Here is a 70,718-nt window from a genome sequence, read left to right as displayed (position 1 = left end):
TAGTTCTTATTCTTTGCTAAAACAAAAGCTTTTAAGACATTTTTTTCTGATCTGTGGAGCATTTAAAGGGAGTAAAATTAAGTTTTATTTTCCCCATTGAGATTATCTTTTAACTATTTTTTAGTTTAAAAGTCGCCTATGGCTATGGGTCTAAAAGAAACAGTTCCTGGCACTGAGTGGTGAAATATCCCAATAGAAAACCAGGAGCCATTATATTAGGGGTTGAACATGCAGTATTTTAAGTTTCGCCTTAGTTTTAACTTATTTGGCAGTTTTAGAGGAAAGTAAAATTTCTCGCAAACTTTAACCCAAGATAGATTAAAATCGATCATTCACTTCATTTGAATCATTGTCAAATATATTAGCTTCATAACCTCATGCCCGTCAATCCTTTATTTCAGGCAAAGCATCGCGCAGCACTTATTCAAAATTTCATCCTTGTTAAGAAAATAGTCTCAAACCCCATATATTTTGACCTCGAAAAAAGCTAAGACCTGAAAAAAACCTTGATTATTTTTTTCCAAATTTCCAATTTTTTACTTTGTAAGCTATTTTCACCTTCTCGACTCTTTTCCGACCATTTTTCACATTTTAGGACTTTTGGGTCCTTATCTGCTGCCTTCTTAACTTGTTCCTTCTTTGGGACCTTTTTATTTACTTCTGTGCAGCATGAACAGATGAAGTATCAAATCCTCAACCAGCAACTTTTTAGCAATTTTTTGGTTTTGGTTTTCACTTTCTATACTCACCGTTGCAAAGAATGTAATCCCCGGCATAATCAAAATGAAAGATTATGATTTGTCTCGATAATGCCACTTACACTCTGAACAATATTTGGTCTACCAACGAATAGAATATATCAATTTCAACTCCCTTTTTTCGGTTTGGGAAAATCTACAAAAAAGAAAACTTGCAGTCTGCCGTCATGGGTTTGATCCGACCCAAAATTATTTTGTGAGCAAAAGCTCCAGTGGAAACAGTAGGCTCCAGAAGATATTCTATTGTTTACCATGACATCAGTATCAATAGAAAATGTGTCTTAATGTCAAACATAACGAGAAAAAAGATCTGGGAACTTCTCGTGAACTCAATGTGTAGCCCAGTATATTCAGTTGGGTGGATAGATTTTGTAACAGCCAAAAATGGAGCAAAGAGACTAAAAATGACCTTTTCCCTCCTTATAACAATTCTTTTTACATGTGTTCCATTGGTTTTGCACATTCCACATTTTTTTCGCGTTTTCTCAAAGAAATTTCGCATTTTTCTTAACTTCAAAAAATACTTCGCCTATTCATCTTAAAGATAGCTATAACAAAACTAAAAAGACAGTCAATTTAAGATTTAGGATCCAGTCTCTAACTAAATTGAACTGAACGAAGACTTGCAAGGTTGGGCTTATTGTTTTTGACTCAATTATAGCCCTTGATATGAGATAGGCCAGAATTTCATTGAACTAAAGCTGTGTTCAGCTATAAGCCAATAGTAGACGATTCCGACGTTTAGGGTGTAAATGACGCGATGCTTTGCCTGAAATAAAGGATTGACGGACATGAGGTTATGAAGCTAATATATTTGACAATGATTCAAATGAAGTGAATGATCGATTTTACTTTATCTTGGGTTAAAGTTTGCCAGAACTGATCTTTCTTCATCGCACCGTCAACGAAGGGTCAGCTTCACAAAAAGTAGCAATTTTGCGTCAATGACACAGATACCAGGAAACGAACGTACATACATGCCAGAGCTTGTTTGAGCGTCCTCATACCATCTGCTAAAACAAACAAAACAAGGTTACATGTGCGTTTGAAATGCAACACTTATCTAAATGGCCTACAACTTTTCTCGCCGCTCTTTTTAGAAAACAAAACCATTTCAACTTGCAAGAAGAGTGTTTTGAGGTGTTAGAAAATTAGAAAAGTTAGAAAATGGAAATGTTAGAAAATGGAAAGGAGCGGCCACCATGCCAACTCGCAGATCTAGACGGGTTTCGGCTCTGATGTGCAAAAGTGCGACCTCGTGTTCTTGCATGAGGGCAAGAGGCTTAATGCCGACACGTATTGAAAGTTGTTGGCTAAATGTGTATTTCCCTGGGCTCAAACCACCTATGGAGTAGCAAGGTTATGGCAACACCATAGCGCAAGGTGTCGCAATGCAAATAAGATTCGACTTTACAATATTTAGGTGTTTGAATGATAAGTTCTCAGGTGTCCATTGTCAAGCAAAAAGACCACCTCAAGACTAGAGTTGATGATCACTGCTGATGGGACAACATCAAGTAACATGGATTGCTCTAGGTCCCAGAGCACAGTTATTTCTATTGTAATGTTTAATTTACATTAAGCAAGAAAATGGTTTGTTCTAGTTGCTTTTCAATTTTAAGGGAGACTTAGCCAAAACATATATTTTTGGTCCATTTCATTGTATTCCGAAATAAATTTCCCCTCACACATTTGAGGTAAAGCAAGTTCCAAATAAAAAAACAGGCAGAAAAATACCTGGCCAGCCTGTCATCATCAGTCTTAATTTGAACTGAGGGCATGCCTTACCTGTGAACCAAATGGACAAAGAGAATATGGAATATCAAACTCTATTTGGTGTACTAAAATCCGATATATGCGTTTATCATCAAAGCTGCAACATACTTTTTTCAGTATATCTGATTATTTCTACGTATTCATAACTTTTTCTATATTTTCCTTAATTATTTCCCTAATATCAACTTATTTCCCTGACCCTGCATTTTACCATCCTTGCGACTCAGCCATTGTCCTGTGTTTGAGGGCTTTCTTTTCCTTCTGCCTTCAAGCTCAACATGTTCTAGCATCTTGCAATATTTCAAAAATTCTAAGCTGTTGTAACACATGACCAAAACCTTGAGTGTTAATAACCCACATACAAGGTTTCTCTCGAACAATCGTTTGAAATCAGGGTCTCAAAAAATGGTCTGGAGTTCAGATGGACGAGACAAAAGCAGTTGTCTGATCCTTTAAGTTTTCAGACGTATTCTTCAGCTTTTCTCTAAGTGAGGATTAAACATCACATCTTCGCTGCCTTTGGAGTGGGTTATCGGGTGTCAAGAGAACACATTCATCTCTGTCAGAGTAGTCAAGTCTGAAGGTTGGATTTCTCATCTCTTCCTTATCGGATTCTTTCTCTTGTTACTTCATCTGTCACCATCCACTCCAGATTGGGAAAAGAAAGGATCTTATTTTCTCATTTACGCATCATTTGGCACACTTGAAAGAGGTATTTGTTTGATTTCATCGAAAATGAACAAAGTCCTAAAGAGTGGTTGGCTTGAAAAACAAACAAACAAAAACTGGGGTTTAAAGATAACCCTATCCACGAAATTGAACCCCGACAATCTGAATTCTTTTCTCAATTTTAAGGGAAAATGCTGTGACTAATAATGATTCTCTGGAGTGCCCTGCCGTAAAAAAAATCTAGAACGAAAAGAAATAAACGGATAGGATAATCTCAAGCACATATTTTTCAACTTCAATCGATTTTCTTTGAATTGGTCAGGACGCTAAAGCTTTTCTTTATATTAGCAAAAGCGAGACTATTTTTGGTACCTTGGAATCAATTGGAGAACTAAAAAAACTACTGATTGAAATTCAGAGGTGCCTACTTTAAAAACGCACTAAGCAGCTTAAAAAATATATCAGGTATGCAACCCTAGTAGCAGTAATGGTTTTATAATAAAGATAGCAAATATTTTATTGATTTGTCTGTTTTGTTGAAGTGCTTTTCAGTCAGCTTCCCTTTTATCTTGTCTATAAGACTTGATGTACGGTATATTAATTGTTCAGTTGATTTATTTCTTGTTCATAGTTGTCTCATTTGATCCATTTTCGTAGGAAATTAAACATACTTTTCATTACATTATTTGAAAAAGATCGTTGCAGATCCTAATCAATACAATATCCTATAGGAGCTGTTTACTAAAACGTCCAATGGAAATCTTATTTTCTTTGTGCAAGTCTTAGTTCATATCAATGTCATAACTTGGCCAGAGGAGGAAAGTTGAACCTAGACTTTTATTCTTTTTTTCCGAAAAATACAAAACCGAAAAAAACGAAACAAAAAAAGGGTTCTTTTTCTGTTTTTCGAAATATTACCGAAAAATTCATCGAAGTAGAAGTTAGTGTGTTGGGTACTTCACAGTGACCGTAAAGTCCTTGCCGCGTGAAAGAGCGTGTCATTTATTAATTCATATATTATTGCTGGCTTTCAAATGTAAAGTTAAGATTGCTGTCTCCAATAATTTGAGTAATTGAGTCAGCCACAACCACATGTTGGTTTCAGACCGTAACGAAACCTGGTGCCAAAGTTCTGTAGTTCTACCCATTTCTAGTTGACTAAGATATGGAGGAACATTTCATCTTTGTCGAAAGTTGTCTTGTCTACAATTGTGCTACATGCCAAAACCAATAGCAACAGGCAATAAACATAAGGCATTTTTCAACGATATTTGGAATAAGGGCAGATCTGGCACTCCCAAAACCTTAATACCAATAGACTTTTCAAAGGTCATTTGAGGAAATAAAAGCCAGTACAATCAATCGGGGAATCTCTTTCAATTACCGAAATAAAATCATAAAGAAATCATGATTTTTAGCCACCACTATAACTTCCAATTGTCAAAGACTTTAATTTTTCTCTTAATTTTAGCTAAATTATGGAACAGAAGTCTCCATGAGAAAGGTCAGGGAGGAGAATCAAACCCGCGACCTCTCACATGAACGAAAACTTCTCTAATCACTGCACCACATTTCTTCCTTTATAAGGAACTGTGCCGCCTTGGATACATCAGACCACTGAGCCATTATATACCAACAACTCGAAAGCATGTATATATTCTTTCCGAGCATACTAAGCTTGGGCATTGAAATATCCTTTCAGAAAACATAAATTATATTTTACTTGTAAAGGGCTTGTCTTGGATAGCAAAACCGTATGTACATTAATGTTTACATTTCTGTCTTTCTTCGTCTTAATCCTTTTCCTTATGTTAAATCCCAACCTTTAGTGCGACATTTACTCATTATGGACCTTAAGGAGTGTATGAGCCCGTTAAATAGGCTGGAAATAAATCGAATAATTTTTCGGTTTTTCGGTGCTGGCAGATTTTTGAAAAATCGAAAAAATAGTTCTTTCCATTTTAAATCATATCTCTAAATCATACCATTTGCCCGGTAAACCCAATTAAATGAAAAGTTATTAACTTGAACTTTCGACCCTTATGTATATGTGCTTACATTTATACGTCCCTTATCGTTAATGTATAACAATCAGGTTTACTGGGGTACCGTATTGGTAAAGCATCCTCTCTCCAATATGCGAATATTGGTCCGATCTCAGGCTAGCCAAGTCCAAGCTTCTCGGTGGTATTTGATTACAGCATGATTTGTTGCTTTAAGAGCTTAAATGGCCGAACCTGCGGTTATTCCCGAGGGTAAGGTAATAATTAATGTTGGCTGTTACATCGAAGCGGGAATATCCCTCAATTGGGACACCCAAAATCAGATGGCAGGCCGAGCAAGGAAGCTGCCAGCTGACTTTGTAACAAACAAAACAAAACAGACAATGTATACTAATGCAAAAAGATGTATCTTTGTTAAGAAAACGAATACCGAGTGATTGAAAGAAATGTGTGACTGAATGAGTAAAAACATACAAGAAAGTTTTTTATGTATTTTCTTAAATAATGGTTTGTATAAAGTTATTATCTCTTAGCGCAAAATTGCTCCATTTTTACTTTTTGAAGGAACATTTCAATTGCTTTAGCAAAGGTAGTTGATATTGTGTTTCTGCTTATTTTTTCTTTTGCAAAAGTAACCAGAGAAACAAAGAGAGGTGCACAAACTTTTATTTTGTATTCTGCATGAAGGTACAACTGAAATGAATTTACCAAGCAAAATAATGAACAGGCATTCGATGGCCAATACACAATTTAGTTTTGCCTGTCAAGTGAATAAAGCGGCACAAGCGAATCAATACTGAGACCTCTGTGTCTGTGATTGTAATTGCAAATACATTTTCATGTGTTTGGCAAACCTCTAATGCTAAGTTGTAAGATGTTCGGCAAAGCATTTTCTTTGCAAGTTTTCTTTATCTTTTAAGCACTTCATCTTTGTTACAAAAAGACAAAAAGTCTTTTACACCACTTCTGTGTCAAACGTGAGGTGTGAGACAAAGGCATTAGTTGTTCCTCAATAAAAGGAACGGATTACAGTTACAATTACTTTGGTCAAATTAAGTAATTCAGTACATAATTGTTCCTCACCAAAAAAAGTAATGGTGTTACACGTTTCCGGTAGCCCATCACCCCATTGTAGAGTGATATCATTATTGTGTGTTGAGTGACTGTACTGTCGATCGTTCCGTTGCTAAATGTCAAAAGAAGATATATAAGGATCAACATCCATCGTGATCACATTTCCCATCTCTTCTCATTACCATCATCCTCACACCCATCAATACCATATTTTGTTAAAATAATGTTTTGTATCGTTTCAAACAGTCCTAAAATATGAAGTTTTCCTGTCAAAACTTTGCACCAATGAGCTTTGATATATATTTGTACCTTTTGGCCTGATCCTAAGTCTTTGTACAGCTTTGATGTACTTATTCAACCAGCTATGTTTATTAGCTTGGCACTTCATTACTCCTATTCTTTGATATCTTTATTTGGCAAGATGTTTGCCAAGCTGATGAAAATAGATAATTGGAAAACATCTATTTTGAAAGTTTGAATTACTTCATGTCTAAAACAGTAACAACCTTTTGAAGAGAACATGCTTAACATTGAAACTTGGATATTTAAAAAGTCAAAGAAACATATATCCTAAACATTTGTATTTTAGTATCCTTGATACTTAATGCATCAGAAATTATGTTACGTTATAACATCAATCTTGCTCTCTTGAAAAATTACCGTAAGAAAACTCATTTGATTTGTTGACATATGTTTTATTTTTTTTTCGCTGTTATTTGACACTGTCTTTGAAAACGATTCAAAAATCTTCAATTGGGTTTTGAAGCATCTTTCTAATATTTAGCTTTTATCTAAATACTTTTTGAGTGATAGTGTTAGACTTTAGCCTTTTTTTGGAGTAAATCTTATTTAAATTTTCACATTAAAAACTTCCATCGTTGCTTAGTCTCGCGTTATCATTGTTGCAGCAAGGAAACAAAAAGTCATGATGAAAAAACTTGCTCAAGCCAAAGGAATATTTCCTGCCAACAATTGTTTATTGCTTGTTGTTTTGGCCAACTCGCGCACTCTCCAGGGGTCTATAAGTTCATTAGTATAAAATGAAACAAAAAAACAAGGACTATTATACTCGATGAACACAACAAGTGGAGGAATAAAATGTTGAAGGAAAAAGAAATAGGCAGAGGCAGGAGACTTTGCCTGACAAATTTTCTCTGAATCAGGTCTTTTAGTCCAACGAAATTTGATTGAGTAGATTGAAGCAATCAAGAAGTGAAAGCACAGCAAGGTTTGAAGCACAAACAGTAACGAGTAATGTTTGGGATTTGGTGTCGTTACAATTACACCATTTTAAAATGTAATGAGATTGCAGTTCTCTTTTTCTAAAAAGGGAAAGAATTGCTGTAATTTCGTTGCTTGTACTTTCGTTACTAATCCCTTGGTGAGATGGTGCTGCATCCAGCATAAAGCAACAACCATAGTCTGACTGCTGGTCTTTGATCCATGGAAAAACCTTTGTCTCCAAAAGGCAGATATAAACTTTGGTATTGACCTTTACATCTTGAAGAATGACAATCGAGGGTGTATTGAGGCCGTTATCACACACCCCTGTCCAACTTTGACACTTGCGGGATGTTTTCGCCAAAAGATTAACCAATCATTGACAGTAACATATTTTCAGATTTGCTGCATAAAAAAGACGGTCATCTTGACCATGTAAAACTTGTTGAACAGTGATTTTTTTTCGTCTGTCCACATGGTTGCAGGCTGGGGCTGAACCATCAACAGATTCTTGATGTGACGGCCTCTTTGCAGCCTCTAGGCCCCTGCAGTAACTCAACTGACTTGCCTTCATAAAAACTTGGAGCTCTTCTAGATAGTCTAGATCACTAGATAGACTTGATGGCTCGAATATGACACGATGTTCTCTCGGGCCATCTGAGATATATTACTTCCTTAATTTATGGATGAGAACTGGAGCCCACACCCTTCGCTTTTGGTGCTTTATAACCTTTTCATTGACATGACCACTTGTCTTCAATTCGGCAGTTTTGCCACAAATTGAGGATTTAGCCTTTCGACAATTGCGCGTTCGGTGAGTCTTTCCAAGGTGGAGTTTTACAATCTTGCCTGGCACAACCTCATCAAATGAAAAAACAGTAAGATGATTCAGGAGGTCAGGTCGAATTCGAATTCGAATCTAAGAGAAAGATGAAACACCCTATTGGGCCTTTTGAGGTTGATGGGGAAGCCATTAGCAATGTAGAAGCTATGGCTAAGATGCTTGGAGATCAGCTCTCTAGGGTGTTTTTAACCCCCTTGAGTTTAGAAGCAACAGCTCACTGTTCTGATGACGAGTCTATAGAGATTGATGATGTTAATCAAATTGAGCAGCTTGATGATTTCATAGTTACAGATCAAGATAGTTTAGCGGCCATCAGGGACTTGAGACTCAAGTTCTCCTGGTACTGAGGGTGTGACATCTCAGTTTCTGATGGGATGCTCACTGGTTCTTGCTCCTGTTTTCTCGTGTCACATCTTCGATCAAGGCAAGTTTCCTTCTTCTCTAAACTTGGCTCATATTGTCCTAATCTTTAAAAAGGGAGATTAGTCCCTCTCGGCCGATTTCTCTCACTTTGAATATTGCTAAGGTGTTTTAGAAGATCATGAAGTCCAAAACTGTTGAATTTCTTGATATTCATGAAGTCCTTCCTCCAAGCAAGCATGGGTTCCTAGCACATTTTAGCACTGTTACCCAACTGATTGGACATATAGAGCAGGTCATTGAGAGGCTAGAGAGTCATGAGTCGGTTGATGTAGTCTATCTTGGTTTTGCCAAGGCCTTTGACAAGGTAGATCATGGCCTTCTAGTTAACAGGCTTCGTGACATTGGGATCCAAAGCAAGGTTCTCAATTGGATAAGAAGCTTCATTTCTGATAGGAAGCAACTGGTTAAGGTTGAGGGATCCCTTAGTGACTTGCATGATGTCCAATCGGGTGTTCTTCAGGGCTTCATTTTGGTTCATCTCCTTTTCATCATCTTCATTGCTCCTCTTCAAACGCTTAGTAGTAGTATTATCAGTATATCTTCCTTTGCTGAGGGTACAAAATTAGTTTGTGGTAGGAGCGGTCAGAACTCAGGTAGTTTGGTAGAGGTCCTAGATCAAATCTACTCCTGGGTTGCTGCGAGTAAGATGGAACTGAATGGAATGAAATTCCGCTCAATGACCTTTGGGTCGACGCCATTAGACACTCTACTATTACATGATGAAGGTAAGGGCGTTCAGCAGATCTCATCCATGAGGGATTTAGGTGTAATCCTTCAAAATAATGGAAAGTTCGATGAGCATATCCAGTTGAAGGTGGTTAAAGCTTTTCAAATGTTTGGTTGGATATATCGCACGTTTAAGTCCAGAGACAGTATCACATTGCTAGTTCTGTACAAGGCGATTGTTCAGCCTCATCTTGAATATGCTTCACCCATTTGGGCTCTAATCAGTTCAGCAGGTTTGCAAAAGGTCGAACAAGTCCAAAGATGTTTCACTAGGAACATCACAGGCATGGGAGAGCTCTCGTATTGGGAGAGGCTAGAAAGGTTAGGACTGTACAGTGTTCAGAAAAGGTACGAAAGGTATCTGATACTTTACGTCTTCAAAAGTATCCATGAGCTTTGTCCCAACCCAGGATTTAGGGTCAATTCAAGTGACCGTAAAGGCTTAATGTGCGTTTTGAGAGCACCTTCAAGTCCTCGAGAATCTAGTTCGAACAATGAAGTCCACTTCTCTTCTTTCTCAGGCTCCTTCATTGTTCAATTTGCTTCCCTATGTATCCCTAGGAATATGTAGGCCTTGTTGATCCGGCAACATCTTTCAAGTCAGTCTTGAACAAATTTTTAGATAGCATTCCAGATCAACCCTACATTCATGGACTAGCTTGGTCTGCCAACTCAAACTCGTCTCAACTCGTCGTCAAACAGAGTCTCAAATTGCGCAAAAAGTAAACAACTATTTGGCCAATAATTGGATTGGATAGAAACTGGTTTAAAGTATCTCAGATAGAGTTCCTTGATCTCTTGCTTCGAAGTATCTGGACAACCCTGATACAGATCGATGCCAATCAATGGCACACCCTATCGGAATAAGTTGATGTGATGGCCAGCTGCGGTGACTGTGGGAGGCTTATCCCTCCAGCACTAACACCCGCCAATCATGAAAACTAGAGGGCTAGAACCCTAATGACAACATCTTAGCATTCATTGTTGTATATGTATTAATATCAAGTTCGTCACATAATCCAAGGGCACTAAAGCAAGAAAGCGCCACTTTTTGTGATCACCAAACCTTTTCCGCCGAGTTAGGCCTAAATTTTTGATGCAGAAATTTTTGATTGTCAATTATTGGCATAACCATTGAACAAAATATGTGACTAATATCATTTTTGTAACCATTCATGGTATGTGCCTCAAACCAGGCATGTAAATATACTTAAAATGACTTCAAACATCTTGAAGTACATCAACTGAAGAGTGCTAACTAGGTTTTCTTGATAAAGCAAGAATTTGCTCTAAACACAATCAGTCAATATTTTTTGTTAAAAATAATATTTGAAGAAAATTGTTTCAGTAACATCTTGACCAAATTTCAAGCATTTTGATGAACTTGTTATGAAACTATGGTTCTCACTCTAGGGAAAGCCCTCAATCCAAAAGAAGACATCTAGTGTACTGCACTTTGGTATTACACTGTACCCCTTAAATATTGCCTGCCTTTCATGTAAACTTCCAAAAAATGAAATCTAAACTCTACTAAAAAATAGCTCATTCATTTTCCACCAATACCTGATGTTTTTGTCAAATGTGTAGATTAAGACAAAATTATGAATTGTACATCCCAAATATTCTATTATGTTAACATTTATGTACATGTTCCTTTATTGCTTATGCCTTACATTTCTTTTATATTTTGTCAGTATAAGTTCCTCATCAATTCATAAAATGATTCTTGTATATTTTCCATCTATGCATGTTTTTGAGCCAGTTTTGCACAATATTTCGCTGATCTGAAAGACAATTTGATTGCTTTTGATAAATTTGATGTTCATGGGTATTTCATTTAGACTTGTGAGTTTCAAAATTAATTTAGAAATATTTACTATATGAAGGGAGTTGTAGATCAAAGAGATCATTATTTGATTAAAAACACTTCAACGTACTATGTAGTATGGATAATCTTGTTTTATTGATACTAGAATGACTGTCCTGATCGTCCTAATTCAACGCAACGGCCTAATTTGGGGATCAAGGGAAAGCCGTGTCGCTTCCTCTCTTTAGAGTCCCTGCATAGTGCATAATCTCAGTCAGAGGCGGTTTGGACGTGAATGGATTTGACAAAGTCGACACAGGGAAGTCTGCACCGAGAATGACACGCTGGTTTATCATGGAGATCCATGTGATTGAAGTCAAGAGAGCTCCGGTAAATTTAAGTCCGGTACGTACTTGACGGAAGTATGTAAACATCAATTATGTTGAATTGGACGCCATCTAGTTCCCCAAATTCTCCAATCGTTCGCAAAAATTGGGTTTAGTTTTCCACTAAACTGATCTCGATCTCTAGTCTAGGTCACCCTGAAATGAATAAGAACATTGATGACGTCATCGGCATCATCATCAGCAACATAACAACATTTATTTCAAAACATCCCTCCAAATTTTCCTGTCTCCTCTCAGATCAGGTGGTGGCGAACGGGGTGTCAATCATCTCGGCCGTTTGTGCCCGCATCCGTCCGGACATTCCAGTTGATCATGAGTCACATCTCCCAATTCGAAGCCGATCAATTACGGGCTCAACAACGAGGCTGGACGATCGACGATTGGGAGCAGTGTGAGCGGGCGCTGCCCGACTTAAAGGAGCCCACCCCAGGCATAGGCGGGGTGCCCACTCCGGGCACCCGTCGATGGGCTCGAGCCAGCTACCATTTTGAGCTGAAAACCCCGAGTCGACAGGCTCGATTCCGGGGGCGAGCCAAACAGCCCTATTCACGGCGCATCTCATTCCATCCGGATTTGCCCGTGGATCTCGAGGATGAAGCCCATCAGGCCGCGACTCAGCGTAAGTGAAGTGGATGTTAAGGGGTCAATGGGACATGAGGGTGGGAGGGAGGGAGGCAGGCGAAGTGTGCGGGCTTTTAATATCTTTAGCGAGAGACAGCTCATTTACTCGAATAGTAGAATCGTCCTATGGGTGGCCAAATTTTTGAATCATTCTCAAGTTCGGGTTCTCGAGCCGGTCTAGCAGAGTCTTCGACCGATCAAACTCAATAGTCCAGCCAAAATACCTTGAACGCGGTACCAAAGGTTGGACATGGCCGAAACTAAGTTCAATGCATTATTTTGCTCCCGCTTAGATGGCGGTGCGAGTTTTAGCTAGTTTTTAGATAAACATGATTGAAACATAGAGCTTAAGAGATATTGATACTATTTCAGTTTAGATGAGCTTTAATCAGGATAGGTTACGTTGCAAAAAGCAACACCGCCAACTAATTGGTGGAGTATAACGTCTACAGAGGGCAAATCAAAATCCAAAATAATTTGTAACGACAATGGTGCGAAAGTTTGATTAATATGACCCCAAGACTTTTTAAACATAATAATAACATCTTTTCCTGGCCATTTCTAAACGTACATTGTTATTTGAACCTCCAACAAAAGCGAGCGGGCATTGCTAGTCCAAAGTTGCATGCCGTAAACCTCTCTTTACGTGACCCAGGGGGCCTTGTGTTCACTCGTTTGTTAGAGCTGAAGGTCTTGGTGATCAAAAATGACCCAACATGGTCTTGCTAATGGTTGAATAAAAGAGAGGAAATTGAGACAGATCGAGGACAAAGACTAATTCGATTGGTAGAGTCAAGTTCCTCTATTGAAACACTGCTTATCAAGCATAATTTTCGTTTGATCTGAAAAATATATTTTAAGTTCATTGTGGTGTTACTTTTGCAGATGTTTGCCACCGATCCTGGCGAGTCTTTCACGTCAGCCCATTGTTCGACTTCCACTACGACGAAGCTTCTTTAAGTAAATGGACTGTCAGCTTGGAAAAAGACCTTTGGAGTTGCTTCGGTTTAAAAGGTCAAGGGGATTGGAAACGATTGAAGGTTTCGGTGAAAGCCCTGCCTGGGCTTAGGGGCTCCTCTGATGATGATCAAGCTCTGCAGATTAAAGCTCACACACATCGAGGTCAAAAAGAGGCCTTCAAAATCTTTTTGCTCTCAGTGGATCGACAGGAAAAGTTGGAGCTGAATGATAATTCCAAGGCCACAAGGCTTCCGGTTATGCTCACATCAGGCACGGATGAACTGATCCGGATTTTTCGACGAAGCCTTGAGAAACATTACCATTGTGTGACAGGTATAGCGGTATTCACTCAAGCCGAACTCAAATGGATGTCGGCTTTGTGGATTGATTTGAAGCCCGAGGGAGACGAGCTCAAAAAGAGGCCTATGTCACTTCGGAAATCAAGTCGGAATAAACATGGCAAGGATTTCGAACCAAATGATGAAGAGCCAGCCGCTGAAGATGAACGTGAAGAAGAAGAAGAAGAAGAGGAGGAGGAGGAAAATAATCAGGAAAAGGGCAAGATCATAGTGAACCCCAAAGTGAACTTGACCTTTACTTTACACGAGGAATCGAAAAATAGTGGGATAAAGAAATTTGTGTTAAAACTTCAGCAAAGTCATTTAGTGGATCTGTGGCGGAGGTATGTAAACTACATACTACATTTTCCAATTGCAGTTAAAGTTGATGGAAGGCAAAAGAATTCTGAATCTAGAATTAGTTTCACTTACCAACATTAGCTTCCACTGTATGATAGAAAAGTATTAAGCCCATTGAAAAGCACCACAATTCTAAATTCGTCTCAATCTATTTACTTCAATGACCACTGTGCTCCACTCAATTCACAGACTGCGCCGACTTTCTTCGACATATATGATATCTTGGTCATTCTTTTTCTTGGACACGGAAGTCTTTGTTTTATATATCCTGTAAACAGCAGGAACATGATTAGGCCAAAACCTTTCCTGTTACTTGTAGTGAACCGGGTAACTATGTAAGCTCCATATCAAGTAGACTTGATGTTTTCATTTCGTATAGCCATTAGTAAAGCAAGAATTTTCTCTTGTAAAGGTGCCTAAAAGACTCAAGTCGCGATTTATGTGACGTGATCTAGGCAAATTATCAATAAAAACCACACCCTGTTAGGTTTAGAAATCTTGAAATGTGAAGAAGGCATGCTTTCATCAACAAGAAGGAATCAAGAAGTTTTTCCTCAATTTAATTTCAATTTTGTACCTTGCTCCATCCGCTGTTGGTTAATAACTACTTAATAGCCGTCAGATTTTCTTAATTTTCTCTGACCACTCTGCACTTTCTGTGGAAATTATTTGGTGTTCAATGTGCTTATCTCTACACCTGAACACCCAAAAATTATTCAAGTTCAATTATTTCTGCAGGCATTTTATTCTACGTCGTTGCTTTAGGGAAATGTTTCATAGGGTTTCATCGAGGTACTTGTTGATTTGAAGACGCACAAAAAGTGCTCTATTCGAAAATGCCAAATTAAATATCCTTTCAAACTTTAGGCCTCATTTCCCCGGCTTTAGGCGAACTTGAATTTCGTTCAAAATGTTTTTGGAAAGTCTGAAATGGAAATAGATTGAAGGGGAGCCGTCCAAAAAAATCAGGAATTTGAACCATCCCTTCCCCTCTCGCTCGCCAAGAGACCTCTCAGACCTCCCAACGCTCCATAACCTTTCTCCATTCAGGTTTCTAAATTGATAGGATTAAGGTCCTTTCGCTCGACGATTCCAACATGCAACATGGGAAAATATGACCCAAAAAACATCCCTGTTTTCATACTCACAGGTCTTGCAAATTAAATTCATTAAACTATGGCGAGCAAAAACGATCTAAATTAGCAAATCTAAAAAGCAATAACCTCTGGTACAAGTTATATCCTTCTATGCTGATTATGTTCTTTTGATGCTTTACAGTGATATTTTGAGACAAGCTGCCCCCTGTCTCGCCCCAGAATGTACTGAGGTTATCTATAGGCTTTGCTCAGAGTATTGCTGTAAGTTGCATCTCAAACTTTGTTAGGATTGTAAACTAATTGAGAGTGCAAATAGAAATTATTGAGATGACAGCTCTGAAAAGCTAAACAAATGAAGGAAAAAAGCCTTCAAAAATTGAAACTAATTTGTCCCGTTGTAAGGGGAAAAGGACTCTTGCTTGGTCTTTGATCACTTCATTATGGTAAACAAAGTAGTGTAGCACAGTCTGGGACTAGACTACTAATTGGCATGGCAGGAAAGTTCATTAAACTTGAGAAAGACCAATTAGTTTTGAGTTTTGAGTTCGCTCACTTCTCGGTTTCACAGCTTTCTTAGCTCGTATCCAAAGAACGAAAATAAAATGTGAGCTAGAGTACAAGGATTGAATTCGAGGAAAACCATCCTCTCTAATTTTGGTTGATCTAACGGATAAAATGAGTGTTGACTAAAAGGTGTGGGTTGTGGAGATGATATGCAATATCATTTAGGTATACGAAGGTTTAAATATTTTCTCGGGTTTCATGGAGTATGTGTTCTATCTACGCATATTTTTATCGACAAGAAAACGAACTATTGCCAATGAACCTCTCCTTCGTTGGTAAAAAAGTGGTAATACTTGTGGGTTGTGAAGCAGATCAGCGCAATATATGTGATTTATTTTGGAATGACTGGGAAATATTTGCATGGATGAAAAAGCGTGTTTAATAACTTTTAGCAAGGCACACTATTCTGTGAAGGAGTTCTAGCCGGAGCCCTCGTGAATTAATTTTGCTTCTTCCATTTTTTCTAAAATGAAGAGACACAAGCATTGCTTGTGAAGGCTTAACAAAAGATACTTAATCCTCAAGCATAGTGTATTTACTGCACTCAACGATAAATTTATGGTTTTAGCAATCAATATGCTCTAGCAGCTCTGAGTGGTTTCTTCTCCAAGATGGAACATGCTTTTTGGTTAGCGGAGCATTGATTCAATAGCGGTGGGCCTGGTATTTGTTTCTATTCTTGTCTCAGATTTACTTCGCTATGGAGAGTGTCAATAAAAAGCAAGAAGAGCCGTCAAAATTAAAACCTACCCTACATCTACTGAAAGGATTGAACAACTTTTTTTGAATTGCTTTGATATATTTGAGCGCGAGGAAGAATAGTTCAGAAGTTCGTTTTTTTCCCTCCCAGCTTCGGCTAAAGGTGATCGTACTTTTACCAACCGGATGCCTACTTTATACTTACTTCAAAGAACTTAGGCGTGTTGCCTGGGCAGACTGTCGTGACCATGATGCCCTCCCTAATAGCCTCTTTTATCTGAGGTCCTAAAAATATAAAGAAGGTCCCTCAATAAATTTTGAAAGATCTCCACTTCATATGTTCTGACACTGATTAGATTTTAGTGTCGTTACTTCCTTCCACGGATATGTTTGCAAATAGTATGGTTTGAATCTCATTAGTCATCGTTAAACTTGCTTCAAAATTATGCAGTTTAAGCGGATCCAATTTGTGGAATGCCTCAGGGAAGGCGTGGGGACGCCTACAGTGAAGCACGAAAGTTTTGGGCCATGGAAAAAATACCACCCTTCTTACTTCGTCCCAATCTTTTCAATTCAACAACCTGTGTGGCCTCGACTCAAGTCAATGACTTTTCTGAGTCTCTTTGACATCTTTGTTCACTTGTTCATCCGTTCTTGACAGGATGGCCTTTGGTGCTATATGAAAATGCGGGAACATGAATCTACCCAAAACCTTCAAAACCTTCCTGTCACACTGTGCATACGAAAGTACTTTGGCCAACTAAAAGCGCATTCATACCTTGTTCTATTGATTGTTCTGTTTGTGTACTAAGAACTTCGGTTCGGCGTCATATTTTTCCTACTTTGCTAATATATGACTCTTCATTTTTGACATTTTTGAGATTCATTGTGTTCATAATGTCGACTGTATGAATTGCGATGGTGAGCATTATTGTTTCTTTTTTTCAGTATTCATGATGACACCGAATATTTTGCAACCATGATTGAGGTTCAAGTTTTTCATCAAGCCTTGATGGAAAAAATTCAGATCGAACTCGGAGTGGACTTCACAAAGTTGAAATTGTCGAGGATTGAGCTACCGGTTGTCACTGTGGATTCAAATAGCCGCGTAAGTAGTGCATGCTTGAGAATCTTGTCTTGTCAATGAAGGTCATGACAGGGAGTAAACAAACATTCTTTATATTGTTTCTTGTTCTCCTCTTAATGGTTTCTGTCCGATACCTATGCTCAAATATGTACATTGACTTTGCCGACTTTGAGTAATGAAGAATGTCTCCTAAAGTGAAATATCCCAGCAACAATATGCATGCATCGGTATGTCTAGAAAAACACAATATGCATGGAATGAAAAAGGTAGTATGATTGTGATTTTGAGATAGAGCCTTCAAGTCTTCACACAGTTTTTGCGTCTAATTTCATGTTCCTAGACGAAAGACAGTCTTATTCATGTATTAAGAAACCATGAAAGGGGTTGACATTGCTAATTTGAGGTGATGATACCAGATCATTTTGACTGAAGGAATCTTTTTTCCCTCAACACTAAAACACTGGAGCATTGTAAATTGTGAGCATGTGTATATTTTCATCTAGTAACAGAGGACCAAAGGATTGAAAGCAAAAATCTAAACACAAGGGGAACAAGCATTAAAAAAGATTGAAGATTCGAAGATCCTCTTTCATCAAATATTGCATGTCTTTCGTTTACTTTTTTGTTTTGTGTTGAATTTGCGGCTGGAAAGCTTCTAGCTTCATCAAATTCCTCTTTTGGCCGAAAGTATCCTAATCGGTTAAGGGCTTCCTGTCTGATAGAAATAGGAGCGATATTTTCACTAGAGGCCATTTTAACGTGAGAAACTGTAACATTTATTTTTCCCATAGAAAGAGAAAATTGATTCCTATTTTTTTTTCACTTTTGACTTCGGGTCTGTAAAACAAATACAGACCAATGGGATGCCCTTTTGATGGTGGCCTTGCCATATTGGCTTTGATTTTTGGGTACAAAGGCTCCTCGTCATAATCTTCAATATAGGGGATACATTCTTGCCAAAAGCCAAATCAAAAACCATGCCAGACTCATATTTGTTATGACCATGTCTCCTTTTTACTTTTGCAATGATGAAACGACGCGTTGAAATGTCAGTTGTACTTGATCAGTCGATGGACTTTGTATTCCAGGTCACAATCCGAAGCGCTCCACATGTGAAAACTATTCTAAGACTTTTTACGGAGCTCTGTCAGATGAACATCACCTCGCATTGCCCCAGAATTGGAATTCCAACCGACGAGTCCTTCATGATGTGAATAAAAGAAGAAAGGAACACGAAAAAACGAGAAAACGAGCATCCCAAAAATTGGTTATTCCCATCCCAAAAGATAGCGACCGTGTGGTGAATGTACTCTCCATAGCCTAAACCCAAATGAACTGCAAAAAGAGCGCAGGTTTCAGACTTATTTCTATTTCAATATGCCACAAACTAACATTGAAACACTATAGCTAAAAGTAAACTTTAGAAATACTCATGAAATTAAACATTTCCATTTTAGTCGACAGTTTGCACTGTATTCAATGTTATCAATTTCCTCCGTGAACGCTTCATGTGATTGTGTAGGCGCAAATTCGGTAATACATTATGAATTGGGGACATATTATGTGGTGTTCGTTAATTAATTTTCTGAAAATCGCGCTCGCTTTAGCGGATTACATGTCCATGGTGGTTGTTAATCGCATTATCTGTTCTGCACCATGATTGATGCCCAGAATTTGTTGCCACAGCATCCAAGGAAATTCAGCACGAGCTTCTCACTCGTTTCTTCCAGGCCCGAAAGGCACGGCACGCCTTGCATGTAAGTTTTAACCTTGTATTTAATTACCCTAATGAGTATGGTGGTTGTAAATCGTATGCTTGAGATTTCGGGCACACAATGTCAAAAACAGAGGATTATTTTGATTGTACTTTCACACTGATGCTTTGAACAATAGACCTTATTTTTAATGGTTTCGAGTTAACTGGAGCATGGCCATGATGTAAATGAGTTTTGAAGTCTCTAAATTGCCCTTATTAAGAACAAAATATGGATCTAAAACTGTTTTTTCCGGTTATAATTGTTCATTTGTGATTACAATTCTATTTAGATAAAATACAGTTGCGACCAAGTATGGCCCAAAAAAGGCATATCAAATCTAGTCAAGAATGAGTTTCGGGCAGTTTCATTGTTTCACTATGGCCAATAATATTACCAATCAGACTGTTCAATTTTTAGGTCATCAATTGTCAGTGGACCGGAACTGAAAACATTAAACCGTGATCAAGCTTAGCTGTATTGTTTTGCAGATTCCATCAGTGTTGATTTGCAATCTGGCTTTTCTTCTCAGGGCTTTATCTAGTCTTATCATCCTTCGTAACATCATCTCATTGCCTAACGCATGGACTACGTTACACTGGACATATATGCAAAGCATTAGTCGTTGCTCAATAAAAGGAGCGAATTAAAGTCACAATTACCTTGGTCAAAAATAGTAATTCGTTACACAACCATTACTCGAGAAAAATTGTAATAGCGTTACTTGTTACTTTTCCTAAGATTTAGATGACCGGCCTTTGCCCCATCCAGACCATACATCTCCAAAGAAATTGTGTTTTTTTTGGGGGGGGAGCTTCAAGCAGTCCTTACGCGTAACATTTGAAGACTTCGTGTCAACATTTTTTAATAGCATTAGCATTGAATCTTGGCATAATTGTTCAAAATGCATTGCATCCTAATGCTTTGAGGAGTCAAGATTGAGACCATGGATGGAGCAATGATTGTTGAAGGTTTGAAACGATGTCGCAAAAGTCATGATGGAAAAACACTATTAGACATGAGGCTTCCCTGTTAGAAGCCTATGCCTTGAGTCGTGGAAATGTAGAGGCTTTGGAAAGTTAATGCATCATACTCAAGCCAAAGAAAGATTTTCCCTGCTTGACAATTGCAATGAATCAAGTCTTCAGTCGAACGGAATTTGATTGCGAAGATGTAAAAACTAAAGTAGCAAAAGCAAGAAGATTTAAAACCAAGAAAACCCTTAGAGTGGTTAAGAGCAAGCACAATTTTCAACCATTTCAATGTTCATAATATGCTCGATGGAAATGGCAAAAAATGGCAATTTCTGTTGAGCCTTAGGTTTCTTCAGCTGTCACGAGATAAAGGAAAAATTAAAGGTCATTCTGGAGGCTGAAAAAGGAACGAGTAACGAGTAATGCTTTTAGTTTTTGGGTCGTTACAATTACACCATCTTAAGATGTAACTGGATTACAGTTCCTTTTTCGAAAAATGGAACGAATTACTGTAATTTCGTTACTTATATCCTGCATATATGTCGCCGCCAAATGTACCCAAGTAGCATACCGGATAATTTAGAAACCATTGAACTTAACCTCTCGACCATAAATTGAAAACAATCTTAGTCACACCATCTAAGCCAGGCAGATTCACTCCCCATAGGCATTCAAAATTATAGGGAGGAACATGGCAAGGTTTACGCTCTAGTTCAATGACGTTGTTTTTAGAAAAATTCCCGTCAACCCGTTATTTCTATGATTCAAGTTTTCAGCCGTCCAAGTTTAGATGGAGCTAAACGGATGGTACAACGTGGATGAACAAAGAGATTTAACTTGCCACGGTGGTACCCACAATACTAATAAAGTTTTTTTTGCAAATGCCAAGCCTTCTAATAGCGATCTTTGTTGTTATTGAAACAAAAGCAAAAACTTTAAAAAAAAATCATCTTGGATTCTAGCTAAGATTACAATATTAATCCACTTAAAAACCTACAAAAAGATTATATTTTTAAAAATGTAGTCAATTGATTTTGGAAGTAACCTTAGCTGCGTTTCGAACTAAAATTTTATTCAAATCCATGAAGCAAGCGATAAGATATCTCGTTTTCAAATATTGCATTTGCATCAAATTTGACTACAAATTGCTCCGGTTATTTATTAAACCAATTACCAAGAGATATAATAAGCTTTTTCTATGCCTAAAATATAAATGGAAATATTTCATATTTTTCGAACCAGGTAGAAAACCTGCATATAGTTTGCAATATAACTTAAAGCTTACTTAATGTCAATATTTCACAATTGTGATGCAATACTTGTCAATCGCAACTTTCATTAAGTCTAATCTTGAATTTTGACAAAATTCTATTAACTTTGAATAAAAACATCGCTAGTATGTAGAAATTGATTATTGCAAAAGTGACAAATTTGAAAATTAAAATGTCACATAAATCGTTCAAATATCTTAGGAACATGATAGGATAGTGCACCTTTTGGCGCTTAGTAAGTAAAATGGAAGGCAATTTTACATCTATTGTAAGTTTTAAGCGACATTTTCTACTTTTTTTTAGCTTGTAAAGAAATATTAACGAAAATGGAGAAACTTTATTTCTTGTCGTATCATTGAAAAAGACAATCATATGTATTCTTTGGCAATAGCTGGAGACATATTTAGGCCATTTTTCGATCTTTTAAGCTGTAAAACGCAATCGTTAAGTTGTAATAACCAAGAATGTGCTAAATAAGAGTTTATGAAATTCTACGTCGATATATAACTAAGAGTCTGTTTAAAACTGATTGACTACGTTTTTTGACAATAATGGATTTTAATGTACGTTAAGTGATTTAACACACTTATCTGAGCTACTTTTAGGCATGTGTATTTCACAAAAGTTATTCCTTTTGCTTCTATGACAAAAAAAACATACATATCTTGATGTCTTGGCATTTGAGCAAACACTTAACAAGAAAAAATAACCACCGTGTTGCGCGAATCGAAATTACGAGTGAGATGAAATATTTTTGATGTTAGAGGTTGCCAAAAACATCCAAGCACTCCTTGAAAGTGAATAAAAGGTGTTTCAAACTCTACTGAGCGAAAAGGAGCCAATTACTTCACGATCTTTGAATTCCAATGTCAATAACCTTGAATTATAAACAGTTCAATAAGTTGAAACTGGAGCATATTGGCTGGAAATTTTCAGCAGTAGCCTCTCTGAAAGGATGGAGGGTAAAAGCCGATCCAAGGTAAGGCCTCAATCATCGTTTTAGCCCCGTTTCTTAATGAGATCAAAGCCTACCGAGGTATCCGACGACAATTGGAAAGACCTCCAGTTATATTGCGAACTCAATGCCTAACGACATTGCTGCCCTTGCAAGCTTGGCTTTTGGCGGTAATGTGTGGTCTGTAGATGGCGGCACTGTTGCGTTTGTTGGCATTTCAAATTTGGCTTTTGTAGCGCCTTCAGCAGTGCCTCCATATCTTACGCTTTTGCGCAAACTTTGTCCTAAATTTTTGTGGAAAGATTGACACTGGCTCTTGGTTCTTTCAACCAACGCACTAAAAATACGATATACATAAGATTTAATGTATCAAGCTCCTGCGAACTGGGATTAAATGTTAAACCCCCATCAAATTTCACGTTTCTTGGGCAAGAAATCACTGTCCCTTATCAAAAGTTTTACCAAACGTATGAAATGATAAGATAAAACTGTTGCTTTAAGCATACCTTGAAATTAGATCATGGGACCCATTGTTAATTTCTTCTTTTAGACTTGGATGCTTATTGTTTATTGTTACTGCCACTCAAAAACACCATGTGTAAGAATAAGTATGGGCATGAGGAAACCCCCCACAAATGCAGGCCCCACATACAATGAGCCCCACAGCATTGTCCAAAGCAAAAAATATAGGCGGAGGTACAATTCCAGGTTTATAAAGCTCTAGGCATGGGTAACTGACCATTCGGACAGGAATAGAGGAAACGGTCCAATTCTGTTCTCTTGGTGCCAACCAACTTCTTGAAGAAGGGGACAGTTTGAACCATAGGGGAGGCGAGTTACTCTGATCAAGGACATTAGAGCAAGGAAACCCCCTTTTTCTGTGATTTTCAAACCTTTCCCGCCAAGTTAGGCCGAAATTTTTGACGCGGGAATTTTCGATGTCAATTATTGGCATAACTATTGAACAAAATATGTGACTAATATATTTTTGTAACCATTCATGATATGTGCTTCAAACCAGGCATGTAAATATACTTAAAATGACTTCAAACATCTTGAAGTACAACAACTGAAAAGTGCTAACTAGGTTTTCTTGATAAAGCAAGAATTTGCTCTAAACACAATCAATCAATATTATTTTGCAAAATATATTATTTGAAGAAAATTGTTTCAGCAACATCTTGACCAAATTTCAAGCAATTTGATGAACTTGTTATGAAACTATGGTTCTCACTCTAGGGATAGCCCTTAATCCAACAGTAGACATATTGTAACCCTGAGCTACATAATGTTCTTTAAACTCATTTGGATGCTTCATAATCATGGGATAACATATGTTAAGAGATATGACACCTGTTTTGTTGGACTATTTTGGATGCTTTTGCAAAAAAACCAAATTTATTGGATTCCAAAGTTCAGTTGAAATCTAGTGTACTGCACTTTGGTATTACTCTGAACCCCTTAAATATTGCTTGCCTTTCATGCAAACTTCCAAAAAAATGAAATCTAAACTCTACTAAAATATAGCTCATTCATTTTCCATCAATACCTAATGTTTTTGTCAAATGTGTGGATTACGACAAAATTATGAATTGTACATCCCAAATATTCTAATATGATGACATTTATGTACATGTTCCTTTATTGCTTATGCCTTACATTTCTTTTCTATTTTGTCAGTGTAAGTTCCTCATCAATTCATAAAATGATTCTTGTTTATTTTCTATCTGTGCAGGTTTTTGAGCCAGTTTTGCGCACTATTTCACTGATTTGAAAGACAGCTTGATTGCTTTTGATAAATTTGCTGTTCATGGGTTTTTCATTTAGACTTGTGAGTTTCAAAATTAATTTAGAAATATTTACTATATGAAGGGAGTGGTAGATCAAAGAGATCATCATTTGATTAAAAACACTTCAATGTACTATGTAGTATGGATAATCTTGTTTTATTGATACTAGAATGACTGTCTTAATTCACCACAACGGCCTAACTTGGCGGTCAGGGGAAAGCCGTGTCGCTTCCTCTCTTTGGAGTCCCTGCTCTGATCCATGGTCCGCACAAAGCGGAATTCGACCAGGAAGAAGACTTTGTCCGAAAAATGTCAAAAATCAGGCCAAAGCTCAAGATTCGTAAAAAGTCAGGAGGCTTACTTACCCATTGGGGTGACAATTTAAGGCTACTATGGTGTGATTTCGATTAGATTGCTATTGTTTGTCAATCTTGAGCTTTCAGAGTGTATATGTGCGCTTTTTCTTCCGCGCATTTGGAGGCACTGATCTGTTGTCGCTGTGGTCAGCGTCCTTAAGATCAGCTGTTGGACTTCCCATCGAGATTCGAGAGCCCGTGATCAATATCTTTGGGCCACCAGCCTCCGGAATCTGCGGCCCCGCGGCGTGCGTGTGATCCACCATGCCGTCCTCGACGGTGGTATGGACTGACCATCACGCCTTTTTGTTCCACGGTCTGCGTGAGTTATTGTCCACGGGCGAGGGCAGCGACTTCCAAATCAAATGCCACGATCGCGTGTTCAAAGTGCACAAACTCATCCTGAACTTGTACACGGACTACTTCAAAAACACGGACGGCATTTGGCTGCGCATCCAGATGGACCCGGCCATCCTGGAGAAGATTCTGACCTTCCTGTACCACGGCCAGGTGAACGTCCAATATGACGAGATGGAGACTTTCCTGGAGTGTTGCCGCACCTTCAATATCCGGCTCTTCAAAGATGACAGCATCGTGGAGGACCCATCGCTCATCCTCTTGGGCGATGAAAACTTCTTTCAGGAGCGATACGAGCTCAACGATTTCCAGCTCATGTGTCGCGCCTGCTATAAAGTATTTCCGGATGACAAGGCCCTCAAGAAGCACACGTGGGCGTGTCTACGCAAGGCCACTTTCGCCTGTCGCTTCTGCGAAAAGACCTTCAAGCATAAGCCCACTTTGGTGGACCATGAACGCTTCCATACTGGGGAGAAGCCCTTCCAGTGTCCGGATTGTGACAAGGCCTTCACCTTGAAAGGCACCATGACCAATCATTACAATGAGAAACACAAAGGCATGACTTATCCTTGTGAAGAGTGCGGTATGATCAAGAAGTCCAAAATGTCGTTGCGCTACCACATGTACACCAAGCACGCCAAGACCCTGCCGTTCGCTTGCAATGAGTGCGGGCAATGTTTCGCTCTCAAATCAATCCTAACCTCGCACATTAATGCCAAGCACAATACCAAGGGCGACTCCGCGGACCCGGGGAAGAAATCCAAATCCAAACGACTCACCTTGGCTGCCTCGGAGCGACGCTATGTCGGGAAGAAGCAGGTCCAGTCCATGGGATTCTGGAAGATTCACATAGGACCGATGAAGATGAAGTGCTTCTACTGTAATAATATCTTCTCGCGCCACCATTTCACGCCTCATCTCAAACGCATTCATCCCGAGCGTCCCATCACCAAAGATATGCTCACAGAATTGGATAATCGACTCAAGGCCGTGCTGCTGCAACGACAACGAGCCCCGTATTCCGCCAACCCCGAACCTGGCGACTCGAATCAAGAAGACGTCAAAGACACGAAAATCGAACATGAACCCGTCGTGATCGATCCGGGCGAGGCCGGATTTATCGTTTAAGCGTGTGAAACATAAAAATACACCTTTCTACCCTGATTTTTTGCGTACCCATGAATTTGAAGGTAAAGAACTCTCCCCATATTCTGACTTGGGTTTTCAATAATTGTAGCGAGTTGTGGTTTCATTTGAGGTTCAAGTGAGGGCGATTTGTTTTATACTGACAGCGAAATGAGAATTATTGTTTCCCTGGCACCCTTTAAATTGTCCAGAAATTACGCCCACTCATGGAATTACTTTTTCAGTGCAAGAAACGACTTAAAAATTCAAGTATCTTATTGATTTGTGAAACTCGGACAAGGTAAGAATTTCGCAATAGGTTGAAAAATGCCAGACAGAACCTCGCCGACACTAGTTCCAAGTCGGACTCATGCTATCAAATGAATCTACGAAATCATGGTTGCCAGAAAACTTGGAAAGTAATAGTACTAGCCAATACCGGCCGATTCGTACATGTCAGAAAAAGATTAGTTTGGTTAAAATGTCAACCCGTGATTGACGTAGAAAAAATTAGGGCTACCTTTTAAGGCTGGCTAAGGGGTTTTCGACATGCCATTACCAATATGCCACCGAAATTGTAAATTGGTAACCCTAGTGGCCACCTCCCTAGATTATTTATTTGCTCCCATCATTAGTTTCCACTTTCCAGGGATATTGTTTTGATCTTACTCATTATTTTCGTTGAGACGAAAGCTCCCTCTTTGGTCCAAACTGAAGAAAACTGCATTCAGGCACAGTTATTATGTCAAACCCACCAGTTAAAGATATTATTCTGCTTTGCGACAGAAATACTAAATGAGTGGATTTAAGGGCTCACATTATGACATTTGGTGCTAAGAGCGCTAGATTCTAAATTGAAGTTGGATATAGGCTGTTTCAATGAACTGAGTGAATTGAAGGAACTGTAATTCAGTTACATCTTAAGATGGTGCAATTGTAAGGACACAAAAACCCAAAAATTACTCGTTACTCGTTCCTTTTTTCACCCTCCAGAGTGGCCTCTGACAACTGAAGGAAACTTAAAGCTATTAGGCAACGTATAGACCACTGGAACTCCAGCTTCAAATTACATTTGTACTGCTTATTTTTTACATCCTTAAGCTTGAGTATGTTGCACCAAGTTTAACTTTCCACATTTCCATGACTTAAGGTGCATAAAGTTTCTAGCAGGGAAGCTTTTTAAGTTTGAGAATGTCCATCATTGATCAGTTCCTAGTCTCAACTAATAATTGTTGAAGATGTGCAACACTGACGCAAAATCTCATGATGCAAAGATAAAGTTTTAGATGTGAAATATTAGAATATTATCGAATCCAGGAAAAAGCAAAGTATGTGATGCTAATAATCAGTAGGCATAAAAATAAGACTAAATATTTGATGGAATGCTATCGCAGATTATCCATTTTGAAACGATTTTGAAGACCGTGAAAAACATCGTTTTATCAAATCAATTTTCTGAGGTTCATTTTTTTTATTTATTCAAAATTGATGTCGTAACGTTAGCTAATTCATGATGCCTTGTTTTAAATAAAAATGTATTCAATTTGACTTTTTATAATAAAAAGCCTTTTGGCAAGTTATCCTCATAAGATTCATACTCTTTCGAGCATGAAGTAGTTAAAACTTTGAAAAGACCTTAGAACAGACAGTGAAAAAACAAACAAAAAAGTGTTTTCCCAGCTTGACAATATCTTGTCAGATGAACATTGCAAAGAACAGGAGTAATGAAGTGCTAAGCAAATAAGGTTAGTTGGCAGACTAAGTACTTATACAATGAATAAAGATCAGAAAAAAATCAGTATTGTGGACATGGATAAATTCCCTACCCAAAGGCAAAAAAAATTACTCCTTCAAGTATTGAAATGTAGCAAATTTTGAACAAGCTTCAATTTCAAAGTTCATTAATGCAACATGTTAGCAGGATAACTTCAAATTTTAGGACCGTTTAAAACAAGAGAAAACTTTAATTTAGCAAAGTATAATCTTGATAGGGCAAAAAACCTGAAATATCGGTCATCCAAATTCTAGGAAAATTAACTACAACGAGTAATGCCATTTCATGTTTTGGCAAGCAATGGTTGTGTTACGAATTACTTCTTTTTGGCCAAAGTAGTTGTAACTGTAATCCGTTCCTTTTAGTGACGAACGACTAATGCCCTGCTTAATATCAATATGAACCATTATTCTGCAGTTCCAGTAGAAAAGGGTATTTTTGGCAGATTTCCTTTTAGATGTCAAGACGGATAGACGAATGTACGACCCTGAACAAATGAGAGAAACAAAACATCGATAATAGTTTTTGAATTCGGCATATTGAGTATTTTGTTGGATTTCGATTTGAGACAACGTGAAACACGCGAATAATGTAAGTAGATTTGTAGGTATGAAGCCCCCGGCACAACAATCTGACTCTCGCTAAGCTCGAACAGCACCACAGCAATTTATTGCTATTTACATACTAATAAACGCGCAAACCAATTAGCGATTGGCCTGAACTGTGTCAATCACGTTAAAAGTTCTGGATTCTCGTGACACCACGCAAAAAATCAGATGGGATTAAAAATAACTTTCAAGGAAGGAAGAATTTGGAGGTTTAGTGCTTTCCATTCTTTTCTTACCGTCGGTTGTGAGAAAAAGCGAAATGGGCCGTTTGGCCGGGGTAGCGGCTGCTTGGACATGTTTGAGCTGAAACGAGTTTGTTACATTTATTGTAATTTATTTACATAAATACACATATTTATTACCATGGTCTGTCTCATCTCGTTCTCGTTAAATCGACGGAGCTTTTGCTGGGTTGAGCATAGCTGTGCCCTCTCAGACAGTACGGGAGGAGGAGAATCAGTTCCGTTGATTTGATGAATTGATACTTGAAATGCATAGATTGGACTTGCGAGTAAGCAAATAAAAATATTTTGAATGAGATGCATGCCTTGGTGTCTCTGCTGATTCTAAACCACGATTACCGGGATGGAGATCATGGTATTGCCAATAAATGTAATAAACTCGTTTGGGCAGCCGCAGGCAAGCCAAACGGCTCATTTCGCTTTTATTACTGCCGGCGGTAAGAAACGAATGGAAATCACTAAACCTCCAAATTCATTCCTCATTCAGATTCGTAGATCAATGTCCCAATAGCTTGAAGGACCCCACTAGATAGCCTTTAAACGACCAGAATGGTTACTTTTCTCTTGTTATTAGTGTTCGAGCAAAACAATCCCAGTCAAGTTAATTAAGACATTAAGACATCTGAGCAGATCCTCTGGATTCATGCTTCTGGTGGTTTGTCTTCTGTGAAAGAAAAGAAAAGTTGTTGATGTTTTCGATTTCCAAAGAGTGCCTAGAAAGAGGTAGCCTGTCCCCGCCTGATCCGGGGGATTTAGCGGCATGCCCTCCTCGAAAGTGATTTGGTCCGATCATCAGACCTTCCTGCTCCACGGCATCCGTCATCTGTGGATCACGGGCGAGGGTAGTGATTTCCACATCAAATGTGGTGCCCGCGAATTCGCCGTCCACAAAATGGTGCTGAATTTGTTCACCGACTACTTTCAAGACACGGACGGTCTCTGGCTCCGGATCGAAATGAACCCGGTCATTCTAGAGAAGATTCTGACCTTTCTCTATTACGGTCAAGTTAACATTCAATACGACGAGATGGAAACTTTTCTGCGCTCTTGTCGATTGCTCCAGATACGCCTCTTTCAGGAGGAGTCCTCACTGAATCCATTATCGTCCTCTTCCTCCTCGCCCTCCGCGTCGCCGGCTTCTTCTTCCGTCTTACATCCCATGGCCCTCACCAAGGTCCCACAGGCCACGCAGCCCACAGAGCCCGCACAGCCTGCAGAGTCCACAGAGCTCTACGAGCGATACGAGTTGTCCGACTTCCAATTGGTGTGTCGATCGTGCTACAAAGTATTCCCCGATGATAAGGCCATGAAGAAGCACAAGTGGGGCTGCGGTCGGAAGGCCACATTTGCCTGCCGTTTTTGTCATCGAGCGTTCAAGCATAAGTTTGTGCTCACGGATCACGAGCGGCGTCATACGGGTGAAAAACCGCACGCATGCACGGCTTGCCCCCTGACTTTTAGTCTTAAGTCTTCCTTGACGAATCATTTCGAGGCCAAGCATATGAATGTTCAGTTCCCTTGTCCGGAATGCGATTATGTGTTGAACTCCAAGTCAGCCCTCAAGAATCACCTCCGCATCAAGCACGCCAAAGAGCGGCCCTTTTCGTGCCAGCAATGCGGGGCATGTTTCGCTTTTCGATGTGATTTGACAGCGCATGTCAAATTGAAGCACGCCAATTTCCTGAAAACCAAGACCGTGCCCGAAAGAGATCCGGCTACCATTCTCAAACCCGCCGAGCGTCAATATCACGGCCAAAAGCTGATCCAGTCCAAGGGCTTTTGGAAGATGTACATCGGTCCCTTGCGGGTCAAATGCTTCTTTTGCCAACACGTCATGCTTCGCCAGTCCCTGGGGCGTCATTTCAAGCAGGTCCATCCCGATGAGAAGGTGACTAAGCCCATGCTCACCGAACTAGACCAAAGGTTAAAGACCATGGCATTGGAACGGAAAAGGGCTCAAGCTCAGGGGGGACTAGGTCTCCCGGGGGAGGACCTGAAAACGACCAATAGTCCTGAAATATTCACTCATGTCGACGATATAGTGAGTCTGATCAATCGCTTATATTAGAGCGAAATCAAGCAATAAATAAGGCCAGGATCCTAAGATGGCTAGGTGACCTATATGACTGATTATATAGGGGATGTCAAGTAAAGGAAATTCAAGGAAAAATGTGGTCCGGCACCCTGATTTTGGGCATTTTGGGGAGAGAGAACTAAGACAAACATCAGTCAACTCGCACTATCCGCCCATTGAATTTTCAATAATCGAGTGATTTTGAGCAAGTTGTGTTACCAAACCCTACTAAATGAGCATGTTTGGTGTAAATCGGTGATAGTGCTATCAAATTGGCTCAACACCGCAATGCTAATTGCCTAGACAAGCATGTAAAAAGGAAAAAAAGTCAAAATTCAATGCATGCATAGTGCGGTTTGGCTGGGCATGTTGTCTTTGATTTTACTCCATGGAATAACGTCAGTTGTCCATGAGCGCGTTTACTTGACTAGCCCTATATTTCCTAACATTATTTAGAGGTGGGGCTTGCGAATGAGTTACCTTGGGGAGGCGAATCTGTATACGAACAAAAGCATCGTCATGAGAGAAACAAACCCTGATACCAAAGAGAGACTCTACGCTCCAACATGTTGAGACACGCGCTTAAGCCACTCCTCTTCTCGGCCTTAAGCTCCTCCTTTTCTCTGTTCCAATTATGTATATAAAGAGAAGTTTACCATGAATAAAAGGCAGTCTACGACTTACCACCGAGACCAACAATTCTTTCATTTCTTTAGGTACTACTAAGTCTCGTTTCTTGATCTCGTCAAGACTTGATTCGAGCGTTACAAATCCATGTATCTTGGTTGGAACCGGATTGAATGAGATATACTTAAATGCAGCTTGCTTTAAAATAATGGCGTTTCATCGGAGCCACAATGTTCGATAGCATTCCCGTGCCAGTCATATGTTAATCTACGGGCCACGGGCCCACGGTACCATTGAAACAAAGAGTGACCGCTGGTCAGCAGCCGAATGGGTAGGTAACCCATAGATAACTTCATATATAAATCGATCAAGGGCGCTGCGATCGCTTGTTTTCGTCTCAGCTGTCGCTGGTGGGCAAAATGTTTCATTCGTAGTCAAGCTACTTAGGACAACTATGGTACAAATTTGCATCGTTGACGGCTCGTCCAACTTTAGAGTAGAAACCCGTAATACCACTCCTTGCCAAGCAATTACTCTCGTCTAGCACGCTTCAGGTGCAAACACTTAACTGAAAAGCAAGGAACAAGCCTGGGTTGAGGTGGACCTCCAGAGGTGTCGCAATTACCTTGATTACGTAAAGGTGCAATCATGTCGCACGCTCATGTGGTACAGCTCCTGTTGAGCTTAAGCAGTCTAATTATGGCTTTCTATGCCCTGAATCACCTGAATCAGGGACAGTTGGGCTAACGGGTAGCCGTCGCTGCCTGAATCTACTTGACGCAGCCAAATGCACCGGAATAGCATAACGGAAAATTTAGAGTCCACTCAGACCAACCTCTCGACTGTCGCTAAAAGTTGAAATTTGGTCACGTTGCCCAAACCAGACCGGCTCAACAATGGACTCAACCAACGGATGGAGTGGAAGGTGAAAACAGATCCAAAGTCAGGCTCAGATTAAAATTTTGGCCAAGTTTCCGAGGATTGAGGCCTGTCAACCTCTGTGCCCAACTATAGTGGCTCTATGCCCAACCAATTGTGCTCAGGTTTGGTATCTTGAAGGCTTAACTCGGGTCAGCTGCTGAGCCAGACGTCTGCTTCTTGACTTCTTTATGATTGTTTATTTTTTGTTCGCTGGTCGGATTGGCTCAGCCAGTCAAGCAAGCATCGCCGACCTACAACCAAACCCGTGGATATTGATATTAGTAATAAGTTGTCAAGGCAGTCCACAACGGGTGGCTAATGATTGGAGAGTCGCGTCTCGCGGTTCCATTGGGTTCATTGGGTCCATTCTTATCCCGGGCTCTAGCTTAGTTGGAGGAGGAGCGGGTGGGTGGTGAGCCAGGCCAGGATGCCGTCATCGCGTGTCCTCTGGTCGGATCATGAGGCTTTTCTGTTCCACGGTATTCGCCGATTGTTGGCCACGGGCGAAGGGAGTGACTTTCGCATTCGCTGTTTTGATCGCGAGTTCCGCGTACACAAGTTCCTGCTCAATTTCTTTACCGACTATTTCTCGGATGTGGACGGCCTCTGGCTCCGGATCGAAATGAATCCCGTCATCATGGAGAAGATCCTGACCTTTCTCTACCACGGCCAGGTCAACATCGAATACGACGAGATGGAGACTTTCCTGGAGTGCGCCCGCCTCCTCCAGATCCGTCTCTTCAAAGATGACTCCATCAGTGGCGATCCTCTGGATGAGGCCGATGGCCAGGCCGGGTCGGACCCCCACTCACCCCCACCCGAACGCTACGAGCTCAATGACTTCCAATTGCTGTGCCGCACCTGTTATAAGGTCTATCGGGATGATAAGGCCCTGAAAAAGCATTTGTGGGCGTGTCAGCGCAAGCCCACGTTCGCGTGTGATCAATGCGACAAGGTGTTTCGCTTTCGCGCCCAACTCACCGAGCACTACCGCATTCACACGCAAGAAAAGCCCTTCGTGTGCCCGGATCCGAATTGCTCAGCCGCCTTCAACTACAAGTCCAGTTTGACGCTGCACTTTGATCAGAAACACAAGCACGTCACGTACCCGTGTCCGGACTGCGGCCAAGTGCTCACCAATAAGACCAAGTGGCTCTATCACCGACGAAAGCTACATCCCAAGATCAAGCCCTTCGCTTGCAAGGAATGCGGCGAATGCTTCGTGAGTAAGGCCTTCCTGGCCTCGCACAACCGACTCAAGCATATTCGGCACGCTCAAATTAGTGCCAAATCCGAATTAGATCAGGCCATTATTCTCGATCCCTCAGAGCGAGTTTACCACGGCAAGAAAACCCGCTATTCCATGGGCTTCTGGAATATCTTCGTGGCCAAAATGAGCGTCAAATGTTTCTTCTGTCCCAAGATTCTGTTCAGGTCGTCGCTTTTGCCCCATTGGAAAAATAAGCATGCCAACATCAAAGTCGTGAAACCGATGTTGCGAGAACTCGATGACCGACTCAAAGTGATCGCCTTGGCCCGAAAACAAGAGCGAGATCGCCGTAAGAGCCAACTACAGCTGGCATCTGTGGCCGAAGAGAACGGTCCAAATTTGGAGGTTGAACCCGAACCCGAACCGCCCTACCTTCAAGTTCATGACATATTAAACCAATATCGTTCTTTGATTCAGGCCAACGCGCCCAAACAGTCTTCATCGTCGTCGGCTGAGGAAGACTAAATATATTCGTTGCTAAATAAAAACCTTGCTTCTACATTACAATAATAGTTAACGCCTTGAAAAAAAAAACACCGATTTAATTTCTTTTAGCTTGCACCGACTTTAAATGCAATTCATGAGCTATAAAGTTCTCAAAATTTGATGAATTCAAACAAGTGGTTCTAGAAGATTTTTTTTTTAATAATATTATAATTTGTAAGATCGCAAGTCTTAAAAAAAGGAAGAAATTTATCCATATCACACAATCGGGTACAAGTGGCAAATCACAATCTCAGCCGTTTGATATCCTCAGGTTTAAAGTCGGTTCTGCAACGAAATTGAAATTCACTTTTAAAACCCATGCATCTTGAGGTTCATATTTTAAGGCACTCTAGGGTACACAAATATTGTCTGTAATGTGCAAAATTTGCCAAAGAAAAGTACCTCAGTCCCAAGACTTGCTTGATCTCAGTTTGGGTTAGTTTCCATGAAGAGTCCCAAACATCCGTCATTTCTCCGACAGTCTCCAAGTTCAGAACCGTGCCCATCAAGGTAAGTCGAGTGAACTTGTCCCGAATAGACCATGTCGTGATACTGGTCAAAAACGATACCAAAGATCGAACTTCCCGGTCAAATTGAAGACCTCCCAGGCGGCTGAACCTAGAAAACCAGATATAATTCATAACCACTGAACGGCCATGGAAGGAGTTTCAATATCGAACGACCGTACTTGGACTTCAGGACAACTTTCTCCAGCTGAAGAGTCACTTCTGTGGTGAGAATGGCCACCAGTTCATCGTAGTTTTGCTCCGTTAAGGACTTTTTAAAGCTACCCAAGAGGCCATCTAAGTTTAGAATGAACGTTTGAATGAAAGGATCATTGGCCTCGTATTCGGAGAACAAGTTTTCGTCGATATCATGACAAACGAAAGATTCAATCCAAGGCTTGATCCTGGGTTTCACTACAGTTTGCCTCAGTTGTTGGATTCCCTAGAAATAAAAGCCACATGAATGTTGCCAAAGATGTTGCACTCAGACCATCTAATACAATAATGGCTGTCTTTACCATATCTAGGACGGACTTCAGTTTGTCGGACGAGGCGATGAAGCCAGTGAGGCAATTGTCCACTTTATCCTTGTCGTGCTGGGATCGGTTGTAAACCATGTTGGAGATATCTTGATTCAGAGACTTTGACAGGCGTGAAACGTAATCTCGAGCACAATCCGCATTGTTCAAGGCAGTCTGGAGTCACAAATCTATTCTTTAACAGCCCATGAATTAGTGAGTGGAGCAGAATTCCGAATCTTACCAGAAACGCCAGTCGTTGCTTTTCAGTGTCATTGGCGTGAAGCTTGCCTTGCTGTAAAGATGTTTGAATGACGTTATAGGCTTGATCCATGTATCCGCTAGGAATTCCCATGCGCAATTGTCCTTGAAGGAGTCCGCAAAGGTCTTGCTCCAGAATGCCACACGCGTTATTCACTACCGCACAGACACCGTCCACATTTTGACTGGACACGGCTCGCTGGACGCATTTTTTAACCAAGAAGAACACATCGTCTAGCATGGCGGACGTTAATCCATCGGAAGGCGAAATGGCATCCGAGGACATGGCCTTTTGAATGTTCTGAGACATGAAATAGTCTTCGAGTAGAATATAGTCCGACAAAAGTAGTTGAATCCCATGGCAGAGGCCTGAGCTGACGATCAGCTTCTCCATGGCTCCCAGTTTGGTCTTCTTCGTAGTTTCATCATCCGAAGACACTTCAACGTCCGTCTAAGGTGGGGAAGAAGCCCAAGAGTCCAAGATCATCCCGAGTCAGTAATGGAAATCCAGAATTCTTGGACGCGCCCATCAACTTACCGTAACGCGCTTCCGGATGAATTTGTAGTACATTTCTGATCGAGCTTGAAGCAACACCATTTCGCTCAGAACGTGGTCGAGTTCTTTGGCTTCGATCTTATCTTGGTGTCCAGTTGAGGAAGACTTGTAAAGGGCATCACGGACCCGAGATACTTTGGACTTCAAAGCGCGTTTTTGGGCAAACTCGGCCAAGATACGTTCAGATTGTCGGTCACACTCTTCTTGTAGAACGGTGAGCACTACGTTGAGATAGAAAGAGAGATTAACAATCACAATTCCGTTTGACTGACGACTTCATCGGTTTGTGGTCTCGAAATCTCGCCTTTCAGGAGCCGGCCAGGCCCGTAAAATGTCTCAATCAAAGGTTGGTGAATTTCCACGGTGCGGGCGATGCCCTCAAAAAGTAGGGTCAATGTGTCGGCAAAGATGATATGTACCCTTGGGTCCGTCGGCGTAGTTTCAATTGCCTGCTTGAGGTTGGATTGTCAAGTGCCTTGCAACTGGAATGGATATCAACGTCAAAGCACCCCGCCCCCCAGGGTTGTCTTGCCATTCGATTCAGGCTCACCTTCTCTCGCAAATACACGGTGAACTTCTCCAATCCCATGTCATGCAGATTAATAAGGGGAAAAATCTTGAAGAATCGCTCGATCGAGGCCAGATCCTCGGCCTGCACGGCTTCATCGAATTTGAGGGCTACCACTTCGGCCACGGTCTTCTCGGCCTGATGCAAGGTCTTCAGGGCTTGATCCAAGCGACTGGCGTCGTGCATGGCTCCACCTTCGTCTTGCATTTCCGAGGCGGTCAGCTTCAACAGGGCTATATATCCCAAGGCAATTTAGTTTGGAAATTAACCGTACCCGGAAGCCCGAATTGACTATTGGCCGTTGGCCATTCTCACCTTCGTCCATGGCCAGAAATCGATGAAGATGAGCCGCGGCTTGCTCGTAGTCCTCATCTTGGAGCGCACTTTGCACACCGTCCGAGCAGAGTTTCAAATCGATCAGATCATTGACCCGCTGTTGGCACTCGGAAACCCGATTCTGAAGGACAATCATCGCACCAAGGTCACCCGTGAGCGTCAAAGGTTTTGGATTCTTTACTTGAATGGGCTTACCTTGGCCAGATCCAATTGCTTGACCTTGGAGGAGACGCCTTGGGCCAATTGGGCGGTGGTGCTGATCAGGGCACTCAGTTTCTCGGCTTCATGCTGAACGCCTTGCAATTGCGGCACCGAAGTGGACAAATGCCGCAGTTGGGATTCGATCAAGGAATGTCGCGCTAGCAATTGACTCAATTCCGCGTTGACGCGATCCTGCCCCAAAAGACAAAAAAAAAGAAACGGGTTCAAAAGGCCGATCCAGTCCCCGACCATCAGCCAGGATCCAGGGACCAAACATGACGGGCTCGGCCATTCCGGATCAAGGGCCGTTAGTCGGTCGGTCGGTCTTCAGACGGAGGAGCCAGTCTGGCTGCGGGCCGTTCAGCCCAATAGGGGCAGGGGCAGGGGGGGGGATGGGCACCAGTTGGACCCGGAGGCCGCTCTAGTGCTTGGCCGGTAGTTGAGGCGTCATCTGGAACCGTGACCGTGATCGACCCACTCACCTCTTCCTGATTCAAGACGCGGAAGGCCGCTTGGATTTCCGAGCCGGATTTCAGGCTTTGGAGATCAAAACCGGATATCGAAATGGTGCGCGAGCGGGCGGGAGGCGAGGCTCCGGCCTCCGAGCTCGGCGACAGGCCGGCGGGCGCCATCAGTGGGCTGAGCGTCGGCCTGAACCCATGGCTGGGTCACCTGGCGTGCCTGGCCGAAAGGTTGCCCGGGATTTAGGCTAGATTACGCACACGGACGGGACTCGAGGTCGCCGTGTGGGAGCTCAGCCGTCTTGAGGGTAGCGAAATGGTGCGCGAGCGGGCGGGAGGCGAGGCTCCGGCCTCCGAGCTCGGCGACAGGCCGGCGGGCGCCATTAGTGGGCTGAGCGTCGGCCTGAACCCATGGCTGGGTCACCTGGCGTGCCTGGCCGAAAGGTTCCCCGGGATTTAGGCTAGATTACGCACACGGACGGGACTCGAGGTCGCCGTGTGGGAGCTCAGCCGTCTTGAGGGTAGCGGCGATGTAACGGGGGACACGGGCGGTCCCTGTCCCTGACCCCGGACTGTCCTAATCCGCAGGTCAAGTCAAATCAGGAATGGCGCCTCCCGGACCGGGCTCGGGTCGTCAAATGATCCGATGATCCGATGGGATGGTGGGATTTCCGTCCGCGTCGAGCGAGACTCTTTTTTTTCTAGTTGACGTCGACAAACACTCGATCAATTGACACAGAGTTTCCTAGAGCGACCATGACCTTGAGAGTAGTTTGTATTGAATACTTGTCGAGCCACAGAAAAAAGGTTACGATTGTCAGGAGTGGTGATGATGACCTGATCAACCCAAAACCCACTAGGTCAAAAATAGACTTTGAGATCACAATGGCACCCTCTCAATTTGACTTGGGACTAACCATAAACCACTGAAAATCATGGACGAACCTCGACCAAGACTAGTCCTAACAAAATGCCAATTCAGCCACAATTATTACGTTTAGGCTGTCGGTAAAAACTTGTGTCCGATTTGCTAGTCAAGATGTCAAGGCTGCCAGGCATGTATTGGAAATCAGGCATGTATTGGAAATTGCGTTTTATTGAGCTTCAGGAAAGGTCTGGACCGGACAGGACCAACCTGCAAAATGACAAGACTAATGGTGTAAGGCCTGATGACTAGTCTATGGATCAACCCTTGGAAACATGAAATTGTAAGAATACGGCACTGTGGACGGGCATAAAGTTGGCAGGGAATGTCACAAAATGTCAATCAAATCGTGCCAACTACCCAGTCTAGGCCAGGTGTTTGTCCAATTTGCCTGATTAATCTATGTTCGGCCCCTGTAGTGGACAAGCAGGGCAACAAATAGTCTTTGGACATGAATCAACTTTTTACGCCAGTCTGGCTCAAGTTCCAACTCTCCCAAGTGCTTCTTCCGGTTGGCCAGCCTCTCTCTCTGTGTGTGTCTATGCATAGTTAGGGCTCTAGTATTATGTCTGAGAGCGGGGTTGCTCACTAGAGGGTGTTACCTGCGGCCCCACAACTTCAGTCACCCAACCTCTGACTAATTATAAGGCTGTCCAATCGACCAACCAACCAATCAACCTACCTACCTACCTACTTCCAGACCCATCCGATTCGAGCCCTTCGCACCCACTGGCCTGTGTGCTGGCTGGCTGGTTGGCTGGCTTGCTGGCCGGCAAGGGCGTGTCAAGGGGTTGATAGTGGCCGGGATCGCCGCTCTGGGCTGTCTGTGAATCGGGCTGAACCGCCACGCCCCACGCTATTAGGGGCGATCAATATGGCCCATTCCACCGCCCATACACCGCCGGATGCGGCCCCGGTCTCCCTGTGCGTCCGTCGCCATGCTAAGTATCTGCTCCGCGCCCTGCAAGTCATCCCGCAAATTCACGAGAGTAGCGTGGACGCCAACCGCATGAACGTGTGCTTCTTCGGTCTGTCGGGCCTCTTTGTTTTGCCCGACGAGTTCAATCCGGTCCGTGAGCAACCCGGTGAGCGCGCCCGACTTGTACAATGGATCAAAACGCTCTATGTAGCCGATACTCAGGCCGGATGGGCTGGTTTCCACGGCGGCAACACCCTCCGGACAGCCGAACAAGGCGTGCTCCATGCCGGTGAACACGCCGGTCACGTGGCTATGACCTATACAGCCTTAGCGTGCCTGCGGCTCTTAGATGACCCTTTGACGGGTCTAGATCGGGTGGCGTTGGCGCGGGGCGTGGCCGCCTTACAGCTCCCCGATGGAAGTTTCCTTTCTTCCGCCCAGGGCGGGGAGAGTGATATGCGGTTCACGTATTGTGCCACGGCCATCAGTCACTTTATTCAAGACTGGACCGGCGTGGATCGCGACCGAGCCGTCCATTTTATACTCCAAAGCATTTCGTACGAGGGTGGCATCGGACAGGGTCCGCACTTGGAAGCTCATGGGGGTTCCACTTATTGCGGGTTAGCTGCCCTCCAACTCATGGACCGACTCGATGCCTTAGGGTCGGTCCAGCGACGGAAAATGATTCGATGGTGCGTGAATCGACTCAACGAAGGCTTCAATGGCCGGCCTAATAAACTGGATGACACGTGCTACACGTTTTGGTTGGGTGGAGCGCTGACCATTTTGGACCCCTTTCCGGACATTCCCAATTTTATACGCCAGGTCACGCCTTTTGTCCTGGAAACGCAAGATGTCATCACGGGGGGGTTGAGCAAGAGTTCGGACGGTTCCGCCGACATTTTACACACTTACCTGGGGTTAGCCGGTCTAAGTTTGGCTGAATTTCCCGGACTCAACAAAGTGACTCCCACCTTGAATATCGCACAAAATCGTGATCATACCTCCTAATCCAAGGGTTCCTAACCCTTGCCCATTGTCGAGCCACCCCCATCAACTCGTCAATCTGCCCAATCTGGCCAATCCTGGCTGTTTGTATCTTATCCGTTTCGATAAGGAGGGCATTTATTCCACAAAAGAAAGCATTTACTTTTTCATTTTTATTTTCAATTCCCCGAAAGGTTTCTTTTCGTGGCCCAGTCTTGTCGTTGGCTAGCTAGCTTGCTCTTTCGTCGTAGTGGCCCCATCCTTTTGGAAGCGAGTTCCCATAAACAATTCGTAATGGAATTGTGAGTCCCACTCGTCGGTGGTCGTCCCACATTGTGTCTGCTTGGCCCACTCGGCGGGGCTCAACGATTTGAATTGTTTCGCGATCTCGCTTGCAAATTGCAGGTTGTCGGGTTTCTTCGAGCTGGGAGCAGAAATGAAATATGAATACCCTGCCTACTCATCATGCTGATACTGCTGGTGCTGCTGGTGCTCATCGTGCTCATCATGCTAGTCTCCTCTGCATCCCTCGCTCGCCTAACTATGGCTCGAATAGGAAACACCAAACAACAATAAACAAGCAATTACCAGAGGATGAAACGGGACCATTTCTCTCATTTGATCACTTTCCGGTTTCCGTGATTGGGTCATTAACGAGCCATTTCGTTCGCGTTTCCAGCATTCATAGTCGTGCAACCTATTATTATCGTTATTATTTTACCCTGTCGCCAGCCAAGGGATAACATATTTCCTCCGTTCACAATGAGCGAGAGAGCGAGTTGCTCATGGTGGCTGAGGGCCTTTACGATATGAGTTATTGCCATTCATAACTGGGATCGAAATCTTACGTAATATGGATACCCGTATTTTCGATTCATTTTCCACGGCAACTGAATCCTTTCCCGTGGATAAATGAAGAGCAATAGATAGGTACGTGATTTCTACGCAGCCTTTCCTGGAATCTTGGAATGGAACCTACTCGCGTACTAGGTCTTTCCTGAGATGAGTTTCTTCATTAAAATGATGTGCAATAGTGCGATGTGTGAGAGTGCAATGCGTCTGAGAGATAAAGCAATTCCCTGATGGTTCCAGAGAGACAACGGCAATAATCAAAGGACTAGGAACTGCAACCTCGCCATAGCTCCGAAAGCAATCTCGAATATTACACTAACCATGCTTCCCAACTCGCCCACCTTAATTTACAGGCTGGTAAAGCAGCCAGATGAAACCACTTTCTCATTGGGACTAAAAACTCTGTCCTGTTGAAAATTTGAAGTTCGAGGGGGCTTGTGTGGATAGCGAAGAAGTAGTATGGAGGAGGAAGAGAAGGAAGACGTAGTGATGGTGGTGCTTGTACGAAAGCACAAGTAAGCGCTTGGTCTGAGCTGAGTGCGTGTAGATGTGTTCCGTTCCCTGAAGAAGGCTAGAAGGCTTCGAAGGCTTCACAAGCTTCGTGCCTCAAGCCAAGAGTCCTGAAAAAGTTTCCACCCTTCCAAGAAACTTTGATGATGAAACACAATCTAGCCGGGACGAACTTGTGTCTGCTGCTTGGAAGAAATGTGGCATCTAAAATGGAGCGGGACTTATTCCTTCGCCCAAAAGCATGTGTGTGCATTTCGGGTATATACTACTATAGTAGAAGACACTTTGTATAATCTTCGTTTGGACCTGGGAGAAGGTTTGGGATTGAGAGAAGAGTACAAGAACGAGTTGGCTGGAAGATCAACCCTTGATCTTCTTCCCAAGCCCAAAGCTTGGAGAAAGAACGAGGCGCAGTCCATGAATTCGTTCAAATCATATGCTACCTGGTTCTCCGATCCTTTCACCCTCAGCGTGGAAGACATCGACTCGATCGACTTGCTTGGGTAGCAGTCAAATTTCAAATCCTTCGTTCCATAAAATTCAATTAGACTCACCGACTCGCTTGCTGCTTCCCGGCTTTCACGTTTTCTAATCTCTAATCAAGCCCGCATTTTTACAATCTGTTATCCTATGCTGGAACAACAAATCAAAGGAGGGGAATACGATTTGACTGGTCCCTCAACCCCTTGAAAAGGGAAAGAGAAGGGAAAATAATCGCCCTTTTTACGGAAAGAAATCTGATCAGCGATGCCAAGCACAAGGAAATTATTTTTTCTTTGGTTCCCTTAACTATGGCCATGGCAATGGAACAAATCATCAAGCTCAAGGAATTTGCTTCAGCACGTTCTTAGAACGGAGTTATGGCACACATGGCCATACTCCTTTCAGCCTTCGAGCAGAGTTGGAACTCATCCGGAAAGCGAAAGGGTTAGCTGCAAATGTGTTCCCAATCTGGGAATCCTGATATGATGAAAAGTTTAGGGAGCTCGAGTGTACACTGTACAGGCAATTTTAATTAGACAGGATAGAGAGGAATTCGACTGGAAGATTGATAAGACGAGTGAAAGGAGAGTAAGAGAGAGGAACAAAGTAGGGGAAGAAGAAGCCCATGGATCAAGCAAGTTACAACAGTCCATCCAGTGAGCTAAAGACGAGCGAGAGAGGAACAAGTCGAAGACGACGACGACGACGTCGACGATGATGAAGCAAGCAGGGAGAGACGTAGCAGCACATGATGATGTAGACGAAGACGAGCCAGGAAGAGAGGAGAGAGAGTATTAGTCCAAGTGGAAGTGCCTTTTCCTAACTAGCTCATCTGCCCTCCAATCCAAAATGAAGGAGGACTGACGAGACCAAAGTCTTGGGTAGCGGTCCAAGGAAGAACCACGATGACGAAGTGGTAGACGGACCCCTTTCTCTCCTAAGTACCTTCGAATTCTCTCCTTCTCTTTCTCCTCCTCCTTCAGATATTTAATGAATGTGATAGAAAAAATGCCAACAAAGATGGATCAAGAAGGGTTGATCCATCTTCTCTCGAAGGGACGTGGAATTCCATACCAACATTAACAGCTTTGGCGACCCACCAGTAAATGCCTCCCAAATAATTTCGAATATAAAGGAACCCACCCGCAACTCACTCCCAGCCGTTTCCATAGGCATGATAAAACTGGAGCATATCGCACCAGCTATATGAACAATGCATAACGCGTCGAAATATCCCACCCTTTCCGTATCACAAAACTTAGCAATGAGCTCTTAAGACAAGAGAACTGGGTTGTGTGGTGTCGTCAAGTGACACCCTTCTAAATCATTTCCTTGGTTGTCCATATGTCACCAACAATGTGGCTGTGAATCGAAGCCCAACTCTCCACACCAGCCTGAGTTATCCCCTGATGACAAGACCAGCATTGTTGCTGTTGTTGTTGTTGTTGCTCACCGTCCCAGCAGTCCCATTTCTTTTAGGGGATGATTCTGAAGACCACCACACTCTTAAAGACACCCATGCACAACAACGCACACATACTCCCATCATCGTTTCAAAAAGATAGACGACATAAGAAAAGGGTGTTCCGTCCGCCAAAGCCTGTGGTTGTGAGGAGACCGACCGACTTCAGGGACACAGTTTGGCTTGGCAGTAATTTGAGTAATTAGTCTTTCCCATCTTGTTTCCTTGCTCCCTCAAGATTTGGAACACAAGATGCTGCCTTGCTGCCGTTGGTTGGTAGATCTTGGGGTCCTGGTGGACGTTCTTTTAGTGAGGCCGCCAACATAGCAGTTGCCACATGGCAGAAGATGAGAGAGGATGGGGGAGAGGACACTCTGTGGAACCACAAACAGACTAAAAGCATCCACCATAAGTTCAGGATCATGGATCTAATGCAATTGGGATGGGACTGCCTGCACAAACAAAAGGTGCGATGCATTATGGTGGCATTAGTGCGGTTTTCTCCACTCAACAACGCCAATGTGGAGAGAGAAAGTGAGAACGGCAGGGCCGTCATCTATGACTCATTCTGGATATTCCGAGTTAAATACAAAGTTTGGTGTTTGCATGAAAAGAGGGAAATCTTGCTCGAGCGGATAACTGACAGTTCACTAGAATATGAAAGTACCTCATCTCCTTGTAAATTCCTCCCCACTTGGCAGATACGTTACATTCTGTGCGTACGGACTTACAGTACTGTACGTAGTAGGAGTCCCCAAGATAGGAGTGTATATATCTCAAGGGTCGTTGAATTCATTTTTAATTACTCTCAGCTTAATGAGATGGTCTTGCCCCATCCTCTAATCCAACAGCGTTGCCAGTTGCCACTAAAAGTTACCCACCGAGTTTGCCATTGAGCAAACAATGCGTCCATTATGAGATTGTGGAAACCAAGGACTTTTTAACTCAAATGAGTATAGTTTGCGTGTAGTGTTCGGTCATTACGAAATGAATTCAAAGGTCAAATGTGAACCACGATGAAACGAACCATCATTTTTTTTCTGGCAACACTTTTGAACTGAAAAATACCATCCTCAACCACCCGCTCTCCTCGTGTTCTTGCGAAGCCAACTCGTTGGCTCCGTCTAATTCTTTCTCTAAAACGCACAAGAACAAGCCGGCATATGCATCTAACCGAAAGAGTTGAATAATAAAAGGTTTCCAACATCCACGCGACCAACATGAAAAAATGTAAATGAAATGGAAGCATATGGCAAGTGTCTAATTTCAAAACCAGGCTAACCAAGTTCTAGTTTTCTCTCTCATGTGTACGTGCTCCAGGAGATCATGTTCCACCAACATGATCCAAAATAGAACGACTTAAATAGCCGTCATCGTTATTGATCTCAACAAATTTTTGTGCTTCCGTGAGACTTTCCAATCGGTGGTGTTTTGTCCATTTTTTGGCCCTTTTCTTTGGGGGGGGGATTCCCCAATTGGCACTCGATTGACGACGGTGGCTCGCGACGGATTTTCTAATGCTGCACAGAATACTAAGTTCATAAATTATGCTCCCTACTTGCCAAAGCAAAGACGAAGAGGACCTTTGACTTGACGCGACCAGGGAAGGGTGAGTGGGTGGACCTCGAGGGCAACGACAACAACAACAGCGGCAACGAAGACCGACACCCGCACCATTCCTTGACACTGATGTCAACAGATGAGAAAAAAGTGAATTCGGATCCTTCCTTGTCAAGTCCCGTGTTAGGCTACCATCCTCTAAAAGGATCTGTTCTGTCACAAAGAGAAGCTCAAAGGGCAACGGTAAAGCATTTAGCTAAATCATTTGGGGTTTTTTTCCGAGGAACAATGAATCAGTCACATGCAATATCCCTCATGATATCCCTCTTGCTGAATCATAGTTGTGCAAATAGTGTGTTTCAAAACTCATTCCTCTTTATGTGGCCCTCTTTTGTCGTTGTCGGGTCTACGTTTTTGCCATGTTGCTTCTTTTTTCTCTTTCTTGTCTTGTCTCGCTAATGTCTCAGGGGAATGACATCTAAAACATATCAAGGAGCAGAAAAGGGAAGAGGGGGATTCTGGGTCGGAAGCCTCATCAGAGGAACCCAAAGACTAAGCAAATCATTCGATTACAATAACCATCACAAAACAAAACACATGACCCCGTTATGGATGGTCCAAGTGCGCCAGCACGTTGTATACACTACGTATGTTGAATGTGTGTAATATCGCATTGGATGAACCTTCGCTAAGTTGTACTACATATGGAGCAATACAATCATTGTGCCGAGGTTTGGGACATCTGAGCTGGTCTCTGTCTTGTCAATTATGGACAGGTCTCAATAAAGACAAAGGAATACGGCTCATGAATGAATAATCATGCAACACGAGCGGTACAAACACAAAGAACGTCAGGATTAACATGGAAATTCGATTAGGCCGGTAAATCGAGACGATCATTTCCTCCCCATCACGCATCATGAATCATCATGGCCATGAATGGTCATTTATTGAAATAGGCTCTGACTCTCGCGATGGGAGAGTCTGCACTCAATCGGTCTTGAACGCCTCAGTTCGTTAGAACTTGGGGCCAATTTCTGTCTGAGGATTCCTTGTTCCTGCTTCCGGGCCAGGTTTGGGGATGGGTGGGTTGTCTTTTCCTAATGACCACCACAAGAAGTATTGGCTCCGATGGGAGGGCCTGTGTTCTGGGAGGTACATGAGTGGTGATCAGACTTGATTGAGGTCTCTGAGCAAACACGAGTACGATCTCTGATTATTTGCCATTGATAGGATTCCCCTGATCATCAAGCCTGAGTGGAACCAGAAATCGGCTGTAATGAGCAAGAACGAAACGATTGGAACTACCCAGCAATCCTTGGAATCGAACAATTGCAACTTTGGCTTGCTTGCTGGCCTGCTCCTACACCATGCTTCAAAATGCATTGCACCTTCGTTCAATTTCAAGTTATTGGAATATGATCAATGACGAACTTGCCATGAGTCTTTTCGTTGTAAGGAGAGTGAGATGTGGGCTCTGTTATTAAATTGATTGAATGCACATGCATTAAATTACAAAATCGTCATTGGCGCGGCAGTTGTTGGTTCATGATTTAATTTCCAAGAGTTGATGACTTGGTGTCCAATCTGAACATTAGTTTTGCCACCTCGAGGCCGGAATTCTGTGAAGTGGAACGGAAAATGGTCGCTCTTTGTCCTCGAATTCGAGTTCTTTCATTCTTGAGCGTGGTGTGCCATCGGTACAAATCTCTTTGGCCATTGCATTAGGAAGAGTGAGGACGAAAAAGTTCCATGATCCCCTTTCTGGGAATAAAAATGGACTTTTCACTTCCCCCTTCTCGTACATTTGTCCAAACTTGCACAAATTCAATACAATCTTTGTCCATAAAGATAAAAAGCCTCCCATTGAACCCTGACAAGGGCAGCAAGCTCGATTGAGAGAAGTGACAGAGAGAAAGGGAAGAAGTCAAAGGCGGAATTCTCGTCACCCATGATTCATGACGGAAGAGACCCTAAAACCGAAAACCAAGAAAGTGTGGTTTTAAATAATTGCTTTTTGTATGAGACATAATCATTAGGAAAAAAATGGTGACAACTTGAATGGAAAATTTGGTTGGATAACACATGATATCAAATCACTGTTGGGAAAAGTACTCTGACCAAACCAAAAATTGAGGCGAGCCACTTGAGAAGAATATCGTCTTTTTGGTCAGGAAGAAGAGGGAAGAGAGGAATCGGAAGTGGACGGTTTGAATTGTGAAAAGAGTTGTCATCCTAAAAGGCATTCAAAACACGCAATGGCTCCGTCGGGCATGTTAGTACTTCTACGGAGTTGATGTGAAAGTCGGAGATATGCTGAACTTTCAATTGATCAGAATGGTAGTATCTAGCCTGATGATGCCTCCTTCCACGCACTCATTGTGTCGCCATTGTCCCATTGAAGTAAAGTGTAACACTGCAGCATTCAGTGGGGCTCAACCTCAGGGCGGTTGGTGACTGTTGACACACGCCATATTGCTTTAGCGATATGAACAATGCTCATTCGACCGTGTGTTACATCCTACGTACCTCGTAGAGTCAGTCAGCCCACCAGAGAGCGGACTCAGTCATTTTGAAGATTCCTTTCGGAATGAGAGGATCCCGATCCCCTCGTTCTTCCCTCCATATGTGGCAAGCCCGTGAATCGAGTTCATCTTCAATCCGACAACCCTCAAGAGCAATTCCTCTTCTTCAATTAAGATACAATCAATCTGGGATGGAGTACGACACGCCACAACAGACCAACCTCTGTCCTCGAATGCACGCATGCAGGGTAGTACTAAACTAACGTACAATAGAATTAACTGCATTTTGTACCATACATCTGAAAAAAAAGATTCATGTTCTGTTAATATTAGGGTTTTATTAGGTATCATGGAAAAGATGTTTTTCCGAAAGTAGAGCGGATCGTACCTTTTTGATGAGGCGAGTGGTATTCACCGTTTAATTATCACAGGTTCATACTTGTATTAAGCGCCGTCAAGGTGCTTCCACAACATTTTTCTCTAATTGGTATCCGATAATAACATTAGTGGCAATTAAGTTCACATTTCCTTATATTGAGTGGAACACTAATTTGAGACCACCCTGTATACAGTACCAAACAGACGTGCCGAGAAGAAGAAGAGGCAGAAGGAAAGGGCTCATTCCCAAATTTCAAAAGGAACATCAACCACTTTCAAGAAATGGCAATGTCAAGAGCCAGCCAGTTCCATGGGAAGACACAATGGGCCAATATCGTCGTTGCCGAGGATAATGCGAGGAGAAAATGTGACGAGCAAATTCGAATTCTAGCGTTCATTTAAGGTTTTGAAGGCGAACCAATTTTGCGAGGCGCGGGGTGTTCTTGGAATAGCAATGTGACGGTGAGCTATTAAAATTCAAAAAGGAAACACGACAATTATGGAAGAATAATTCAAGACTTTGGTCTAGCACCCCTTTGAAACCCGGCAAAAATCCACAGAGCCTGACACCCGAGGTGGAAAAGAACAATGAAAAATGTAGGGATGACATTGGCACTATCCAAAAGAAAAGAACTGAAAGTCAGGGGGGAGGAAAAACACCCTAGTGAAATTGAGCGCAATCGAGCAGCTTCATCATTGGTCAAATAATAAAAAAGGTGGGCAATCATGTCATCCAAAGTAATTGTCAATGCCCTCGGTGATTACGAGAATGAGAATCCGTCTTCATTTATTTTCCTCATAACAATATACCTACTGACGTGACTGTGAATACATTTTTTCACTAGCGAATTTCGACCTCCCCTGAGACGCTCTTTCCGAATGGTTAAAGGAGTGCGGTACCTACATTGGCACCGAAGAAAAAGACAGAGAGGACTAATGGGAGACATCAATTTCAGAGCGATTAGAACAAAACGGAAGCAAGAAAGAGACCCACCCCTCAAAAAATGAGGGGAGGCTGGAAGCCAGACCCTTTCCACCTTTCATTCCGAGGCGGATGGAGGGAGGACAGGCAATGGCGAAAACGAATTTGAATAATTCCAAAACTGTCTCCTGAATAGTGTGAAAGGTTAAATGTTGCTCCCTGGTTCGAGGTTCTTTTCCCATTGAAAATGAATGAACAAGGATGAAAACAAGTCCAGCGGCAAGATGGAAAGGACTCACACGGAAAAAGATCTTCTCATGCTTGTCTGACCCTTTTCCTAATTCAGTTTCTTTCTGAGGTCTTGGGTTCCTTCTTCATGAACCCAATTTGCTGGATGAGTGTTCCTAGTTTCAGACACTCACTTTTTGTGCTGGGCTCATTTCCAACAGGAAGCTAACAAAAACGCAAATGGACAAGAGGAACACTAAGAAAATGGTCGGATCCCACCAACGTCCTCAATCCCACAAATTGACGCGTTGAACTGGATATTCTTGTCCAACATGATGCCGATGGAGACGGAGTGAGAGACATGTTTAGTTTGCTCCAGGGTCATTCATGACATTAGCCACAAATGAGAAACAATGCCAAGATTCTGGATCTCAGGGCTCGTCTTAATATATGGTTTCGTTTTCCCTACTTCCTGGGTGTGCTCAATTGCTCCTGGTACCCTTTTGTTTACAAGCTTGTTTTATAGCTTCTCGTTATGGAGAGGTCTCAGGGGTGACAGACCAAAAGAGCAATCAGTCTGGTGCCATGTGCCCAAGAATCAAGACCAAGAGATGATCAAGATAACCCCAGTAGAAGTCTAGGATGAGCTGGGACCATGATATAATGATAGTACATTTGAAACAGGTTACAATCAGGTGCGATTGAAACTCAACTTGACAGCTTTTAATACAGATCTTATTTTCTCTGGAACTTGGAGCTTTCGAATGCTGTGTTTAACTTCCTCATTTCTACCCGTGTTAAAGTAGGACAGAATAGCATCGAGGCACCCCTCTAGCTTTCCTGTAATCAGACTTTTTTGCACCTTGGGGCTAAATTGGCCTTCTCAACTTACTCAATACATGTGGGTGTACTCGACTCTAAGAGATGTGAGAGACCAAGACCAAAGGGAGAGTAGGAGAGAGAGAGAGAGAGAGAGAGAGAGAGAAACAGGCGAGAAGGGGGGGGGAGGGGGGGAGAGAGATGAGCTGCCCAAGTTGGTTGTTACCTCTTCCTTAGTGCGGCGGTCTCGATAGAACGGCTCGAACCAGTGGAATTGGGCGCTTCTCCCTGAAATGACTGAGCCATAACTGACACCATAAGAAAAAGCTGAGGGTCTGGACCACAAAAAGTCCCCCAAGAGAGACTGGTCTCTCCTTTTCACTAACTCTAGGGTACCTACCTACGTACTTGCAGTACACACATATAGTATACCCCGAATACCGTTCAATATACGCACTGCCGTAGCGTACGTGCACCACTGCCTGATCAGGGTGGGGCAGAGACACCCCAAGAAGGAACGGTTAGTTGATCACAGGATGTTATTAGCAGCCTCCTGGTCGAAGATGGTTGAAGATGGTCGAAGTCGTAAGACAAGTAGCTGACTAGTCTTCAAGGAAGCGGATCTATCCTGTCGGGAGTTGAGTAAACTTTTTGAGACACAGATGGAAGGCATTGGTCAGACCACATGACAGGGCTACTTTTTTAACGCCCGGCTAAATCAACAGAGGAGAGCATTAAGTAATGTGATAATTTTGGTTTGAATGCTACATTCTTTTGACAACGAAGAGAGACGAAGTCACATGACCCTCGGAGGGTTGTCCAATGTCCCAAAAATTTGAGTCCAAAGTCGATTCTTAAGAAGCTCTAAGTGTTTTTCAAACATTAATGCCAAATATTAATCACTTGTAAATAATTAACTTGTAGATTATAAGTTTTCAGCAAACACATCTGATAAAATGTAAATAAACTGTCTCAATTTTTACAATTGATATCTTTAATTCTTCTTTCCTCTTTCCGCCGTTGCACTGTGAGCGATTCGTTTGCTGACTCGAAACCGAATTCATAGAATTGTCGCATGAAAAGGTCAACAATTGTTTATTATTTGTTGTGTTTTTAAATTTGATGCCATCTTTGATCAATTAATATTTTATTCATTGAATGAAATATCATCTTTCTTATTTAATCTAATGGCCAACGATATGATAATGAGTTACCAAAAAGATATGTCATCATCTTGCAATTGATTGATCTAATGGAAATATGAGAGTGAAGCAAGACTTGAAAGGTATTCAATAATCACAAGGCTCTACAAAAAACTTGAGAGTCCACCCTCGTCTTCGATGTCAGTACTTATCAAAACATACAACAATACTTAGCAATACAATATCAGCCGGGCAGCAAATAAAAAAGAAGTAAAGAAGAATTAAAAACACTTAAAATCTGGCCAAAATGGCCTGAAAGAGCAATACCATTTAAGACAAAACTAGTCAGTATGACTAAAATTCGTTGGACTAGTTAAGAAAGCATTGTAAAAAATGTATTCAAACACATTGAATCAAACCTTAATTGACTTATTCTGTCGGAACCTAGCTCAACTCGACTCCTAAGAAGTCCAAAGAGGCTTTTTAAAAATGGATAAAGGGAGATAGAATGGCGGAGTTGACTAACGCGTCATACCGAGCTTGCCAAACTCGACTTCCAGGGTTCGATCCCAGGTCTTAACTAACCAACTCTCGAGGACAACCCTCTCTAGGCGGCAGCATCGAGCCTCAATTCAGAGATCCTATACAATAACATCAGTATCAAATAATTGTATCCTAATGACGAATAAAAATTGCCGCAATAAGCCCACTTATGAAAAAAGAGGACCATAAAAGTTTTACAACCCTGGGTATCAATCAGGCCCAAGAGACACCACACAACATTAGAATCCCATTACAGTGGGTGGCTCTTACGTAAAGTTGATCAAAAAGACGTACTTGACTTAAAGGCATAAACGATTTGCAAGAAAAAATGACATAGGGATTCCTTTGTGAACAAGAGAGCCACAGAAAGAATATCTTACAAAAACAGAATGAATCCGGCCAGTCACATCATAGAAAGTGTAGCTTTGCTTTTGGGTTAGAATATTTGACATATCCATAGTAAAGCAGATGATTTTTCTTATTCCAGCTATTCGGAGATAGGCCTCTATGATCAACTTTGAAAAAAGAGTACCCAACAAACCAGATATGCTTTATTCAAAAACAGCAATTGTAATTTTGAGTGTAATGAAATGAATTTGTTATGAAGTTTGTTAAGAGTAAAGTCTCATCACAGAGGGGACGACTAAAAACGGATCATTCATTTTCAATTTTTCGTGTGAAATAACTTTTTCTCTTACCTGTGACACGTCAATAACGAAGGGTGGGATCATTAAATGTTCAAGGATTGACGTTCCTGGATGTCTTGAAATAAGAAAATGATGAATAATTTGAACTTTATAATGTTTATGATGGTATCCTGAATAATGCAAGTGAATCATCGATTAGTATCTTAAAGAGATATAAATTACTTAATTCAAAGAGACCTGCTGAGTTCTGACTATCGGATGAATTTATCATATGGCAACCAGAGGGATAGTTGCTAGAGGTTGACACACAAGTCCAAACTGGACGGAAAATTCACGAATATGGACGAATGTGTTATTTTGTAGCCTGGGTTAGATATCAAGGCAAGGGTTTTGGTTCATTTAGCCGGCTATGTATCCAGATTAGCCCCACAGTAGATGACTAGCCAGGTTTAGCAAGTCTAGTTTGTTAGTGGGTCATTGTAAAGATGAAAATACCTCAAATCTAAAGAGTTCAAAGAAAGGTCGAGAGTTTGCAGTTTGATCCAGCTCGTTGCTCAACTATGACTTGTCATTTCCATAGTACATCTAGGAATTATATTCTTATTTGATTCAATGGATACTAAAAAAATAAAAAAAACATTGAATTTTCTCCGTAGTAGTATGCAGCCCTCATCCCTATCAACAAAAAAATAGGCATTATATTGTGTAGAAATATTTGGGCATTAAAAACAACAACTTGTAGATGTAACTTCAAAACTTTTAAGGGCCAATGCAATTGTTAGTTTCAGAGTTGAACATAGTATTGGAAAATCTTTAGATCTGCAATGATATAATAAGTGATATGATTATTTTGGCACCCGAGCAAAACTAGTTGTTTTGAAACGACAGATTTTTAAAACCATCTTTCAGAACAAACTGGTAATAGAGAATCTGCCAGCAAGATACGTATAGTAGAGCTTTTATTCATGTTTTTTTCGCAGGCCCAAGAATGTTCCAAATCATTTCGGCCAAGTCCCCAGACTTAGCGTCTTTTAGAAATCAATTGAAAATACAGCTTCAAATTTTGTACTGCTGGAAAAGCAACTCAAATTGCTTTAAGATCTGATCTATTAGATACCTCAATAGAGGAAAAAATGCTAAAGGCTGAAATGAGACACGATTGAACGGTTACTTTTGAATTGTGGTGGCAAATAGAATTGATATTAGTGAATATCGGCGATTCAAAGCTTTATGTTACTAAAGTTCAACATTCACAGCAATGTGTCCGCACATTCGACCGCTAAATGCTAAATTGATTTCAACGCAGTTGCACAGTTTTTTTTACTTTATCTCTTGCTCTTCGATGATATTGTGAACGCTTTCCACCCCATAAGGGTTTCATATACGAACATGTCGTCCACCTTTTGTGATAACCTTTTGAGGATTGGAGGTGTTAAAAGAAGTATTTTTATTGCACTGATCAGAAAGTCACTTGGCATGAAACTAGAAGCCAAAAATGAGCCTGCCTGCATATCGCTCATCCCATAAACTTGAAAATTCTTCGTCTCGAAAGTTTTGATAATTACTTTTTTGACATTTTTTTCTCGAGTTTCTGACCCCTTTCCAGAAAGTCTGCCTAGGCAATTCCACGTCGTTCTCAAGGAGCAAAGTTTGTCCCTCAAACTTCCTCAAAGTTTCCATCCGGGTGAAACTTCTCAAAGTTCCGTTGCACAATTTGGCCGAATATTTCCTCGACGCATTTGCCGGCGTCAGCCCCGAGTCTCTAGAAAATCTCCCTTCGGTCACTGGCTGCGCCTCGTCGGGATCTGCGAGTCGGCGGCGCGCTTTCGAAAGGGCGAATGGAGCCGCGAGGGCCCTTTGGGTGTTGCCGCCCGGATCCACTTGGAACGACGACGGAGGCCTTTTTGTTCCAGACGGAAAACCAAAGAGTCCATTCCTCCATTGGAACAGTGAGCTGGTGTGGGACACAGCTGAATTTGTTTACGGCTCGTAGATGGACAATAATCAATGTATTGCAAGTTGTTTGAGTGCATGCATAAGTGAAAATACGTTTGACATTCTTCTCCTGTTATTCTGGTAAGTTCCAACGATTGATTTTCAATACCAAAGAACTTGGCAGGCGGTTAATGGCTTATCGGGTCCAATTTCATCGTATTCTAACTTGATTGAGAGTCGCAATTCGATGACAAACCAATTTCATTGGTTCACTCATCGGCAGTAAATAAATCACCTGCGATAAGCTCAATTACTCTTGAATTTTAAATCGAAATCAGCATTGATTGTCTAACCCTAGATTAATCATTTGGATTTGCATCAACATTGGTGGTATGAAAATCTCACACCAACCCCTCATGATTGGGACTCTATTTCACAAATAGCCTTCAAACACTAGACTGAAGTCGCTCATTAGATACAAGGAAATCAAGATGATTGAGTGACTTCGACTAATAAAGACAACTCAAAGATGTTTGCTTAATTGCAAGCTATCAATCACAACTTTGCTCTTAGCTCCAAAGTACACTATTACATTCGGCCGTTCTTGATTCTTCTGTTAGAGGATCTCTCCAACTGGAGCTTCCCTGTCCACCAACTACACTTTACACAAGGATTGAACCCTTGTCCCTGATTTATGGACTTGCCATTAGTAGGGCCTTGGCCGTTCTCATTGTGCTTTTGAAAGTGGTATTCCAGTCCCAAATCAAGCAATGTGTAGCGAGCACTTGGGGTTCGAGGGGATTCATCCCTCCCTTCAATGCACGTTCAGAGAGATAGATACATTTGAGCGAGCGCAAAAGGGGCTAATTATCCGATACCTACAAATCAATCGAGCACGAGAAGCTCTACGAGCAGTAATTCTATCAGCTCCCATAGCACGTGGCTCAGGCTAGAGCGCCAATTGTATATTGTTCTATTGTGTGTGCACCACGCACTGTGATGGTATGCCCCCTCCCCTCTTCCCGTGAAATGGCTCTTTTCTCACTCATTTCGGGTGTGAGGACCAAGTTTGTCTCCCTAAGGCCATAAATTCTCTCCGAAGGGTGGGAAAATATGGACCGGTCAATTGCTCGAGTGGGGGCGAGCAATAATAATTGTTAACTAGAGGGCACACACTAAATCTTGTCAACGACACGTACACTCTAGCTCTTCTTTCTGTTAACGGGTCCGTCTCTCATAATGAGAAATGCTTCCGATTTGTTGCCCAATGCCATGTTTTCTGTCATAGGAGAGAGAGAAGCGTCCCAATCAAGGGACTCCCTTTTCTTAACCTAATATCCGGGATGGATCTGGCCACTAGGGTTGAATTAAATTGTGGTAAAACGTGCCTCCCTGATGCTTTGAAGCATGCACCGAATTCCCTAACATGCGACCCAATCAAAAAGTCACCCGCCGATGCCACCAGCCTCGAGCCTTATTCACTCTTGACTCTCTGATTGTCGAGAGTGAGAGTGCGTCAAGCACCATAATAGCGATCACAAAAGCAGGAAGTGGCGGGAATACATGGATGGATGGATGGATGGATGGATGGTTAGTTGGTTGGTTGGATGAATGAATGGGTGGTTGAAGGGAAGGGGAGAATTTCTCACCTGTGCTGGAGCCCAGACTCGGAGGGGAATTTGGTGTTTGTGATTTGCATTGCTCCCGTTGTTGTTGTTGTTGTTGTTGTTTTGGCTCGGGCTTGATCATGATTGCGGGAAGGGGAAAATCTAAGCTAACGTGTGAAAATGATGCCAATTTAGGCATCCCTTTCTTCTGAAGGTTTGTCTGTCTGACGAGCAATTCCACGGTTGGAGAGAAGGGACGTGAAGAGACCAGAAAGAATTGAATTTGGGACAATGAATTATTATTCAGATCACGTAAGTTGAAGAGGATTCTATTACCTTTCAGTAGCACATCAAGGGAGGAATACAAATTGAATCCGCATCGCAATGCTGAGTAGTAGGAGTGGGCAAACTTAGATAGTTTTAATCCCCTTTCAAACAAAGGATCCGTCTTCATCATCGTGTGGAAGAAAAGAACGCCTCCACTTGGGTCGATAGTATAAAATATCCATCAGAAACATTTCCTAAGAAATTGTGTGCCGTGATTGTATATTTAAATGCTCACACAAAAAGGTTGCTCTGAAGACATCCAATCCAACTTTCCAAGCCAATTATAGGAACTGTGGAGAAAGAAAAAGTTTGAAGAGTAATTTTAGTATTCATTCAGATAGCTTTTTTCTGGACCGGACTGGCGGACGGACACTTTAGTTATTATCTCCTCACATGTCTTTGGATATCGCATGGTTCAATCAAACAAATATATTTTTTGTCAGCTTTTACACCTTTGTTTGAACTCCTCGGAGTGTTTGCATGAATTTCGGCCTTCCTTTTGCCTGACCCTGGCTTTTTTAATAGGATCATGCGTCGTTGTTGCTTGTACAGTATTTTGCACGACAGGTTCTGTGTGGGGAATTGTTCCGACAGCCCAAACGAAGGGGTGGTCATTACAAAATATGTGAAAATGAAACATGGCATTAATCCAATGATTTATTCAAGCTCTAGTAAGCGACACTAACATTCAATGTTTGCAGAGATCCTCCATGAAAATATGCCTTCATTCAGTACATGTACGTACTGCACATAGTATACAAACACTATAATCAAACATTCAAAACTCATCATCAAACAGTTTCGTGCAAATACTCGCACCCTTCTAAATATGTGTACATACTGCAGTTGTGGTTCAAGTTAATTAGTCTCCAAGGACTTGGAAGTGTCACGAGATTAATTGATTAATCATCACCGAATTTCAGAAGGTGTGATGTTCATGACAGAGTGATGGATTAGGTCTCATTTCGACGGTTTTTGCCACCAAAAGAGAATCTTATTCAGTACTCACCTTGACTGGTACAACGGGAAGATTGCGTCCAAAACGTTCAAGTATTCTGGTTGTCCAATATGTTTTTTTTTCGAATAATCATGCTGACCCAAACCAGCAAGGCTTAAACAGAGTCCAATCTAGCATTGATTATGGGATTCAAGAGTGTGGTTGTAATTGAGGTGGACATTTTAGAGGGGAAAAAACATCTGCCCCTGAGCCAGGTAAAGTGGCTTCTAAGTACTGTAGGTATACGCGTATTGCCGTTCACCAGACTACTTACAAACCCTGGTCTTTTTTGTGGTACACGAATTAAGGGTTCGCACCAAAAATTGGTGGCAAGTGCTTCTCCCGCTGGAAACAAAGTATGGCAGAGCTCTTGTGGTGCACAATCTTGCATGTCTAGCATGTTCAAATTCAAGTGTCACGTTAGATCAAAACCACGCATTCAAAAAAGGGGAGTTGTCCTAAGCCAAAACCACTGAAGCCAAAAGACTCATTGGAACAAGAAACTATGGGAAAGCATTTTGATCTCGATTTCATATTCCAATGGTACGATTCTGAGTTACTGAAGCGATCCATTTGGATCCCATGCAGTTATTGGCAACTCGGTGGTTTTCGGGTGGACTGCCTCAATGATCCTGGACGAGGATTGGAACTGTTGCTTTATAGGCTTTTAAATTGACCTCGTTTGGCTTAGGTCTTCAAACCCGGCGCATAAACATGTGCACGAACAGCCTCTTTGGACTTTACGAGCGAACCAAGAGGCGAACTATGAAATTTTTGAATCCCCCAATTGGGAATTGTTGTCGTAAATGTTTGATGGTCTTTGAGAGTGAATTGGAGATCTTCGCATCCCATCATCCCGCCATTCCTTCCCATCTCCTCAGTGAGTGAGCAAACGAAGGAACGAACAGTATTTCCAAGATAAGCAGGAATGTCAAAATGGCAAAATATCCCCAAATCAGCCATCCAGTCACCCTTTTGGGATGGTTGCTGAATGTGGCTGACAGGCGAAGCTTTTGAACGAACAACGAAAGAAAACCAGGAAAAGAAAAAGAAATATTCTTTGGCTGGTGATGAGGGGAATTAGCAGGCAATTGTGTCATTTCAGCCTCTATCTGTACGTACGTCCCTTCTGGGTCTTGCTTCTTTTTCGGTCTCTCGGTTTCTGTCTCCCTCGTTTCTCTCCCCTTGAGGAACAAACAAGTTCCAGTTCCAGTTGTTGTTTCCACCCTTCTTTCGTCTTTGGTCGTGAAACCTCTCGGGATCCAACAGACGACCAAAGACATTTTTTGCGGCTGCCCACACTTTTTGTCTAATCTCATCCCATGATGACGGTTTTGTAAAGTCCAAAGGCCTGCCACCAGACAAATTACATAAATCATATCACGTCCTCCTGAAGGGAAAAAATATTCCCCTTGGGGAGTTTTTGTCGCTTTCCAACGCAATAAAGGTGGTTTTTTGCGCACAAATCCATCCGTGATTGAGGAGAAAATGAGAATTTCCCTTTCATTCTCATTGGCAGTTCATAAAAAGTGGTTGCGAGTGAGTGAGACCTCTGTGATGGCAGTCCCGATGAAGTGAGGCTTGAATTGTAGTGCATTACTTACCTAGTGTACTCCCTTTCTCTCTTTTTCATGACCTATCTCTCGTGGTGCACGAGCTCTCTTCGATTTGATCACACTTCAGAGGAGAAATGGGAATAAAAAGTGGACCACATCTCGGTCCCTTGTTGGTAGTAACCTTGTGGTGCATATCTAGATAACAAACGTTTTATGAGCAGGCACAATCTATGTCTCTTTTGGCTCTTTCTCTCTCTGTCTGTATTAGCGCACTCAATATTTTCGGGAAGTTCACTTTCTTTTTTCATGTAAACCTCTTTCAACTTGGGTTTAAAAATCGGGGGGTGAATATTTAAGACCTACAACTTTGGCATTAAAATTTGAGTTCTCCTTTGGGACATATTTGAGACAGAGATGGAACACTTCTATCTTTTTCGTACGTCTGTTCTAAAAAATTTGTGCCTTGCGATGGCTGAATGTCGAAGCTCGCTGAAGACCCATCAAACCTTGTCCAAGTTCTTATACCATGGTCTGGTCACACTTTCACACGTTCTATCAGAGTCGGCCCAATGAGCAATATTTTCATACTTGTCACATCAATGCATAAAGCGTTCCTTTGTGGTTGTTCCTGTTTTTCTTCGCAGTGTGCGTAGGAGTTTGAGCGAAATAAAGGGATGGGTATTTGATATGAGTCCCACTCAACTCATTTTCCTTCTCATTCTCCATCTAATATCTTGTTCGCGGTTCCAGGGGGCTCGTCTTGAATATTAAACAGGCTAATTGTGCCAGAGACCCCTTCTCTGGCAAGCTGGCACTTCTCAAAGTCGCCTGTCTGAGATGGGATGGTTAGATGTGCAGTAGATGGAAGAGGAAGAAGGAGGCGTTTTTCTGGTCCTGAGGCAATTCATTTCATTGGCGCCTTCTGTGTGCCGAGGCGAGGATCCAGATCTAGATTTAGACCATCTATCTGGAACATCTCCTCACCCAAAGCACCCATAATGACCTTAAGGCAATTGTCCCTCGAGCGGTGAGAGCCTCAGACTCTGCATAATTTGATTACCACTTTAAGGTTCATGGCGAAAGGCTGGTCGCGATCCTAGCTAAGCTTGGTCCGACTACGAGCATCGTGTGATATGGAAAATATTGTTTGGAAAACGGAGCAACAAGGAGCGGACAGCCTGGTCTGTAAACCGAATAGTTCCGGTGAACTTGTCCCTGTCTCGTTGTTGTTCATAATGCTGATGATGTTCCTTATTCACAACTTCATTCTCGCCAATAGAACAATCTCAAGAATTTAATCTTGATTGCATTCTAAGAGCTATAGAGCGATGAGGAACGCACGCTGGGGACAGGGGGAGGGATCTCCCTGAAAAATTAGAGGCGAGGGACAGGCGAAATTTTGATTGAGTGGTAGCCAGCTTAAGCAGACTCAAGGAAAAGTCCCTTTCCTCTGGAGTTCGATGCAAATGTGGCTACAGCTTGCTTACCTACTCCTTCCACCCCTACATCACCAAGTGTCCCCACCTCGAGGACCATCCATACCACCAACCATTTTTTGGCGGATTTTAGAGTTTGAAATGAGGAGAAGAACTGCCTCTAACCAATCGAACTTTTACAAACTTCCCCAGTGCCAGATCAGAAGCCAAACGCGGGTTGACCAAATTTACTGCTGCAAGTACTATCATCATTTCACTTAACTCAAGAGCCTATCTTGAATCCAAATTGTTTAAACTGTTCTTAGCGAGTAGACCTTTATACCAGTTGTTGTTGTTGTTGTTGTTGTTGTTGTTGTTGTTGCTGTCCCCCTCCATTTCCCTCTGCTACTTTTTTATCCTTGAGTAGCTCCCAACTACTTTCGTTTAGCTTCGTCCACTGAGGAATTAAAAACAAATTTCTTGTCTGCAACTTGAGACAACACTGACTGCCTGCCTCATTTGGAAACTCAAATCATAGATGTGAACCAGCTCATGAGGAGTAACTTTCAATGTAGCTTTATTGGATTTCGCATTATCACGTCTTCCCAAATAATTGCCATCTATGATAAGACATATCCATTGAGAATTTGCGTACTTGGGTGAAACCAGACCATCGTAGTTGTCATTGATGACGATTTGGCATTGGTTTATTTCACATCTTTGGTGTCCACACTTGGACCAAAGTGATCCGTCGTCTATCTCGTCGCTGAGTCTCTGGTCTGCAGTCTGTCGTCTCTCTCCGTTGAACGGTCCCTTCTCGTGCTCTCTTGAGACTGTAAAAATGCCCTTCTCTCATAATGCAAAAAGGAAGAAGGGGAATTCCTCAACCCTTGTTGTTTCCCGTCATCCCTTCTCGATGGATGAACGAATGGTTGGGTGGTTGGGTAGGTGGGTGGGTGGTTGGGTGTGTCTCAGCTGCTAATCTTGAATTTGCCTCTGAAAGAAAAACCTACGCGTGATGAAAATCTTAATTATGTCCTCGACAGAGTTCGTCCCTCTGTTTATCCATCTATCGATCGAGTGATCTACGTAATGCGCATCCTTGTATTTATTCCTATGACATGAGACATTAACCAATAGGGATTGTTCCTTTCGTTGCAGGTGAGATTTTGACTTCGATCACGCCATGGCTCTCCTCGCTCAACATTCCACAGGTAGGCATCGTTTGGCAATGTCATACACTCATTTGGTCAAATGATCCAATGAGAAGAGGGACCTTGACAACTCTTCCTTGAACTTGAAAACTTGTCATGGAACTTTGCTCGCAGTCTTGGGGTCCAAGTTCTTCCTCTTCTCTTTTTCCTGGTTGTTCTTAAGTTCTTGGAATCAAACTTTGTTTCTCTTCTTTCTTCTTCTTCTTCTTTGCCTCTTTCTCCTCAACCTTGGTGAAGAAAGGCTGATGCAAATAAGTTTTTACTTCGAGGATATATCATTCCATAAAGTTGTTCCATCGACATTAGTAAAGTCCACTACCATACTGCACCATCCACCGAGGGTTTCAATGTTTAAGTGGGGACAGCTTTTAGGGAAATAAAACTCGCTTATCATCCATTGAGAAATTCCCCAGACCTGCTCGAAACTGCATTCGAAAAACAACAACAAGAATAGTAGAAGTTGTCGTAGTACTGCAATATAAAGAGCAGCCGAATAACTTTTCGCTATGGACAAACTTTCATTAGGAAAGAATTTGACCTACTGATCAAACTTACCAAGTTGCTTCCACCATGGCAGACGCTCTTCCTCCTGGCCAGACTGATGCTCAGCATTTGCATTGAAGGGAGAAGTAGCATTGGGAGGTTGATCTGAAACATATTAGTTGTGGCCTAAAAAGATTTGAATTTCAATCCGTTCCAGATTTGGCTAGTCAGTCCTATTTGAATCCTTGGAACAAAGGCACTCCCAGTTACTCGGATATGGGCCATGGTTCAGACAAAATGCAAACCAACAACAACGACTGCTTATTTGGAGACAAGAATGAGGAGTACACCTCAGCCGGTTCCGCCAAAGAGTCCTCGTCATCAGGTACGCAAACCTTTGAAATGTACATATATCCTTTCACTTAACATCATTTCATCTTCGAAGCCTTTTTCAAAACTGCATTAATATTGCCCAAGAAGGTTGCTTTATGACTGCAACAATAATTACGCTTCTCTCTTGACTAAATTTAAAACAGCTCCAATGTGAAGTTGTGCGATTGCGATCTGAACTTGAGCCTCTCCCTACAGATAAATCGATGAAGCAAAATGTCAAGTACGACTCAGCCACGGGCAAGGTCTACGAAGAATTGGGATGCACCTCCGGCAACACGGAGATGTCCCGTGTGACCGTACCCGGGGCTAGCAGCTATGGTTCCGGCGATTATCAACCCAATTACACCCCCACCTCATACCCAACCTACGTGCAGTCCCAATACATGAGCCCTTTTGGTGCCAGCTCTGCCACAGGCGGTGGGGCCATGGTTCCATCTTATGGTGGCATCCCATCGCAGTTCAGCCCGTATGATAGGTAAGACGTTGAAATCAATTGGACTCGGATATTTTTATAGCTCACTCTTTCGCCAACCCGATCCATTTTCTCACAGTCGATCCATGTACACGGGAACTTACGACACTGGACCCAGAGCATTCGTACCTCATTCAGCAATAAACCTCTCTGTCAAGAGTCCTGGACCCGGGAGTTCGCCGTCAGTGGCCCCGACCAGTCTAGATTTATCAGTCTCCACGGACACTAGCTCACAATACCTTTTGAGTGGGGCGTCGAATGGATATGCCACTGGATCGACTTCATTAGCCACTGGCGACTCCTCGATGCCTCGGAATGGAAATGAAGGGGGTGGAAATGCCACCCCTAGCCCACAAATTCTGGACCTGACCCGACCGGGTGGCTCGCTCGCTCCTTTGGGGTAAGCAGTAACATCAGGACTGTTTTTTGTATCCACTGCATACATGTATGCTAATGTTTGTCGTTTTAATCTAGGAACTCTCTCACGGCCTGTGAGAACTCTGTCAATAATTCCCAGTCCAACTTAAGTGGCTCAAGCAAGAAAACTAAATTGGAGCAAACTGAACCGGTGGATTTCTCGAGCAATCAAGGGCTAGGTTTTGACTCCACAACAGAGAGCGTTGACGAAAGCCTAGCACGTTATAGAACAAATGGTGAGGGAGACGAGATTGACTGTACATGAACGAGTCCATGTCCTTAATGAGGGGGTGATGTACCCAATATTTTGACGATAATCATATTCATCTATTGGATCAGGTTATGCATCTCTGCCTTACAATATGGGTGGCTACGCCTCAAGTGGTTACCATGCTTACAACCAAAATCCCTACAATTGCCTAACTTACCCATCCAGCGCTTTTGCGTCGTCAGTGTCATCCTACAGCCAAGATCCATTGGGTCACTATGGATTGGGATCCTCATTGTCGGCTTCAGCTGCCAACGGGATATCGTCCGTGGGTGACGGACTATCCCTGAAAAGCGATCTCCGGTAAGTCGTGAGAAACGATACTTATTCCCAGGAATACCAAAAATTGTCGGGACTATCAAAGTTGGGAAGTTCTTCAAAAGAAGCAAAAGTTTGGGAACCTTCTCCGAAGAAGTTTGCGATGGGGCGGCAAAAAGGGCGGGTCGGAGCGGCCGTCTGGCGATTGCAAGAGTTGCTACTCTCGAACATTTTGCTTCGTAACTTTTGGCGGCGGGGACTAACTGGATCTTCTACGCAAATGATTGTCTTTGAAAGTTTGGACAAAACTTTGGGATCCTTGATGACTCATAGTTATTGTAGGGCGTCATTTTAAACTTGAGCTTCTGGATCCATTGGCTTGTACTAGCTCGTACGAACCAGCTAGGCACGTAATCTCTGGTCGAACTAGACTAAAAGTACCCTAACAATGGCGGCAGCACATTTTCCGGGGGAGCGGCGGCTACGGCGGCTTTGGCGGCTTATTCTCTGGCTGTCAGTGTCGACCGGTTGTGAAACGGGTTCTACCCTCGACCTTGCAAAAGTAGTACTAAACTAAAAACTTTCAGTTTTAAAAGAAATTCCCTTTGCCTAAGTTCTAGTCGGAAAACTTGAGGTTTCAGACTTTTCAAAAGACAAACTGTTGCAGGTCAGAGTCAAGCTGCAATCGTTTGGATTCATTGGCACCAGCAAAGTCCCCTTCCGCCAAAGACAAAGACGACAGTCCCTCCCCGAGCACTTTCTCAATGGCACACTTGACTGGATCATTCATTGTACCCCGAAGGTAATAATGGATCCAACTCGTGGCCTGTCCTCATCGATCCATCGTTCGTTCGCGATCGCGTTCTTCAACGAGTTCTCAATTCATGTTTCAGCCAAGAGCTCAAGTGTCCCACACCTGGTTGTGATGGTAGTGGACACGCCACGGGGAACTACTCCTCCCACCGCAGCCTATCAGGGTGTCCTAGAGCCAACAAGCCCAAGAGTCGTCCGAAAGACGGGACCGAAGCAGAGCCTTTAAGGTTGGTTCAAATCGTACTTGGATGCTTATAATCCACCTCTCTAGGCCTCAATACTCATTGTCTGGGTCATTTTTTAGGTGTCCGATTCCAGGATGCGATGGTTCAGGCCATTCGACTGGCAAATTCCTTTCACATCGGAGGTATGACAAGTTCTTTTCAAATACTTTGATGTGGTAAAGTGCTTTGATTATTCTTCTTGAAAACGAGGGAAGACAGAACGAGGACATTATTGATTGAAGTTCTTTTCGATCGAAATGGCTCACGTTCGTCTCTCCTTGCGCAGTACACATACGTAGGTTGTGAGCTATAAATAAAAAGAAATATCCCATTTCAGCGCATCCGGTTGTCCTTTGGCCAATAAGGTGAAGGGTGGCAAAGGCTACGAGATCTCAGCCACGGCCGTGACGGCCATGAGCTACAACAATTCAGTGAACTCTGTGGCCAGCCTGCCGTCTAACTTCTCGGCCCGTTTATCGAGCTCCTTTGGTTACGGAAACGGACACTCAGAATTGCTGCCGTTAGACAGCGTCGAGAAGAAAGGCACCAAATTGTCGTCGGACATCACTGACATGGAGACTGATCCGCTTGAGAAGGTAAGAAGGGACTGTGGACCAACCTATCAGGATCGAGCTCTCACCTACTTCTCCTACTTACACAGGAAACCCCTAACTATTCCAGCAAGAGTGCCAACAAGCACCTTAATAACTACTTCGAGAATCTACGAACAAATGTGATTTCATCTATCATTGGCCAAGTGAGGATGCCCAATGAATCTGATCTAGTTCATTCCGGAGGCCAAGGCCATTTGGACAACTACTTGTCTAAATTGCAAACCATTTGCGGTGACGCCCACCAAGGACAGGATCCCGAATCCAACCATCAGATGTCCAAGTGTATGAACACCAACGCTAGCCATCCCTCTGTCTACAATTCAGTGGTGAAGGGTGCTCTTCATGGATTTAACCCACTCTCATCGAGGATTTAGACTAGGTGCGCCATATTGCAAAGAAAATCGTTAGTCAACCTCAACAACCAACCAACCAACCAACCAACCAACTCTTTACGTTTTCTAGTCCCCCTAAACGCCTTTTTGTCAGAACTCTCATTCAAAACCTACCACAGCATTCGTCATTAACAAAACATGTTCAGGGTAGGCTCCGAAACATCCGGACCGAATCATTCAAAATACGGTCAAATTTTGTTCTCTTTTTGCTCCCACAATCTATCCTAATTTATAACCGACTTGCTCTTTGCTCATGTGATGAACCTCTGACTTCTCGTCAATCTCCTTCACTTTTATTATCATTCTCATCATCATCATTATTATTATTATTATTGTTGTTCGCAGTCTCATTGATTCGTTATGCCGATTCTAGTCTAATACTAAAATGTCAATCAATACGTCGCACCCTGTTCGTTGACCATTTACTAATTGTAACCATCCAACACCATTGCAGTTCCAGTCAAAAAAAGAAAATAAAACTTGCACACTTTCATTTGCTGTTTCTTGGGTCTGTGCATGTGTGCGTGCTTGCTTACGTACGATTGGGTACAGTTTGGAACAACCTTAACATTCTCAGTGACTCGAGGTACTAATTCCAAACTCAAAAAGGGATGCTAGGTGGTGGTTAGTGGTTAGCCATTCTCCAACTACCCCCAAGCTTGATCCAAATGGAAAGAGCTAGGAAGCTAAATAATTAAGTAGACAAAAAGGTAGTTAAGGGCGAGTCTGGGAGGTCAATGTCTTGAAAATCTTCATCCTCTACCATCCTCTCCTGCCTTTGGTCCTCCTTGCCCTGTTTCAATGCCTGACCAGCCTTAGAAAACGAACGAGTGGGGAGGGAATGGTTGAGGCAAACAAATAAATCTGTTTCACAAATAAAGTGGTACCAACTACTCTCCTGTTTTGAGGTTCCCAAGCCAAGATCAGGGTCAATTGGAAGCTCAAAGTACGCCATTTTCTTCTGATTTTTTTTTCGACTCTGTGCACTGGGACGCCCCAAATATTTCTCTGCATTTTCATCCATTTGACCATCCAATTGAAAGGCTTTCGAGGTCATGGACGTCTTGGTTTGGTGGGCAAATGCATCGCTCTTGATTTTGCACCATGGAAGTGACAAAATTTTGCCAAAGTTTTGAAGCCTAACCAATGCATTGTCAAGGTAGTGCGTAATGAAAAGCCATCTCACCAAATATGTTATAACTTATGTTTACAAAGAACATCAATGACTCAAGGAAGTCAAGGAGCTACCTAAATCTTGTACCATGATATGTACAGTCTGAAGTGGTGGTGTTGCATCGAGGATATATCTTTACATGGGAGTCAATTCTGTCTGAAGTGAGTCGAGCCTCATGTCATCATCATGGTCCATTCAACGCCAATTGGCCTGATCAGTGGCTTCAATGAGCGGGAAAAGTGATTGCTTGATCATCTATTAGATCGAGCTGAAGTATTGTACACTTCGATTTTCTCTCCCCCTTTTCTTTCCTCTTGTCCCTCTCGCACGCATACACACACGCTCAAAGAGCCTCTTATGCTTGGGTCCACTCAAACCCCCCTACATTGAAAGCCAGTGCTTTAGCTGAGCTAGTCATGGTGGTGATGGTGGTGGTGGTGGTGGTGAAGAAGAATGGATGGAGAGGGAGGAGGTTATCCAACCGCTAAATCACTTCCCAAAGCTCGGTCGAAAAAGGATCCAATTCTCATGAAATGAACGGGTTCCGCGCAATAGACTTGGAGCACGTCTTCTTCTCATGAAGGACAGAGAAGCCTCGAGAATTGGGACATATCTGCCACTTTTTCTCCTTCCTCATCCACGTGGGACGTGGGCTCAATGGCCAACAAGCTCTGTCCCATGGAACGAGTGAGGCCGAGAAGCGTGGTTTAGTTTGACTGGCACACTCAGGTACTTTGCGGAATTGAAATGTCAAAGTTGTTCCACAAGTCTGTCAATCAACATCATCCATTTCCAGGACTCTGGATGAGAGATCCGCTTGATCCGTGTCATATATTTCATATGTACCCTATTACCTACCCGTAGTCGTGCCCAGAATGCCCAGACTGCCCAGACAGCCAAGTTGCGTTCATTCGGCCGTTCGTCTGTCCTTCTGATGTTATATGAGTGATATGCTCTATGAAATTGATCCAAATTGAAAGAGTGGAAAAAGGGTTCACCGCACTGAATCATCCTACCCACCTCCGAGCGCACTCACTTCTCAAAAGTCAATCATCAGTCAAATCAGGAGCAAAGTTTCCCTCGAACCCACTGTGACAGTCGTGTGGGGAGAAGTTCGGGAGTTTTTTCATATTCAAAATTGACTATTAGTATCCGTATTGAAATTTGGAGTGGTTCAAGAGGTACAAATGTTTTCAAAGAATTCCCTTCAGGCCTCTCTCGGCGCAGAAAAGTCATCTCGAAAGCCGGAGAGAGTAGAACCGAATATTGGATATTAACAACCTTCGCTCACTCTTTAAGCAAAGGAGGAACTGATTCTTTGCGAAGGATCAGCATTCATGAAACTTTTAATATCCGTCCTCAGACTCTAATGTTATTGGAAAATATTGGAAGTGATGGAATGATGAAGGTGAACATTACGCCTCTCGGGATTCCAGACGAATCATCCATCACCAAATAGTTGAAACACTATCCCGGTCTATAGATCATTTCAGGGCATCTCCCCCGTTTCACTCGGAATGTAAATCGAAAAACCCATAGCTTTGTAAAAGAAGTTACGAGTTCGTCTGTCTTCTTTCGAGTCTCGAGCTATTATACGAGTTAATGAAGATGGGAGGCAATACGCCTACGGCCGTAAGAGCTTATTTATTCAGACAAGAGGATTTTTACCATCTGGTTTTCCCGTCTTAAGTGCTTTTTTAGCCCATAACCCCTTTCGGGTTAGGTGAAAGTGCACCCACCAAGGTAGACAGACTGAAGACATCGTGGCTGTCCCAAGTTCCAGTTGGGTGGCGGACCATTTGGACGAAGAGGAGAAGGAAAAGAAGTCTCCTTTTCCTTTTGTTTCTTTACTCTTTGGCTCAGTCCATTCAGGCTGGTCGACGCCGTCCTACCCAAGTGTACGAGTGTACGCTCACTGTTTAGTGTACACACAAACGCATTGTTCTTTACCCGCGAGTTCAGTACGGCACCGCACGAGTCGCAGGGTCTTGGCGGAATTCAAGGGACAATATCGCCTTTTGTCGTAAAATCAACGAAGGGAAAAGTAAAGAAAGCTTTTACGCCCGAAAAAGAAAATGAGTGGCAAGCCGAGGGCTCCTTTTTAATGGAAGGGACACTTTTTGTATGAGGAAAAAGGCTTGAATTTTGTTGAGCATCTCGATCTAATCTTATTGGAATGTGTTTCCAACCATAATGCATTCCAAGCCAAAACCGTTCCGACCATTCCCAAGTCTTTTGTGGAACATACTAAATCCCTAGTGATCTTAGGAACCCTGGTGTCTTGGTTCCACCTCAAAGGCAAGACGAGCTCAAGCGAGTCTTTAAAATTACAGGCAATTAATATGCAAATTCGTGTCTTCGGCGTGGCTTCTCGCTTGGGAGTTAGAGAAAACAGCCATGGCTTCGTGCCTTCTTAGTAGAATACATGGTATCGTAGAGCACAGTCTTATGAACGGCACGATAGAAGCAGCGGTGGTGGGAGAAGCAGCATTTTCATTAGAATCGCGAAGAAGCCTTTGTAGTAGGATTGTTGTCGTTTGGCCCTTAGGGATTGAACGGATCCACAATGGCTAGAGTATGAGGATGCATTCACAGCTCCATCAATATTATTAACCAACAAATCCCTATTGCTTGAATAGGGTATGAAAGATTTTCGATGCAAATTGAAGAAGTCAGAATAGAAACAAGAGTCCCTGTAATCCAGCGGATATTTGTACTGTGCACTTTGATTGAAATGTGTCACGAGAATCCTTCTCCATTGACACTCCTTTAGCGCCAGAAGGAGCTTTTACGAAAGCTGAATAATGCTTTTCCTGTTAAAAGTTCCCATTAAAGAACAAAGCCCACTTTCAGCTAATTCGTCGAACCCCTCTGAGCCGATACCCGATTCACAACAATCCAACAAAGCAGCCCCACGTGAGAAGGCCCGTCTGAGTTGTGCGGCATATGAAACTAGGAAACTTTTGCTTTCTATCAAGATCCCAAGGAAATTGGACTGGACTTGGTCCATTGTCTTAGTTTATAGTGATCTCATCCCTGGTCTATCTCATAAAACATTGATTCACCGTGTTTCTTCAAGCGCAAAGTCTTATTTGAACAAACGGCATCATTCTTTCCTTCGATCTTTTCTTACCCACCCTTATTTGCACTGCCCATGCTAAGACCCAGTCCAACTGCCCACTACCACAATGGTACAACGAAACAGCATTGAAACCATTGCCCACGCACGCAACCACGCAACCACGCATCCACACTCGGGCATCAGGTCCGAAAGAGCGAAACTGGATAAAAACTCGAACCGAATAGCGTGGATGATGCCGATTGTTCCATGCTCACCCACATTTCTTGTGCATCAGCGTTTTTTGTCCAGATTGTCCTTCTTTCTTTCCTTTCGAATGAGTGATCCAACAAACGAGAACCGAGGCAATGAAGATAGATCATGCTGGTCAATCGGATGGTTGGTCACCGCTATGTACGTACAGATTGGAACTGAATGAGTTGAATTTCTCAAGAGTGGATATTTGATTTTTGAGCTTCATATCAGAAAGCGCAAAACTGTCACATTGTCAAGTTTCAATTGAAGCGTCAGCTACCTGACGGATGTACCTAGACCTCTACAGGGATGATTGAATGCATTTCAATTCTGGAAGATTTCTAATCATGATCCCAAGCGATGTGGTAGTTACTTTTTTGTTCTCGATTGTATAAAATGGCATCTTGAATGCACATTTCTTAAAAGAAATGTCGCAAGTAGAGGTAGTACCATTCCGTTTGTCGTACATTTACCATTTGACATGCATAAGACTTACAGCCATCAAATGATTTTGTGTTG

The 70,718-nt window shown here is 42.4% G+C and overlaps 6 protein-coding genes across 8 annotated transcripts; 5 read left to right on the top strand and 1 right to left on the bottom strand.

Moving 5' to 3' along the window:
• Positions 1-11,882: 11,882 nt before the first annotated feature.
• Positions 11,883-18,909, top strand: LOC131885464 (uncharacterized). The gene is made up of 4 exons (XM_059233516.1): positions 11,883-12,327; positions 13,215-13,971; positions 17,296-17,455; positions 18,523-18,909. Exons 1-4 carry the CDS (start codon positions 12,021-12,023, stop codon positions 18,646-18,648), a joined length of 1,350 nt encoding a protein of 449 aa, XP_059089499.1. The 5' UTR covers positions 11,883-12,020; the 3' UTR covers positions 18,649-18,909.
• Positions 18,910-24,663: 5,754 nt separating this feature from the next.
• LOC131884871 (uncharacterized) lies at positions 24,664-34,033 on the top strand. Its single transcript, XM_059232766.1, has 3 exons — positions 24,664-26,016; positions 29,437-30,681; positions 32,648-34,033. Exons 1-3 carry the CDS (start codon positions 24,799-24,801, stop codon positions 33,995-33,997), a joined length of 3,813 nt encoding a protein of 1,270 aa, XP_059088749.1. The 5' UTR covers positions 24,664-24,798; the 3' UTR covers positions 33,998-34,033.
• Positions 29,216-30,761, top strand: LOC131884479 (zinc finger protein 160-like). The gene has a single exon (XM_059232273.1). The coding sequence runs from the start codon at positions 29,401-29,403 to the stop codon at positions 30,706-30,708; it is 1,308 nt and encodes a 435-aa protein (XP_059088256.1). The 5' UTR covers positions 29,216-29,400; the 3' UTR covers positions 30,709-30,761.
• A 20-nt stretch (positions 34,034-34,053) lies between the features above and the next one.
• Positions 34,054-37,734, bottom strand: LOC131884478 (conserved oligomeric Golgi complex subunit 4-like). Its single transcript, XM_059232272.1, is given in 11 exon segments — positions 34,054-34,303; positions 34,421-34,636; positions 34,707-34,966; positions 35,043-35,219; positions 35,287-35,754; positions 35,842-36,080; positions 36,164-36,341; positions 36,410-36,660; positions 36,743-36,884; positions 36,959-37,156; positions 37,447-37,734. Coding segments are annotated over 11 exon segments (2,322 nt in total). The 5' UTR covers positions 37,597-37,734; the 3' UTR covers positions 34,054-34,260.
• Positions 37,735-38,738: 1,004 nt separating this feature from the next.
• Positions 38,739-41,116, top strand: LOC131885287 (geranylgeranyl transferase type-1 subunit beta-like). The gene has a single exon (XM_059233302.1). The coding sequence runs from the start codon at positions 39,225-39,227 to the stop codon at positions 40,278-40,280; it is 1,056 nt and encodes a 351-aa protein (XP_059089285.1). The 5' UTR covers positions 38,739-39,224; the 3' UTR covers positions 40,281-41,116.
• A 13,019-nt stretch (positions 41,117-54,135) lies between these two features.
• On the top strand, positions 54,136-66,205 carry LOC131885678 (myelin transcription factor 1-like protein). Of its 3 annotated transcripts, none has more exons than XM_059233795.1 (12): positions 54,136-54,403; positions 61,326-61,378; positions 62,079-62,246; positions 62,450-62,729; positions 62,806-63,126; positions 63,201-63,379; positions 63,483-63,714; positions 64,337-64,471; positions 64,563-64,709; positions 64,787-64,849; positions 65,044-65,302; positions 65,368-66,205. In XM_059233795.1, exons 2-12 carry the CDS (start codon positions 61,351-61,353, stop codon positions 65,692-65,694), a joined length of 2,139 nt encoding a protein of 712 aa, XP_059089778.1. In that variant the 5' UTR covers positions 54,136-54,403; positions 61,326-61,350; the 3' UTR covers positions 65,695-66,205. The 3 variants fall into 3 exon arrangements, with proteins under 3 accessions (XP_059089778.1, XP_059089780.1, XP_059089779.1); XM_059233797.1 differs by having other exon boundaries at positions 65,388-65,556; XM_059233796.1 differs by lacking the exon at positions 64,337-64,471.
• Positions 66,206-70,718: the final 4,513 nt, after the last annotated feature.

This window comes from Tigriopus californicus, chromosome 8 (assembly GCF_007210705.1).
Source record: "Tigriopus californicus strain San Diego chromosome 8, Tcal_SD_v2.1, whole genome shotgun sequence".
NCBI classification, from domain to species: Eukaryota; Metazoa; Arthropoda; class Copepoda; order Harpacticoida; family Harpacticidae; genus Tigriopus; species Tigriopus californicus.
The sequence above is the reverse complement of the archived record's forward strand: the minus strand, read 5'-3'. Positions and strand labels throughout refer to the sequence as shown.

Coding starts and splice junctions, on each gene's coding strand:
- LOC131884871 (XM_059232766.1), top strand. CDS start 24,799: ATGCCGTCCTCGACGGTGGTATGGACTGACCATCACGCCTTTTTGTTC. Junction 26,017..29,436: donor GCGAGGCCGGATTTATCGTT/TAAGCGTGTGAA, acceptor TCCGATCATCAG/ACCTTCCTGCTCCACGGCAT. Junction 30,682..32,647: donor TCACTCATGTCGACGATATA/GTGAGTCTGATC, acceptor CCCGGGCTCTAG/CTTAGTTGGAGGAGGAGCGG.
- LOC131885678 (XM_059233795.1), top strand. CDS start 61,351: ATGGCTCTCCTCGCTCAACATTCCACAG. Junction 64,850..65,043: donor AAATTCCTTTCACATCGGAG/GTATGACAAGTT, acceptor ATCCCATTTCAG/CGCATCCGGTTGTCCTTTGG. Junction 65,303..65,367: donor AGACTGATCCGCTTGAGAAG/GTAAGAAGGGAC, acceptor CTACTTACACAG/GAAACCCCTAACTATTCCAG.
- LOC131885287 (XM_059233302.1), top strand. CDS start 39,225: ATGGCCCATTCCACCGCCCATACACCGCCGGATGCGGCCCCGGTCTCC.
- LOC131884479 (XM_059232273.1), top strand. CDS start 29,401: ATGCCCTCCTCGAAAGTGATTTGGTCCGATCATCAGACCTTCCTGCTC.
- LOC131885464 (XM_059233516.1), top strand. CDS start 12,021: ATGAGTCACATCTCCCAATTCGAAGCCGATCAATTACGGGCTCAACAA. Junction 12,328..13,214: donor CCATCAGGCCGCGACTCAGC/GTAAGTGAAGTG, acceptor TTACTTTTGCAG/ATGTTTGCCACCGATCCTGG. Junction 13,972..17,295: donor TTAGTGGATCTGTGGCGGAG/GTATGTAAACTA, acceptor TCTTTTTTTCAG/TATTCATGATGACACCGAAT.